Genomic DNA, 72089 nt, shown 5'->3' with positions numbered 1-72089 from the left:
TTCAGAAGTTTGGGAAGTTCTCATCAACCATTTGTTTGGATATACTCTCTATTCCCTTCTTTCTTTCTTATCCTTCTGGTATGCCCATTATTCTTATATTGCTCTTTCTGATGGAGTCAGAAAGTTCTTGTAGAGTTCTTTCATTTCTTCCAAGTCCCAAGCCTCTTTCTTCTTCCATCTGTGTAATTTCCAGGTTTCTATCTTCGATGTCACTGATTCTTTCCTCCATCTGGTCAACTCTACTACCTAAGTTGGCTCTTTCATTCTTAATTTCTTCTATTGAGTTCTTAATCCCCAGAAATTCTATTTGGTTCTTTTTTCAAATTTCAATCTCTTTGGTAAAATGTTCATGCTGTTCTTTTATTGTGTTTCTGAGTTCATTAAACTGCCTTTCTGTGTTTTCTTGCATCTCGTTTTTTCAGAACTGTAGTCTTGAATTCTCTGTCATTTAAGTCACATATTTCCGTATCTTTAACTTCATTTTCTGAAGACTTTTCACTTTCTTTCTGAGCTGTCTTGTTGCCTTGGTTATTCATGACAATTAATGATTTATTATTTCTCTTCCTAGACACCTACAGGAGTTGGTTCTGCAACAGGTTGATAGGAAGAAGTCTGTCTTTTGTTTTCCAGTACGTGTTTATAGAATGTTTTATTTTCTGTCTGACTACAGCCTTTTTTTCTCTCTTACACTGCAATGTTGTGTTTTCTCTGCACCATTCTAGCTTCTCACACAGTGGGGGGATTCCCTTGAAGGCGGGCTTCTCCTCTGTTAATAGTTCGCCTGGGTCATAGGGTGCCAAGTCCCTGTGGGGATGTGGAGAGCTTTTGAAGTTCCAAAGATCTTCCTGCACCAGATTCAGAGCCCGTGTGTTTCATCAGTTCTGTTTACTTCTGCAAGGATCCGCCCAGATAGGTGGGAACAGGGGTGGGGTGAGTTGTGAGCGGTGGCCCAGAGCAATGGCAGCGACCACCACCACAGCCAGTCCTGCTTCCACAGCTCCCTCCCCTTTGTCAGAACTGGTTGGGCTGTGAATCTATGTCTGTGGACCACATTTCTCAGAACTGCAAATATTCTCTTCTTTTGATCTGACATTGCTTCTCTTCAGCTTCTAGCACTGGGCAGGTGGGGGTGGGGCGAGCTCTGGGAGGGTAGGAAGGGGGTGGCTAGTTTCAATGCCTAAGGCTTCTGTTCTCTGCAGCAGTGAGGGCTTAAACTACGGTTTTCAGCCTTCTTCCCTCAGTCTTTGCTCTGAGTTCTCTGCCGTGAGTGTTGGGTTCAGCCTTGTTATATGCTGTCCCCCTCAGCCCTGTGGGCCATAAACAGAGCCCTAGCAGTCCGAGTTCTTCCCTGTCCCGCAGCTGCAGTAGTTCTGGGATGCAGGGAGCTCGAAGCACTGAGCTAGTCTGTGGCCTGGGTCCGTGGAGCTCTGTCTCTGTACTTTTCCCTTCCTTCCTCCCGTGCCTGTGCAATTTGCCCACCTTTAGGTGAATTCAGTAGTGAGACTCTTCGTCTTGTCTGTCTGCTGTGCAGGGAGTCTTTTGTGGAGTTATAGTTTTTCAATTTGTTTTAAATTCTAGGGGAGATTTCCAGAGTCTCACCTCCCGCCGCCATTTTTATGATGACTCTGGAGAGAGTTTCTTTAATAACAAACAAACAAACAAACAAATCTCCTCACCAATGTATTTTCTGAATCTTTTGAAATCGTATCATGGCAAGTCACCAAATATCTCTCCCTCTCAGTCTCAAAACTCCCCCAAACTCTTCCTCAAACACATCATATACTAGATATTGCTTGTCTTGTTAAACCTACCTGCATCTTATGGTCTTATCTATAAATAACTCTCTGTCCTTTCCATTATGAGTCACTAAATCAGGTTTCTTTATTCTGCCTCTCACATTACCCCAAATCTATATAGTAAAGTCTTACAAGTTAACCTGGCAAAGATAGAGCTCTTCTTAGAGTTTAAGGAAGGAGAAAGATAATGTGAACAATCACATATTAATATTATTTTTCTATTATATCACAATATTCCAAACTAAATAAGTCTTCCTATTCCTTTCTCAAATGACACCAAAGCACTGCTCTCCTTGGTGATTTTCGTTACACAATCTTTAAATTTTAAGTGACTCCTCAAGACTTCATGCAAGAATTTTGAGGCAATTTTGAAGAAAATGTTCCACTATGAGTTGTGCTGATGCTGTGATTTAAAACAAACAGACAAAAAACTAAATATTACAATGAAGGAGAGTATAAAAAATAATCAGCCAAGGAGAGAAATGTTTCCATCACTATGACCAGACCAGGGTAAGAAGATGCTCACTTATATTCAAATTATTGTATAAATTACTGAAATATTTACCATGCATCTAATATTTACAAAGATGATTTTTGAATTGGCAGTAAAGGAATACTCAGCAAAGGCTTTTAAAGGAAAGTGGACTTGGAAATGGTCTAGAAGGTCACAGAAGGCTACAAAAGTAATATCAGCATATACCCTGGAGGAGGTCATGTACATTAACACAGGGAATATACAGTTTGCTACAGGCTTGGGCACATGAGAGGGAGGACAGTGTCTGGCATACCTTTATTCATCAAGAAGCATTTCAAAGAATCAATGGGGATGGGGTAAAATACAGATGGTGGACTGCTAAATCAAGGCCATGAAGTTGAGCCTTCTAGAAAGGTTGACCATTTTTGGTAAGCTACAGTAGTAAATATTTATTTCTTTGAAGAAAATGTTTCCATTTTAGATGATATTAATATTTTCATAAATGAAAGAATTTGAAGGGTAATGTGAGTATAGTGAGGACATTAGGTCTTATTTGTGTATAGTTTTTATGATTACTGATGACTTCAGTAAAATATTAATCACATTTAAACAGATTTTACATGCAAAAGAGTAAGTTAGGAAAAATGCCTACTTGTCATTTCAATGCACTTAAAATGAATTAGTTAACACAATGTGAATAAATTAAGTATTGTTCTTAGTTAACATTGATTCAATATGGCTCTTTTCTTTGCTCACCTTAATGTTCCTTTCTCCTTTTTCATTCACAAGTCCTGAGCCTTTCCCTATGAAATATCTTTTGTAGAATTTGTATATTATGCGTGACTACAACATTCAGCATTTTCTTCCTTAAACACCTACCGTAGAAGTCAAGCAGAAACAATAAGTGGAATTCAGTGAAAAAGCCCAAAGGAACTCATTTCAATGAATTTAGAAGTAGATCTAATCCTCAGACACCAATGTGCATATAAGGGCTGCCAAAAGCAGTTAGGATGGAGCTGAGTCCATGTGAGCATGAGTGGCTGTGAACAGAAGAAATTTGGAAGGTAGGAAATAGACACAGTGCATTAGATCTCAGAATATATCCTTGTAAACATGCTTCCAGAGGGTGAGGGCCCTCGCCACTCCAAAATGAAATATTATAATTTTTATTTGCAAGGAAGTATCCAGAACTAGGGTGAGCGAGACTACTCCTTTCACCCACAAATACTTTATTTCTGGCTCTGTCCCAATGTTCTAGCTAATTACCTCCCTCCTTTTTTTTAAAAAAAAATTTTATTGGGGAATATTGGGAAACAGTGTGTTTTTTCCAGAACCCATCAGCTCCATGTCAAGTTGTTGTTTTCAATCTAGTTGTGGAGGGCTCAGCTCACTGGCCCATGTGGGAATCAAACCAGTGACCTGGGTGTTATGAGCACTGCACTCTAAACCACTGAGTCAACTAGCCACCCAAGAATATATTGATTACATGTGTATAGGTATCATCTGCCCCCAAATTTAAGTTTCTGGAGAAAAACTACATTCATTCTCTGTTGCCTGTGTTCCTTGATCAAATATTAAACATATATGTGGTGGGAAATCAAGAAAAATCTAATAGATGCACTTCAAAGTATTTATGTACTTTGTATTATACAATTAAGTTTGAGACAATTAAGTTCACGAACTCATCCGAGAAAAAGTGCTGCATACCTAATTGCTGAATATCACTACGGTCATCTTTGAAGTACTCCTCTTGGGAAGGTATGCATTGATGCCAGCGCCTAGTCCACTCTTCAAAACAATTTTAGAACTCATTTTCTGGAATGGCCATCAGAACTGTCATCATATTACCCTTGATATCCTGAATGTCATCAAAATGTCTTCCTTTCAATATTTTCTTTGTCTTTGGGTAAAGAAAGAAGTCATCAGGGTCCAGATCAGGTGAGTAGGGAGGGTGTTCCAAAACATTTATTTGTTTACTGGCTAAAACCCCCTCACAGACAGTGCTGTGTGAGCTGCTGCATTGTCATGATGCAAGAGCCATTAATTGCTGGCGAAAAGTTCAGGTCGTTTTCGTCTTTTTCATGCAGTCTTTTCAGCACTTCCAAATAGTAAACTTGGTTAACTGTTTGTCCAGTTGGTACAAATTCACAGTGAATAATTCCTCTGATATCAAAAAAGTTAGCAACATCATTTTGACTCTTGATTTGGACTGATGGAACTTTTTTGGTCGTGTAGTACTGGCTGACTTCCATTGTGCATTTTGATGCTTTGTTTCAGGGTCATATTGGTACACCCATGTTTCATCACCAGTGATAACATAGTCCAAAACATTGTCTTGCCTCTCCAAAAGGTCTTGGCAAACTTTGGCTCTCCTTTGCTTTATTCTTCGGTGAGCTCCTTTGGGACCATTACTGAAAACACTTTCTCATGCCAAGGTTTTCAGTTAAGATTTTCCTAATCATTTTTCTATCAATGTTTAGTTTGTTTGTTATGCTTCTCAGTCAGCTGACGATTTTGACACACAATTCAATGAATTTTTGCAATGTTTTTGTCAGTTCTGCTCATACTGGCCGCCCTTACCTCTCTTCATCAGTGACACATTCTTTCCCCTCAGAAAAAATTTTAATCCATTTATACACTGCCGTTTTCTTCATGGCATTATCCCCATAAACTTGGACTAACATGTCCGTGATTTCATTTCCACTCTTGCAAGGTTTAACAAGAAATTTAATGTTTGTTCATTGCTCTAATTCAAGCTCAGACATTCTTGTGATGGCACACAAAAACAGGTAACAACAATAATGAATGCCACGCAGCAAGACACTGCCACATGTCGACACAAACACAGCTGTGAGACACTGATATATCAAGGTTACGAAACCTTACCAATCTGTTTGTACAATGTTGCCAATGTAAGTGTATGGTGGCAAGTTTGCAAACTTAATTGTCATACCTTGTACATGCAATATAAATTAATAAAATGCATTTAATTAGTTTCTACATAAAGGCAAACCAGGTATCTTTTAATTGACACTTTTTGAGGTGCTATTTACCTTGGTACTGACAACTGTCAAGCATTGCTCAAAAGTATTTTTGTCTATTAAATTATCAAACACCACCTCACTCTACAAGATAATATACCACACTATCATAATTTTTGGCAATGAATGCTTATTAGAAGAAAGATCTTTCAAGTATCTGAACATTTAAAAATATTTTTTTAATTTTGCAAATATAGTTGATGTGCAATATTACATTAGTTTCAGGTGTACACATAGTGATTTACATACCTTATAAAGTGACCACCCCAATAATTCTAGTACCCATCTGACACCATACATAGTTATGATAATATTGTTGATTATATTCCCTATGCTGTTCTGTACATCCTTGTGACTGTTTTTATAACTGGCAGTTTGTACATCATAATCCCTTCCCCCTTTTTACCCATCCTCCAAGTCCCCTCCCATTTAGCAACAACCTATTTGTTTTTTATAATTATTAGATTGTTTCTGTTTTTTTATTTTGTTTTTTAGATTCTACATATAAGTGAAATCATATGGTATTTGTCTTTCTCTGTTCAAGTATCTGAATACGTTAATGTGCGTCTTTTCAATATCAGTTTCTACTGCAGACTCTGAGTTGGAGATTAGTGTTCAGGATGCTTAATAAGGCATGCTTTTGAGAGGAAAAAAACAACCTTCAAAGAAAGATGTAAAACAATTGGCAGAGGGAACAGTTGTGCTGCTATGGGGAAGCTGGAGAGTTCTGTTGCTGGTATGGTCCTTCAGAGGAGTCTTAGTTTGGGTACAAGGACTAAACTGGATACCCCAGTATGAATCCATCAGTTACTGGATGCAGGCTCTCTCCAAGACCATAAGTAAGGTGGTGGCTTTTTTTTTTTTTTTTTTTTTTTTTTTTTTAAGAGGCACCATTTTCAGAAACTAGGAAAACAAGTCCGTAATTCTTAAAGAGGAAACTGGGTGGCCCCTTACAACACCCATTACAGTTACCATTTTGTTTATTTTGTTCTTGTTATTTCTTGTTATCGATTTGTTTATGAAGATTTCATCTCTCTCTAGTTAGATTACTTTGTGGGTTCAAGCCATGTCTTATGTATCTATTTCCCTAAAACCCATGTCGACTGGCCAAGTAATTCTACAGGTAATCTACCAAAAGAAAACGGTTTATTCAGGAAAACAAAAAAAGAAACAGAATCACCAAGGAGTGCAAGCAGAGCTCACCACCCAGTCTCCTGTCTGGCTGCCCACGTGGAAAAAGGGCAGGAGCCCAACATGGCTGGCTCCTTTATTTGCATCCCTTCCCTGGAAGTTACCACAGAGTTCAACAGGAAATCAAGACTAGAGAGTTAACAAGGGACTCAGCTCCACCCATAGTCCTTCCAGCTCTATGGTTAAGCATCTTAAGATGCCAGATCACTTTTATCACCCAGTACAATGCCTTATTCATCATACGTATTTAATAACTGCAGCTGATAGTCATATATTAAAAGCAAGATTTAGCTAAGATTCTGGTATTCCTTCAAATCATTTTATTTGACTTTGAAATGAGTGCAGGTTTTTTAAATCAATTGCTAGACAAGAATTCATTTGGAGAAATGTTTGGGTCTGAATTAGACAGAAGGAAGAAGGATGGTGTAGGTGTGGAGACACTCAATAGGAAATGTTCAGCATGGATTTGACATTAGGCAATTACAGGACATGATGGCAGCTGTCAGTTTTCATAAGAACTTCAGGCACTGTTGTGTGACACTCACAGAAGAGTTGTTTTATGGGTGGCTCTTTCAGATTCAATGAGTTCCAAATCAAGTGCTTTCAGCAATGCTGAGAAAGGTTAAAGCTGCAAACCACCTAGCTTATTACATTAATTGAAAGTTCTCTCATTTATTTGGAGCCATAGTTTATTCACCCAGTATAATACGATGCCATGTGTAATTGCATTTTTTAGTGAATAGAACACCTGGTGAAGTTAGAAGAAGAAAAAAAAAAATCTGACCTTAATCCCTTGCAGGTGTTTAACTGCAAGGTAGTAAAGGAGATGGCATGGTGTGGCTTTGAAGTCACAAAGATCTGGATTAGACAGGGCATGCCTATCAGGGTTATGCATTAATTTTGATGCTGCTGCATTCCCACCTTTGCTACTTCAATCACGCTTCTTGATTTATCTGGCACCTGTTCTGGTTGGATTCATTTTGGCTTCCAGCTCTGGTGCCTGATCTGAACAATCAGCTGGGCCTCTCAGATGCTAGACTTTTGATCCATCTCAAAGTACTAGCTATTCTAATACAAACTCTTCTTTCCATATCAAAACCTAAAAGAATAATAACTATGAAATAGGACTGTAGAAGCTCTAAAGAGTTCAGCTGTCTTCACTTGTCTTTATGTGATAGATGACCATTAAACAATGTACCAGATGGCATAATGTGTACAGGTTTAGGTCAAACACCTCCCCACCTCCAAAAAACTCATAAATCCATTGTCATGTGGGAGACCCTGCTTGCTGCACCATGTATCGTGCAGGGCGGCCTGCGGGGTCTCTGGTCCCGCTCCCCACATAAGAACGCAGGACACAGTGAGGCCAAAAAGGAACACCCATGGAGCCATAGATGGGGGAGTCATACCACTATATTCTCGCCGGCGACATCCGCCTCTCTCAAGCCGCGCTTGCTAGCTCAGCCACCATCTTCTTGCTAGCCCCCATTTTCTGCTAGCGTAGCCACGACAGTTATATTAGTTGCCAATGGCTCACTGGTTACAGCTGACGGCCAACTAGCCACAGCTGATGGCCATCCAATCACAGTTGATGGCCATTTATTACCTGAGCCAGCATCTTTCTATGTGAGGCTGAGAGCCTGGAAACTGCTCTCTGGGGCTCTGTCCCCACACTCCACCCCTACAGGCTCTCACCTCACAATCTACGCGACAAGCATCTTGTGCGAGGGGCCCTGTGCGAGGAGCCTGGAGGTGAATGCAATATTCTGGACACAGCCATGCTCTCTGGGCACAGCCAGGGTTTCTCAGGGCACCACCAGTACTTGTGGGCACAGCCAGATTTCCTGGGCTTCTTAGGGTACCACCCGTCTCCCCGGGCACAGCTAGGGCCTCTCAGGGCACTGCCACTCTCTCTGGGCTTCTCAGGGTACCGTGCTGGAACAACAGCGACTCACAGTCAAGGTGCATACATATTCTCAATGGCGGCCGGTTATGACACAAAAGCAAACATCTGCCAGTTCCACTACATGGTGGTATGTTCCCAAGCACACAGTCAAGCGGTCCATTAAATTAGGGATAGAAGGCAATTCCCTATAGTCCATTGTCATTTTGCCAGGGCTGTCCTGGGGGTGAGGGACGACCTTGACCTCATCCTCATCTCCCAAAGAAGACTCATCAAGTGTTTCTTCCTGGGACTACAAGTCCTGCATCCGGGCTAACTCAGCAAGCACTTCCCAACCCACAGGGCCGCAACGACCTTTGCTTCCTCCGGCCTATGTTGGTTGGAGAACTGTCCACGTCTTCCCACCCCTCCACAGGGTTCCATCTCTCTGGCAGCCGCTCCTCCTGGTCTTCCTGAGACTGAGTGTGCATATGCACAAACTGCTCCACCGCCTTTTGGAGAGCTTTGGGTGGCACCGTACCCTGCTTATGAAACTAAGATTTTATACGCGTAAACTGCTCTAGTATATTCCGGAGAGTTTCGGCCGACACCATACCCTACTCGCTGCGCCATTTGTCATGTGGGAGACCCTGCTGGCTGTGCCATGTGTCGTGTGGGGTGACAGGCGGGGTCTCTGGTCCCACTCCCCACATAAGAACACAGGACACGGTGAGGCCAAAAAGGAACACATATGGAGCCATAGATGGGGGAGTCACACCACTATATTCTTGCTGGCGGCATCTGCCTCTCGCAATCTGCACTTGCTAGCTCAGCCACCATCTTCTTGCTAGCCCCCATTTTCTGCTAGTGTAGCCACGACAGTTATATTAGTGGCCAATGGCTCACTGGTTTCAGCTGACGGCCAACTAGCCACAGCTGATGGTCATCCAATCACAGTTGATGGCCATTTACTACCTGAGCCAGCACCTTTCTATGTGAGGCCGAGAGCCTGGAAACTGCTCTCCGGGGCTCTGTCCCCACACCATTCAATACGCATCTTGCATTACATGACACCAATCTTAAAGAGAGTCTTTGACTAGAAATTATTTGTTTAATTTTAAGACGGAAAGAAAAGATCTCAGGACAGTTTAATCAAGAGATAATATAAAATATACAGGGATGAAATTGTATATTCTGCCTCTGATGTTAAAGATGCAGCAAGGTACCAGAGAAAAGAAAAGAAAAGAAAAGAAAAAAAGAAAAGAAAAGAAAACATAACATTGAACCATGTCCTGACCTTGATTTGAGAATAAAGAACCTTCACATTTTCATAGTGAGACATTAAGCTAAGGATTGTGAGAGCAGGCAAAGAACTTCCATCAGTTTGTTAGCCAGAGTGGAGCTGTGTTTCAGATGTACATTTGCCATAAAAAACTTGAAAGGTAGTGGGTGAGATGGGTGCCTGAGTCCACTGGAGTCTGTTCTTTATTCAGAGGGGGGAGTTGTGGGTCATTTAAGGAGTTGGGACAGAAAACCCTTCTTGGCTCCTCCCACATTCACATTGGTTTTTAGAACATCACAAAATACTCCCTTCCACCAGCTGGGTAACTACAAGTGCTAAGGGAGAATTCTTATCTTCTTGATTTTGAGTAGATGTTGGCAACCCCTACTTAACAGCAAGTGAGAGGAACAGCCAATCCTCTTTTTTGCTTTCCTCTTGAGTTCTCCCCTTGGGCTTTCCAAAATGTCTCATCACCCTTCCTAACAATGGGGCATTAATCACTAACAGTAATAGTAATGTGTGAAACAGATCTTTCAGTTTCATTACCTTTTATTTTTTAAAAATAAGAATGGAATTTACATATGATAGAATATTCACATAGCTACACAAGTGTAGAAAAACAAGCAGGTGTTAATAAATTTCCAAGAAACATTAATCTGTTTCTGCAAATGCATCCTGCTGTTGATTTAAATGGAATGATTCTCTATAAATTTACCACTAAGTCACTCTCTGAGCTATCAAAATGTAATATATAACACTTTCAATGATCAAATTGAAAGTAAGTTTAGAAATCCAATTTGTTTTTTTCACCACTTAAGCTCTTTAACTTTTCATTCCAGCCCTCATTTTAATCAAGCTTCAAATTCGTTTATTTACCTTATAGGTATACTTTAAAAGTTGTCATGGAATGTTGTGCCTATCTGTGCCTATATTACTTTAGTAAAAAAGAATAAATGATAAAAATGATTTATAACTTTAAATTACTTGATGGCCACTTAAAATCATTTTAACTCTTTTATTTTAATGGACCGATAGCAAATTTGATTTTTCATAGTCATTATCATCAGCTGTGTTCTGCCACCTGAATACAATCCATTTAAATGTGTTATGTTCTTAAGCCCTTGGAGCCACATTTAGCACCCAGGTGGAAAGATGTAAGCAGAAATGCATAGGAGGAATCTGATTTTATTAGGAGGCACTTTCTGAGATAAGATTTAGACAACCAAGAAAAAACTGATCAGTGTTGTGAGAACTTAGAACCTGTTTCCAACTCGTTGTCCTACAATAGCCAGAGGGCACTCTCTCCCTTTCTTCTTTCATTCCTCTTACAGATATTCCCTTCCTTTAACACTGAGATTTTTTCTTTAACTTTGTTCTTGAGAACACATCTGTTCAGGGCACACTATTTAATAGTTTAGAGGATAGAAAACACACTTATCTTTTCCCTGTGTGGAGTTTACAATCCATACTTTAAACCTAAACTTTTATTTTATATTTAAGATTAAAGGATATTTTCAAATTTAAGGGGTAAGATTTACATTTAGGTCCTCAGAGGTAAAATAAAACTGAAAACAAATAAAGGCATAAAAGGCAGAGATGGATCCTGCAGCAGGTCAGGACAAGGTAAGTTCAGTATAATTTGGAGAGAGAGAGAGAGAGAGAGAGAGAGAGAGAGAGAGAGTTGGGGTCGGGGTGGGGTTTTTTGATGGAGGAGTTAGAATTTCAGCTGGAACATAAAGGGTAAGTAGACTTTAGATGTATTCCGGGAGAGCGGGGGAGAGAATGTAAAGGGGCAATAAATGATCTCCAGTTAGTAAGGTAACTAGATATAATGAAGTTTTAACTTATTTGTTCACTGAGTCATTCATTCAGTCACTCAAAATTTAGAGCCCTGGTAGCAGCCAGACATTGAGCTGGAGAGCAAAAATACATTAAACCTTGTCACTGGACTTGGAGATTTCACAGGCTATTGGGTAGATAAGTGTGGATAAAAACAATTGTCAATCAATGAAATACATTCTGTGATGCAATGCAAATAGAAGCAATGCAGCACTGGAAGGGGCCAGTGGAGAAAGTAAGGTGGGTGAAGAAGATTGGGTCAAATTCCACAGAAAAGGTGGCATTAGATACAGATCTCTAAACGTTGAGTGGGAATCTCTCAGGTGAAGAAAGAAAAGAGGGCATACCAGGAAACAGGAAGGCAACAAGTACAGATGTGTGGAGACCTGAAAGTTCCTGCTCAGGGAATGGTGAGTAGTTCTACATAGATAGAGTATAGGACGGGCGATAGAACAGAAGAACAAAAGGGACAGTGTGGGATGAGATTGTTAAAGGACTGTGTGCCATGATAAGTAACTTAGATTTTATTTTCTATCCACTGGAAACCACTGAAGGCATTAGAGCAGGGAAATTATGTCATCAGGCTTATGGTCAGAAAGATCTATACTTATTTTCTATCTTCTCTTGTATAGCTCTGTACTTTTCTATCTTATAAATTTCTTCCATCTTAAAAAAAATCAAAATAAACCTAAATAAACAGAACCCCACCTTCCCTTAACCTGAGTTAACTCTGTCTCTCTCCTTGCCTTCAGAGTCAGTCTCCACACACATAAATGTCATCTTCCTCATTTTCCAATCCTCAACCCAATGCAGTCCAACTCTTTAAGTCCATTTAGCCCTTAAAGTACTCAACCATCAATGATCTTCTGATTCCCAAATAGGCCCACCTTATGTGGTTCTGTTATGGATACCAGGACCGGAAAGAACCCAAGTGGCACTCAGAGAGTTAGGAAGGTCAGCTTTATTACACCGGTGGGCTCAATGGGATCCTTCTCAAAGACTGAGACCCTAGCAAGGTTTTGAGCAGGTTTTTATGGGTTGGGGACTTCCTTGAGTTGGGGAAGGGGTAGGTGTCATCTGGTGATTGGCTCAGGGTGTGGCTTGGAGGGGGTTATGGGGAAGTGGGCTGGGGCTTAGGCTGGGGACTTTTCTCTCCGCTCGGCCCACCATTTTAGGTCAGTTTTTCCATCAATTCCTCAGAGGCATTTTACTCTAGACCACTCCCTTCTTGAAACTTTTCTGACATCTAAAATATCTCACACTGCTGCTTCCCCTCAAGATTTCTCTAACCATTCTCCCAAGTCTGCTGTGCTGCTAGCCCTTTCTCTTTCCACCCAAATCTGAATGTTTCTCTTGGTCCTATTCTCTCTTCAACCTCCTCACACCTCTAGTCCTGTGGCTTTGCTTACTCATTATGGGCTGAATTGTGTTCCCCGCAAAAATTGATATGTTGAAGCTCCAACTCTCAATACTTCAGAATGTGATTGTGTTTAAAGATAAGATCTTTAAAGAGTTAATTAAATTAAAATGTGGTCATTATTGTGGGACCTAAACCAATGTGACTGGTGTTCTTATAAGAAGAGGAAATTTAGACACACACTCACACAGGGGGCAATGTGAACCATAAAAGATAAAAGAGCCATTTATAAGCCAGGGGGAGAGGCCTGGAACAGATCATTCTCTTATGGCTCTCAGAAGAAACCACCCTGCTGATACCTTGATCTTGGACTTCTACCTTCCAGAACTGTGATAAAATAAATTTCTGTTATTTAAGCCACCCAATCTGTGATATCTTACCACAGCCCCAGCAAGTTATTACACCCACCATACTTAGGCTAATGCCTGCAAAATCTATAGCTAACTCTTGTGCTACAGATGTACATCGTCAGCTGCCAGCCACACATCTCTACCTGCCTACAGACACACCCTTATTTTATTATATTTGCCCCAAAATGTGCTTCTCTTCAAGTTTTGCTTACATTGGTGAATGATACCATTATTTAACTAATTATCCCAGGTCAGAAACCTTAGAATCAATGCGGACATCTCCCTTTTTCTTTATTCATATTCTTCCAATTTACTTAGGCCCATCATTTCTTTCTCTTATCTATTCCCCAATTCTATTTTTTCCACCACCTATGTTCTAGGTCACATTCTCTGGATGGCTATTGCAATAGATTTCTAACTGGTCTCTCCATTGCCCTCTCAAGTTCAGTCAGTGTAATATCTACAAAGTGAAAATACAATTGTATTATTCTATAGCTTAGAAAATATCAGTGGTTCCCATTTACTTATAGGATAAAATCCAAATCTGTCTATATGGCATATCATGTCCTTCATGATCTGATTCTCCTTATGTTCAACTTCATCTTTTACCACTGTTCACCTTGTATTTACAATGTGTCATTTAGAACTGTTGGCAATTCACAGATGGCATCATAGAGATTTATGGACACAAAAAGAGATGAATTCAATGTAGGGATTGTACTGCTAAGGTCAAGTCAGGGGAAAGAAATGGTGGAGCAAGGATAGATGTCATAATCATCCTTGTGAAATGAGATGTATCCCTATAGACATTTTAGATATCCATACATTTGTTCTGCCAGGTCTTAGATTGGGACTTGTGTTTGTGCAAAGGTGAGTTATTTTGATTTCTAGTCAAAGAGAATCCTTCAGAAATAGGGTCTGTAGTCCAAAATTATCTGGTTTGAAGAATTCCAACATATCTGAAATTTTCTTTACTTTTGTTGTTGTTGTTGTTGTATTGACTTTTTTGAGAAGGCCTATGAGCTAAGATGAACGTGGTTCTGGGACAGTGGCAAGCTGTGATAACATTAATTCACACATTCTTGTAAAGACCACTGTAGGTTTAGGTAAAAAAAATAAATATATTTGGGCCTTTTATAGAGATTCTTATTTCCACAAAGGCATTGCAAATAATCTCTCCTGTTATCTTGGGTGAGAATTCAGTTCTTTCCCAATCTTGGTGAGCCTGATTGGTGTTGTGAATGTCCTCACCGCCCAATCTGATAAAAGAAGTATCTGTGTACCCAGAACCTACCACAAGATAAACATAGACAGAAATGCTTTTTCAACCACATGTCACTATTAAGGGCATCTCCTGGACCAATTGCTCCACTATGGTGGGATGATCATTGGGAATCAATTAACAAGTGACTGGTTTTATGTGAGTGGCAGACACTTCTAGAGGGCCAGACCCTGCTTCATGAAATTCTTTGAAAACACCAGAGTATGAATATTTATTTAAAAAAAACTGCAATCTCCATCCCTAATTTTGGGAGCCAGTCTCATGGCATGTGACCAAAAACATTCTAGGTAAGAACAAAATGTGGTTTACGTTGGCTGCTATTGTCTTTCCTAGATATGCCCATTTGGTAATACAGTCTTCTGTGAATTGCCTATCCTGGCCACAGTCTATATCTATTTTCTTCACCATCTGAACTACTTACTTTTGGAGATAAACTTCAAGTATTCATACCCTATTTCTATAGAATGCAAGTGATTTTTAAGTGTTGGTCCTAGGGTTGGGTCTCCCATTTCGTTCTGAGAAATTGTCCAACACAACTCTGAATGATCATCCTGAAACAGACACCAGAGCATGATTTAATTTAGTCTTAGCTAAGTAAGGAGTTTATAGATTAGCAACATGTGTTTCACCTTGGTACAATGGGTGCATACTATAGAAGTCCTGTGACTTCTTATTCTGAATTAACAAATGCCTACTGGAATGCCTGAAAAAAAAATCAAATTCACCCAAAAATAGACCCTATCTACAAGGACTTCCCAACTTTTACTTCATCTTATTATGTGGCTGGCTATGAGTAGGACTGCCGTATATGATACTTCCAGTTATGAACTGCGTGACTGCAGTAGATACCATTACTGCAGCAGATATCATTACTGCAGTGCATGGGCATGGTGCCCCTTGGAGTTGTATGCTAAGCAGCTTACAAAGACTACACACAAAGGCCTTATAAACTTTCTCTTTTGTCATCTGTGGGCTTCTGAATACCTTGCACCTTCATGAAAGTCATTAGCAGAAAATGGAAACCAAGGGATTTTCATGAAACTGGTTTTGATGCTCAAAGGGGGAAGAATTACATTATACCTGGTAGTCACTTTCCCTCTGTTCAGAAGGAGAAGCTCTTTGTTTATTATAAGGAGAAGAGAGACATGGTTTATACGGTGGCAGAAATGCCAAGTCTGTCTAAAGTGTTCTCGGAAAAAGCTGAAATTAGGGTTATGCCAAATTAGAAATGAGAATACAAAAGCAGGTAATAAGGTCAACCAAGTAGTGATTCAGGGAGCTCTGAGTGAGGATTGGTTCCAAGAGATTATAGCAAGAAGTGAGAGTTTAACTAAGAAGCAACAAAAGCTATTATCCTAGAAGGCTTAAATTCAAGAAGGAAATATTTGATAGAATTTCAGAAGAATGGAACTTCTGACCGGTCAAGAAGTCACTCAGGTAAATCATTTCTTTTCCTAGATATCTTTTTATTGTGCTATATTTCAAAAGCATTTTCAGGTATCTGACATTCCCCAGTGTTTTTGCCTTTTCTTACCCAGTTTGATTATGCTGCTTGATTCTCTATCCACATGACTGTCCACTCTGCTTTGTGTGTGATGACCTGATAAGAGGGCATCTGTTCATTCTTATCCCAAGGCATTTTCATTTTCATGACTTTATTTGCAAATGGAGCCATTGTTCACAGGGAACAGAGTGAATGGCAATCTTGAGTTGTTCAAAGGTCTCCGTAGCTCCTAATCCAATTCTAATGCTTGGCATTTGATGCAGTTTCCAGGGAGAGCTGTGACACAAGGGCATTAATCTACCTTATGACAGCATGGGGTTTTAATGTATTTTCTGTATCTGAAGAAAAAGCCTCCTATGGAGGTGGTGAAAGGAGTTATGGTGAAATCAATATCTTCATTTTGCTGTGGCACTGACAATTTGTAGCAATGATATGTGGGATCACTGCACAGGGAGAGCTTATTGGACAGAATCTAATGCACAGTACATATGCTTTTGGAAATCGATACAAAGCCTTGCTTCATGAATTAAAAAAACAACAACCAAGAAGGTGAGTGAGCTACATAGAGACATTATCTATCTAGAAATATGTAGATAAACTGTTAACACAAGGACATGATTTTGGAGTAACGAGGATTTCATTATAACTCTGTTTTGCAGAAGGCATGTGATCTTGGAAGATCAATTCCATACAGCATTGTTAGGAATCAGTGGGAAATATCCAGGCTATACATTAAGCTATCCAAACAAAAAATATGATGCTTGATAGTCTACTAAAGTTACAGACCAACTAAGAAAACCATACAGTAAAATGCCAAAAATAAGTCCACTCAGCCTTGTCAGGGAGATTGACAGAGCGAAGTGAGGACACCTTCAAAGGTATGATGGGATGGTGTCCCATCATACCTATGATGGGTCCCATCATCAAATAAGTTTGGAAGATGCTGCACCTTATTTTCCTTCTTGGAGATTTACAGCACACTTGAGAATATTTAAAGCCTTAGAAAATTTTGATGAGTCAGAATACTAACTAGACCAGGCTCTTTAATCCTTTCTCAACCACAAATATTAGATTTGATGCTAATACGAGTGCTACTTGAAAACGAAATTTAATAGCCAACTACTGACTTATTTTGGTTTCTTTTTTTCCTGAGTATTATTGTTCAGCTTCCCCTGATTTCTGTGATATCCCACTGTTATATGTGCACTGCTATAATTAGCAGTAACACTTAAATATATATCCCTGTATATTTCTCTCTGATGTCTTCCAAAGAAATAGATAAGGAAAATGGATGCATATTTTAAAGATGATTATTTATTGTTTTGGTATCTTCGTAGCTTCCACAAGGTTTAAATATATACAAGGAAAAGCTTCTTTATACATTTCATGGCTGTATAATCTTGTTATTCATAGAAATCATTTATCTTATTCTATATGCACATAGAAGTAAAATGAGAATAGTTAATTTTTCAATACTTTCTATAAATTTTATTTTTTCCTTCTTTTTTACTTTTTTCTGACATTCATTGTCAAGGAATAAGAAAGTCATTATATTTAGTAATTTTAAGGTTTTTTTTTTTTCCTGAGGCATAAACATTTTTTTACTATGTCTCTCAGATATGATGGCTATTTCTAAAGTAAGAAAAAGACAGAATACATACGAGATACAGATATTCAAAGAAATAGTCTGCTGGAAAATTCCCCAAACTTATATTCTATGGGAAATTAGTCTCAAAAGAGTCCCATCATCAAATAAGTTTGGAAGATGCTGCACCTTATTTTCCTTTTTGGAGATTTACAGCACACTTGAGAATATTTAAAGCCTTAGTAAATTTTGCAGAAAAGAAACTGGTTTATCAAGCCCCAGCATTTTTAAAACTTATTTGACAATGAAACACCTCTTTAAAAATTCATGAAATACCCATTAACATCCTGCTCGATTGTGGAAAAATTAGAGCCTTATATCCTTCCCAAATTATCCTTTACCCACAGGCAGAATATCCTGCACGTAGACTTTCGATCTTTATATGTGGACAATACTGAGTAATGCTCTTGGCCGACTGAGACAGACACAACAATGTAAATCCCTCTATTCCTTACCTGCCTTAATGACTTCATACCTTTTTATGACCTTCTTTACTATCTCATAAAATTGTTGTGAAAAATAATCAACTAAATGATCATTTGGTTTGTCAAATTAAGTGCTATATGAATGTTACAATAATAGCGACCATTAATTGAGCACCAATTTTATGTCAGGCAATGAAGCATTTAGACACTTTAATATAAGCTTTCTCTGTTCCACACAACAACTAGCAGAAGAGACATTGCATCCTCACATAAAATGTGAGGAAACTATCGTGGTCTTGCCTAAATTCACATCCTTCTACAGGATAAAGTCAGCATTGCACAACAATCTTCTTTTGTCTCCCAAGTCCCTACACTTTTCCCTACATGATACTGTCTTTCTAAATAGTGCGAATTCAGCCAGTCCCAGTAGATAATAAAATATGAAGTGATAAGAATAATGATGTCAATAGTGGTAATTAATAACAATCAGAAAAGTATTAAAACTATACATATTGTCATCGTGTAAAATTTATGGTGGTGCAATGTTTTAATATTATAAAGCCCACTCTATTTTCTCCCAACCCCACATCCAATTAATCACTAACTCTGGTTGATTCTTTCTTTAATATCTCTATAATCAATCTACTGCCACTAACAGTTCCTCAAGTCACCATCTTATCTGCTTTGGATTTTTACTACAATCAACACTTAAATGGTATCCTTACTTTCTTTCAATTCATTTTTTGCACTGCAACCGCAATGGTCTTTTTAAAACACAGATGTTGTTATTTGATTATTCGCTATTCAGTATAAAACCTCTATGACTTCCCACTGACAACAGGTTAAAGGCTGAACTTATAGATTTCTAGGATTCCTCATCTTTTGGCCCATTGCCTTCCTTTCTAGCTTCAAACTCCACGCTTTCTTACCTCATTTTAGGCCTTATCAATATCAAACTAACAATTTCATTGGTTCTAAAATGCACTTTTATTTTATTTCGTAACTTTATAACTCTGAAATGAAGATGTGTTTTACAATCAATGGTTTTAAAATAAAGGGCTACCTGACAATTGATAACTTCACACATTCAGTGAGGTGCTGTATTTCAGTTTTCCTATTGCCTCACACTTTCTTATCTGAAGGGCTATTCTCCTGGTTCTTCCTTCTGCCTGGAGGGCTCTTTGAACTTTTCTTCATTACCACTCCTAGTCTCAGCTGTTCTGTGGGAAGATTTTTATGATTCTCCAAGCTTGATTTAAGGATGCCCTTTTTGATGCCACTATATGACATTTATGAATGGTAGTTTGAAAGGATGTCCATAGTTCTTTTTTTAATTAATTAAATTTTTATTAGACATTGAACTAACCTGAAACCTTTAAATTGCAAGAGATGGAGATACAATAGATTTTCACTATTCATGATCATTACGTTCTATAAAGTTACGATGAACACTGTATTAGTGAATACCAAAGCACTGTTTCTGGGAAAATACAAGTTTTGGTTAATACATGCCTCTGATCACAATATTTTCATCAACCATTAATACATAACTTTATTATATGTATGCTTTTGTTTTATTTGATATATGTTGTTGATTAACATTGCACTCACAGCCAACAGCACTATATATAACTCATGCAGGGGTGAGGCTTATCTAATACATGGATTTTCTCTATAAGGCATATCACATCCTTTTTGTGCTTAGGGACCACTAGACAGCACTTCAGCACTGCATTTGGGGGCCATTTTAAAATAACCAATAAAAAGCACAAAAATATGAAAATGTGGCACTAGATAGACCAGGAGAAGGACACTTGTTTATCGTATGACAGCTAAAATACAGCAGAGCACTGCCTTGTTCAGCTTCAGTTGGGAATGTGTATACCCAGAGATTCAAATTTTTTGCCACTCTGAATAACTGTCAAAGTACTGTGATTATTGATTTTGGGGTTGTGAATAAATTTTAGCAAGTAGGCAAATTTGCAAATACAGAATCCATAAATGAGGATCAACGGTACCTTCCTTTGGCATTATAAGTACTTCAAGTATGCTCATTACCTAGGAAGATGGACACATGAGATTTAGACCAATTGCAGAAAATGAAGAATCTATAATATTTTGCATATCCAAGGTGTAGTACTTCAGTTTTTGACTCTACCTCACTATTATTTAGAAGAACAGAATGGAAGCTTTATAAAGGCAAGGATTTTTATGTTTTGTTCATGCTGTGTATCATTTGCAGCTGGAACGGTGTAACACATAGTAGATGCTCAACAAGTCATTGTTGAGTGAATTAAGGAATGAAAAATCACATTCCAACCAATACACATGGATTAAATTACAGTTGTATCATTGGGCTATGACAGTTACAATTCCACAAGTTTTGTTATTTGATGTATGTGAAGGGAAAAACAAAACACATCAATTTTCTAGCTCTTTGGAGAGGCCAAGGGCAAAGGAATCAAAATTCAATAATACAATTTTCTCAGCTGAACTAAGGGTAGAGTATAGGTGGTATGAGTCAACTCCCTAGGTGACTGGTACCTTTGAGCAGATAAGGAAAATTTCTTCTAGAGCCAACAGAGAAGAAAACATCAGTATCTGGATAAGATTTCAGATCTGCACTGGGAAAAAATGCTGACCTCACTTAGGATGTGGAAGAGTCCAGATCAAGACTGTTTAGGTATTAACTGACATCTTCTCCTGGTCTCTGCTCTCAGGCAATGAGTTGATTATGCTTTTTAAATACTTTATGAATTCCAACCAGATCTCTTCAGGGTCATTTTCAAGATTGGAGTGCACCAGCTTTAGCTTGTTCAAAGGTGATGACAAAGACAGGTTTCCTTTATCATTTCCAGAATCTGGTTTGTGGTGTGCAATTAATAGACACTGAGCATCCTATAAGAACCGTGGCTGGACAAAGCAGCAATACCACATCTTGATTTCCTTCAGGTGGCTTGGGATGTCAGTATTAAAGATGGTCACCACTCCAGTGAGAGTCTTTCATCAGTGCTGGCCAGCAAGACTCGCACTATGGATCGCCGACACAATCCCATGGCTTGAATTTTCACCCTGTGCCATTGTTGTTGTGATAACATGTGGGGTCTCAAACTCCAGGATCCTCACTCCTTGGGTTGGGTTGTATTCGGTGATGTCAGAAGAATCTGTCAGGAAGTTGGCCAAATGGTTTTTCTGCTATGGATTTCCCTACTGGCTCTGAGTTAACTCATCTCACCAGGGCCCCACAAAGAGGATCTTGGCCTTCAGCATTGCGGTCTGCCGCCAAAAGGCCCACCAGAGCCCACTCTAGCATAGTCCGAGACAGCGCTGTTGTCAGTATGGAGTGGAAGCCCTATTCATAGTTCTTTGATACTCCTTTCTTGTCTATATGAAGCCTAATTTCCTTCCCTTCTAGTGTGGGTTGTATTTAGTGACTTTCTAAAGAATAAAATGTGATAGAAGTAACTATACGTCATTTCCAAGATTAGGTCACAAAAAGACATTGTGTTTTCCTCCTGGATCTCTGTTGGATTGCTCTTTTTGGGGGAGGCTAGGTGCCATGTCCTTAGGAAACTCAAGTATCTCTATGGAGAGGTCCCATGACAAGGAACTGAGGCCTCCAGCCAAGAGCTGAGTGAGGGCACCATCTTGGAATCAGATTCTCAAACTCCAGTCAAGCTTTCACATAACTGCAGTCCTGGCCAACATCTTGCCTGCAATCTTATAAGAGACCCTGAGCCAGAACCACCTATCTAAACTGCTTCCAAATACTGACCCACAGACATTGGGAGAAGATAAATGTTTGTTGATTTTAGCCACTGTGTTCAGGGTGATTTGTAGCACAGCAATAGATAACTAATATAACACTGAATCAGAATTGTTTCTTTTCTTGACTCTATTTCCCTTTGGACTGAAGGCTACTGGAAAACAGGACTGGCACTCTGTTTATATTACCTCTCCAGTGGCTAACATAATACTTGTCATGCATTGTGGGCTCAAACATTTACGTGGAAGGAATGTTTACATGTACAAAATTTTTGTCTGGGCCAGTACTTCATTTTAGGCAACAAATCTTTCCCTTCTTCACCAGCAAGTATTTGCAAGACTTGGTATACATGACTGTTTATTTATGGTGCAAGAAAGAAAGTAGTTTTTATTGTTGTTGATGCTTACATTTTATTTTCCCATATAGTAGCCATAGTGCTCATTTAAAACTATTCTTCTGTCTGCTCAAAAACTCTCAGTGGTTTCCCATTGTACTTAAGATAAAATTCAACTCTCTTCTTATAGACTACAAAACTCTCCATGACCTAAACCCTGCTTACCTCTCTGACCTTACCATTCTCCAGAGACTCTGGTCTTCCTGTTCTTCAAAGACGCCAAGGTATTTTCTCTTCAAAGCCTTTATACTCACTCCTCCCCTTGCCTGAAGTTTTCCGCCTCTGTATTTTGCAAGGATAAATTTGTTTTATATAAATCAGATTTATAGGTTATGCCAATTCTTCAAAAAAATTACCCCATCTAAACTTGCCCTTCACCGCAACAGTAACTATTTGCCCCAATACCCTGATGTATTTTCTCCCTCTCTGCCAGCAATTATTCTATTTATATGTTCATTTGTTTTTTTGCTTTTCTTCCCTCTTCCTTAACCAGAAATGAGCCCAATGAGGGGGGAGACCTTGAGTCCCCCACTGTGTCTCCCAATGGCCAGCACAACTTCTTACACACAGTAAGTAATGAACAAATATCTGTTAGATGAACAGATAGAGGGAATGGTGGATGAATGAATGAAAGAGAAGTAGTGCATGGAAGAGACTGAGGGGTGCAAAGGATGTCCAGAATATGTCTCCTGCCAGTGTATCCCTTTCAACTTTATTTGAACCAGTACTAACAGAGAGGTCAGAATTAGAAAAGAAAATTTGTTTTTTAACAGATTTTGTGGGATTTGGCTCTAGTAAAGATGCTTCATGGCCTAGGTGAACAATTGTGATGAGAGACAGGGAGGGTCATTATCTCATTCACAGGGATCTCAGCATGACACTGCAACTTTAAAGAGGGGCATTTTGACAACTTCAGAGAGAGCTCCTTTGGAAAGAATTATCATCTTCCCAAGGATGGGCACTACTGACAGAGGCAACATTGAGTCTTCAGGCCCCTTCAAGGGAAGTGGAAATTGATGGGGGGAGAAACATCAGGAAAAGCTGGATAAAGCAGACACTTCATGATGAATCTGGTTGATAAACTACTTTGTGAACACATGTGGGTCAATCATTTGAGGATCCCTAGATGTATTGCCTAGGTATGTGGAGGGAAACTTCTCAGGGAAGGGGCTGGAGGTCTTGTTTTAGGGGAAAAAAAAGAACAGAAACACATGTTTTCAAGTTTTTCCATAGGCTGAAAATTTGAAAACTACTGTTCTAGAGTATTGAATTTGGAGTCAGAAGATCTGAATTTTAATTCTAGCTCTTTTACATTCTAGCTGTGACTTCAGGCAAGCTACACAGTCTTTCCAATTCCTATTTCTTTATCTGAAATACATGAATAATGTTATCTACTAAAGGGTATTATGAGGATCCAATGAGGTCAAATTTGAAAATATATATAAAAACATTTTTGTAAAATATAAAGTGCTATAAATGATAAATTCTTTATCATAATCACATTTGTAATAATCTGCCTCTCAATGCCTTTGACTCTTAAAATTTTCTCTCATTTGTATAACTAGGCTCCACAAGAGTCATATTTATTCTTCTAGATCCCACCCCCTGGGCCAGAGTTTGCTGGACTAGGAGTAGACATGTGACATAAGCGTACTCAGTTAGATGTTTCTTCTGGAGATTTTAGAATTGGGACTAAAAGACTCTAGTTTAGTCTGAGTTGATCTTTTGAATGACAAAGGCCTAAACCCATGAGCAAAGGGGTGCCATCATAAATCCACATCTTATTTCAAAGCAATGAAAGACATCAACAGACAGAAATGATGGAGCTTATTTTTAGAGAAAAGCTGCCTGGATTCAGGGTGGATTTTCAGTGCATGGATCCAGTCTCTGGAGATTGTGTCTTTTTTAAAAAAAAACAGATTTTATTTTTTAAAGATTTTCATTAAAATATAGCTAACATGTATTATTATATTAGTTTCAGGTTTACACCATAGTTATTCAACATTTATATACCTAAAGAAGTGATCACCATGATAAGTCCAGCAACCATCTGACACCATACCACATTATTACAGTCTTATTAACTATATTCCCTGTGCTGTACATTACACCTCCATGACTTGTTTATTTTATACCTGGAAACTGGAAACTTTTATTCCCCTTCACCTCCCCACCCATTTCAATTTTTCAATTATAGTTGACATTCAGTATAATTTTACATTAATTTCAGGTGTACAGTATAGTGATTAGACATTTATATAATTTAAGAAGTGACCCCATCCCACCCCCGACTAATCTAGTACCCACCTGGCACTATATATATTTATACCATATTATTAATTATATTCCCTATGCTTCACTCTACATTCCCATGACTATTTTATAACTACCAATTTGTACGTTTTTTTCACGTTTTTTTTAATTAGTTTCAAGTATACAAAAGAATGCAATAGACATTTCATCCCTCACAAAGTGATAACCCCCACCCCCAATCTATTGCCTTCTGACATTGTATATATCTATTACAATTCCATTGACTCTATTCCTTATGCTATAGTCCATATCCCGTGACAATATGTATTAAATTGTTGACATACAATATTATTCAACTTCAGCTTCAGATGTACAGTTCAGTGGTTAAGCATCTACACCATCCATGAAGTGGTCTCCCTAATAAGATCTGTTCCCATCTGACACCGTACAAAATCTTTACAACATTATTGATTATATTCTGCAAACTGTCTTTTATATCCCCGTGGCAATATTGTAGTTACCAATTTACGCTGTCTAATCCCTTCCCCTTCTTCTTCATCCCCGTCCACCTCCCTTCTAGCAACCATCAGTTTTTCCTCTATAACTCTGAGACTATTTCTGCTTACTTTGCTCATTTATTCAGATCTTTAGATTCCACACATAAGTGAGATCATATATATTTGTCTTTCTCCAAGTGACTTATTTCACTTAGCGTAATATTCTCTAGGTCCATCCATATCGTTGCAAATGATAAGATTTAATTCTTCTTTATAGCCAAGTAATATTCCATTGTATAAACGTACCACAGTTTCTTAATCCAGTCGTCTACCAATGAGCATCTCAGTTGTTTCCAAGTTTTGGCTATTGTAAATAGCACTGCAATAAATATAGGGGAGCATATATTTTTTCGAATTAGCATCTTGGATTTCTCTAGATAGATACCTAAGTGTGGAATTGCTGAGTCATAAGGCAATTTCCAGTTTTTTGAGATACCTCCATACTGATTTCCATTGTGGCTACACCAATCTGCAATCCCACCAAAAGTGCACCAGTGTTCCTTTTTCTCTACAACCTCGCCAGCACTTGTTGTTTGTTGATTTATTGATGATAGACATTCTGACCACAGTGAGGTAATAGCTCATTGTGGTTTTTATTTGCATTTCTCTTTTGATTAGTGAGCTTGAGCATTTTTTCATATGTCTGTTGGCCATCTGAATATCCTTCCTCTTTAGAGAAATGTCCCTTCATTTTCTCTGCCCATTTTTTAATTGGGTTGCTTGTTTTTTGGTTTTGAGCTGAATGAGTGTTTTATAATTTTTGGATATTAATCACTTATCAGATGTATCATTGACAATTATCTTCTCCCTTTCAGTAGGCTGCCTTTTTGTTTTATTGATGGTTTCCTTTGCGTGAAAAATCTTTTAAGCTTGATGTAATCCCATATGTTTATTTTTTCTTTTACTTCCATTGTTCGAGGGGATATATCAGTAAAAATATTACTCAGAGTAATATCTGCAAATTTACTCCCTATATTTTCTTCTAGGAGTTTATGGTTTCAGGTCTTATATTTAAGTCTTTAACCTATTTTGAATTTGTTCTTGTATATGGTGTAAAGAGGTGGTCCAGTTTCATGTTTTTGCATGTGTCAGTCACGTTTTCCCTGTACCATTTATTAAATAGACTGTCTTTACCCCAATGTAAATTCCTGCTTCTATAGTCATAGATTAAATGACCATATATGAATGGATTTATTTCTGGGCTCTCTATTCTGTTCCATTGATCTATGTTTCTGTTTTCATGCCATACTGTTTTGACTACTATAGCCTTGTAGTAAGATTTGATGTCAGATAGCATACCTCCCACTTTGTTCTTATTTACCAAGATTGTGTGGCTATTTGAGGTCTTTTATGGTTCCACATAAATTTTAGGATTATATATTCCATTTCTGAGAAAAATGTCATTGGTAGTTTGATAGGAATTGCGTTAAATCTATATATTGCCTTAGGTAGTATGGACATTTTAACTACATTGCTTTTTCCTATCCATGAACATGGTATGTGTTTCCATTTATGTGTATCTTCTTTGATTTCTCTCTTCAGTGTCTTATAATTTTCTGAGTACAAGTCTTTTACTTCTTTGTTAAATTTATTCCTGGGTACTTTATTGTTTTTGAAGCAATTGTAACTGGGATTGATTTCTGATTTCTCCATCTGATAGTTTATTATTGGTGTATACAAATGCAACTGATTTCTGAATATTAATTTTGTATCCTGCTACTTTACTAAATTCGTTTATCAGTTCTAATAGTTGATTGGTGGAGTCTTTGGGGTTCTCTCTATATAGTATCATGTCATCTGCATATAAAGACAATTTTACTTCCTCTTTTCCAATTTGGATTCCTTTTATTTCTTTTTCTTGTCTGATTGCTGTGGATAGAACTTCCAGCACAATGTTGAATAGAAGAGGAGAAAGTGGACAACCTTGCCTTGTTCTTGATCTTAAGGAGAAAGGTTTTAGCCTTTTCTCATTGAGTATTATGTTAGCTGTGGGTTTATCATATATGGCCTTTATTATGTTGAGATCTGATCCTTCTATTCCCATTTTGCTAAGAGTTTTCATCATAAATGGCTGCTGGATTTTGTCGAATGCTTTTTATGCATCTAATGATATGATCATATGATTTTTATTTTTCATTTTGTTAATGTGCATCACGTTAATTGATTTGTGGATATTGAACCAACCTTGCATATCAGGAATGAATCCCACTGTATCATAGTGTATGATGTTTTTAATGTGTTGCTGAATACAGTTTGGTAGTATTTTGTTGAGAATTTTTGTATCTATGCTTATTAGGGATATCGGCCTGTAGTTTTCTTTTTTTGTAATGTCTTTGTCTGGTTTTGGGATCAGAGTAATAGTGGCCTTATAAAATGTGCTTGCAAGCCTTCCCTCTTTCCGGATTTGTTTGGAATAGTTTGAGGAGAATATGTGTTAATTCTTTTTTGAATGTTTTATAAAATTTACCTGTGAAGCCTTCTGTTCCAGGACTTTTGCTTGTTGGGAGTTTGTCGATTACTGATTCAATTTTTTTTTAGTAGTAATCAGTCTGTTCAGACTTTCTGTTTCTTCTTGATTCAGTCTTGAAAGATTGTATGCTTCTAGAAATTTAACCAGTTCTTCCAGATTGTCTAATTTGTTGGCGTAGAGTTGCTCATAGTATTTTCTTAAAATTTTCTGTATTTCTGTGGTATCTGTTGTCATTTCTCCTCTTTCATTTCTGATTTGATTAATTTGGGTCCTCTCTCTCTTTTTCTTGGTGAGTTTGGCTAAGGGTTTGTCAATATTTTTTATGTTTTCAAAAATCCAGCTCTTGATTTCATTGATCTTTTATATTGTTTTTTTGGTCTCTATTTCATTTATTCTGCTCTGATTTTTATTATTTCCTTCCTTGTAGTCCCTTTTGGCTTGTTTTGTTCTTCTTTTTCCAGTTCCCTTAGATGTAAAGATAGCCTGTTGATTTGAGATTTTTCTTGTTTCTTGAGATAGGCCTGCATTGCTATGAATTTCCCTCTTAGGACTGCTTTCACTACATCCCATAGATTTTGGGTAGTTGTGTTTTCATTTTTGTTTGTCTCAAGGTATCTTTTGATCTCTTTCTTGATTTCATTATTGACCCATTTGCTATTTAGTAACATGTTATTCAGCCTCCATGTATTAGTATGTTTTCCAGATTTCTTCTTGTAATTGATTTATAATTTCATAGCATTGTGGTCAGACAAGATGCTTGATATGATTTCAATCTTCTTAAATTTATTGAGACTTGTTTTGTGGCCTCGCATATGGTCTATCTTGGAAAATGTTCCATGTGCACTTGAGAAGAATGTATATTCTGCTGATTTGGGGTGAAATGCTCTAAAAATGTCGGTTAAATCCAACTTGTATAAAGTGTCAATTAAGACCACTGTTTCTGTGTTGATTTTCTGTCTAGAGGATCTGTCCATTGGTGACAATAGGGTGTAGATATCCCCTACTACGATAGTGCTACTGTTGATCTCTGACTTTATGTCAGTCATAAACTTTTTTATATATTTAGGAGCTCCTATTTTTGGTACATAGATGTTTACTAGGGTTATATCTTCTTGTTGAATCAATCCCTTTATAATTATGCAGTGCCCTTCTTTGTCTTTTATTGTAATCTTCATTTTAAAGTCTATTTTGTTCAAAATAAGTATTGCTATGCCAACTTGTTTCTCATTTCCATTTGAGTGAAATAACTTATTCCATCCCTTTACTTTCACTCTGTGTGTATTTTTTTTATTTGAGATAAGTCTCTTGTAAACGATGTATGTATGGCTCCTGTTTTTTTATCCACTCAGCCATTCTATGTCTTTTGATTGGAGTGTTTAGCCCATTCACATTTAAAGTGATTATTGATAGGTACATATTTATTGCTGTTTTGTTATTCATATTTCTGGTCTTTCTTTGTTAATTTGTTTTTTTCCCTTTCTTCTGTTTAGAAAAGCCCTTTTAACATTTCCTGCAATGATGATTTGGTGGTAGTGAATTCCTTCAGCTTATTCTTTTCTGAGTAGCTCCTTATCTCTCCTTCAATTTTAAATGATAGCCTTGCTGGGTAGAGCAATCTAAGTTGTAGGCCTTTGTTTTTCATCACTTTGAATATTTTCCTGCCACTCCCTTCTGGCCTGCAGAATTTCTGTAGAAAAGTCTTGATATAGTCTTATAGGAGTTCCCTTGTATGTAACCCACTGTCTTTCTCTTGCTACTTTTAGGATTCTCAGTTTGTCTTTAACCTTTGACATTTTAAGTATAATGCGTCTTGGTGTGGGACTGTTTGCTTTCATGTTGTTTGGAACTCTCCTCACTTCCTGGGCTTGTATGTCGATTTTCTTCTTGAGGGTGGGGAAGTTTTCAGTCATTATTTCTTCAAATATGTTCTTGATCCCTTGTTCCTTCTCTTCTCCTTCTGGTGTTCCTATGATGTGAATGTTGTTGCACTTGATGTTTTCCCACAGGTCTCTTAAACTATTTTCATTGTTTTTTATTCTTTTTTCTTTTTGTTGTTCTGATTGGGTGATTTCTGCTATCTTGCCTTCTAAATCACTGATACAATCCTCTGCTTCACCTAATGTACTGGTGATTCCTTCGAGTGTGTCCTTCATTTCAGTTATTGTATTCTTTAGTTCTAACTGGTTGTTTTTTTTATGATTTCTCTATCCTTCTTTATGTCTTCACTAAGTTTCTTAAACATTCTTACCATCAGTGTTCTAAACTCTGTCTCTGGTAGGTTGGATGCCTCTGTTTCATTTAGTTCCATCTCTAGAGGTTTTTATAGATCTTTAATTTGGGACATGTTTCTTTGTTTCCTCATTCTGGCTGTCACTCTGTGATTGCTTCAATTCATTAAGGAGACCACCTATGTCTCTCTGTCGTTGCTGGGTGGTCTTATGCAGTATGTGTCCTTTATATTCGTATTGCACAGACTCCCTATTCTCCTGTCCTGTGTGTTCCAGAGGTGTTGCTGTTGTAGTTGATTTTTAATTGCTTTTGGCTTGTCTGAGGGTGGGATTGATCCTCAGTCTGATTAGCTGGGAGAATTAGCTCTGCTCACAGTATATGAGCTGCTGTGTGGAGGTTGACCCCCTCAGAGGAGGCTTCGCCCCTGCGGGCTCTTGTGCCTGTGGAAAATTTCCTTTGAGAGTGCTGCTTATAAGTTCAACCAGGTAGTACTCTGGTTTGGTCCATCATTGGCTTCTGGGTGTATTGGCTCTGGTGTCTCTTGGGCGGGGCTCCCACTCAGGGCTATTTCAACCCTGTCTGATACCAGACTGTGGCTACCTGGTAGGTGTCTCAAAACTGTATGCCATTGGCTACTGCCCATGCTGGATCTGGAGTCATGTGGGGGTGGCCTCTGTGAATTGAGGTTGGCTGTCACCAATATTTGTCCTGAGGCAGTTGAGCAAAGGCCCAGAGCCCCCTAGGCCTGTTGCCATCTTACAGTTGCCCATGAGACCCAACTATTGAAAGAGGCTCATTTGGAACATGTGTCTGGCTATTTGACCCAGTGTTGAGGGTGCCCTCGGTGATGCAGCACTAGTTGGGCAGGATGGAGGTTAAGTGAGTTACGAGACATGATCGGTGGTTTTTAAGACGTTAATGCAGATCCAGATCTTACACCAATATCTGGCCTTTGACCCCTTTTTACAGCAACCCAAGAGCACTACAGCCAGCCTCTACCTCAATTTCACTAATTCCCAAGAGCTGCTCCTGAGTGTCTGTGGTACAGGTTTGGGGTCACTGAACACCATGAAGATGAGCTCAGGGTTCTGCGGACTGTCTGCTATTGTAAAACACCTTTTCCACAGTTTGTGGGGGTGGGTTCAGTCACCCAGGCACCCAAAGTGCCCCTTTAATACAGCTATAGGGGGCGAGGTGATGTTACAGGTGGGTAAAGACTGGTCTGTGGTTTCTACAAATTCAGTATAGTCTCAGATCTTGGACCAATGCTAGGCCTTCATCCATTTTGCAAAAAAAAAAACAAAGCAGGGTAAACCAACAACACCAAAAAACAAATATATACCCACAAAATCTTGAAAAACAATGATCATACAGGAGAAACAAAAATATATAAAAGAGACAAAAACAGCAGAACAAGATGGAAAAACAGTAACCAAAGCAATAACAAGACAAACGAACTTGGGAAACAACAACAAAAAGAAAACAGATGAAAGAAAAAGAAGAAAAAGGAACAGAAAGGTGAAAGAGAAAGAAAAGGGGAAAAAAGGATAAAAATAAAAAAGGAAAATGGTAATAATAATAAAAAAGGGAGGGGGAAGTAAAAAGAGAAGCACTAAAAGAAAAAATCTCAAAACAACAACAAAAATGTAAATACATAAATGTCATGCAGGGTGTCATGTGGGACCTCAACTCCCGCTCCCCGCATGAGAATCCAGGATATGGTGAGAAACACCTATGGAGTCATAGATAGGGGAGTCATAACACTATATTCTCACTGGCGGCTGGGTTGGAGACACAGGAAACAGGAGCTACACTATCCACAACCTGCCGTTAATTTCTATCTGCTAACCAACCTTACTTGCTAGCTGCAATCCGCCGTACTAACTGCAATCTGCTCTTGCTAGCTCAGCCACCATTTTCTTGCTAGCCCCCATTTGCTGCTACCATAGCCATGGCAGTTATGTTAGTGGCCAGTGGCTCACTGGTTATAGTTGACGGCCAGCTAGCCACAGCTGATGGCCATCCAATCACAGTTGATGGCCATTTACTACCTGAGCCAGCACCTTTCCATGTGAGGGTGAGAGCCTGGAAACTGCACTCCTGGCTCTGTCCTCACAATAAAATAAAATAAAAAACAGAAAAAGAAAAGAAAGAAGAATAAAAGAAAGAAAAAAAAGACTCTCTGCCCACTTTAATCTGCAGGCCACTTACTCAGCAATAGAGTCTCTGGGCGACTGCACCAATTGTGCTGAGGGGACAGGCCCAGCACCTCATGTGCTGGCTTCTCTCTCAGCCTCACGGTGAGTTGCCCGCAATTGGCTGCTGTGGACTCTGGGAGCATGCTCACCACCAAAACTTCCCATATGTTGCTGTATGCTGTCCACTGCTGCAAAAACCCTCTATGGCCTGTGGAGGTGGGGGGCCAGGCACCAGGGGCCCAGGGTGCCCCGGCAATACGTCTCTAGGTGGGCGCGGCAGGCTCCCAGGGCACCACAGGGTGTGGTCATGAGCAGCCCATGCTCTTGCACTGGCAATGTTATGCAGGGACTCAGCTCCCGTTCCCCACACAAGAACACAGGATATGGGGAGGCTGAGAAGGAACACCAACGGAGCCATAGATAGGGGAGTCATACCACTATATTCTTGCTGGTGGCTGGTGAAGACACAGGAAGCAGGAGCCACAAAATGCATAATCTGCCATTCGCTTCTCTGCCAACCAATCAACCCCCTATCATAGCCACGGCAGTTATATTAGTGGCTAATGGCTAACTGGTTACAGCTGATGGCCAACTCGTCACAGCTGATGACCATCTACTACCTGAGTCAGCACCTTTCCACATGAGGCCGATAGCCTGGAAACTGCTCTCTGGGACTCTGTTCCCACAGGCAACCAGCCTACACAAATGTGCCATGAATGCCTTAGCCATATCAATCTCCCATGCAGCTCCCGGGCCAGCATTCTCAGGAAAACTCTCAGCTTCTGCTTGTCCTAATCAGCAGCCCACAGGTCACTCAGAGCAGCCCGACATCCAGGCACCACTCTGGCGAAGTTGCACATACAGTATATAGAGTGGGGACCCAAGGCAGCATGCACCTGTGTCTCAATTAGCAGCCTGTCCGAGCCAGAATGCCCTGACAGTCAGGCCTCTCCCTAGCAATGGATCACAAACCTTGTGCAGAGCAGGACCCAAGGCAGCATGAGTGTGCACACACCTGCGCTGATTCTACCAGACCAATGCAGTCCTGAACCTGACCTTCTATGGGAGGCCTTACCCTGAGAAAATGGTGCCCTCCTGTGCACCACTCATGTGTGAGCTCTACACAGGGGGAACAATGGTCTGAAAACCTCCAGCTGCATGCCACAGGCGCTCAGTTGTCTTTCCCCGCAGGCTCCTGGGACCCCAACCGCAGAGTCACTCCCTCCACCAGGGAGCTCACCAGAGTGATTCCATGAGCCAGCTCCACAGGAGGGCAACTGGGTCTCTAGTTGCCCTCTGCCCCACCGAGTTGAACAAAGAGAGTCCTCACTGATTTCTACTGCCAGCTATCATGGAACTCTCATTTCTGGCAAAGGGACTGTGGGGACAGAGCCAGAAGTGCAGTTTCCATGCTCTTGGCCTCACGTGAAAAGGTGCTGGCTCAGGTAGTAAATGGCCATCAACTGTGATTGGATGGCCATCAGCTGTGGCTAGTTGGCTGTCAGCTGTAACCAGTGAGCTATTGGCCACTAATATAACTGTCGTGGCTATGCTAGCAGAAAATGGGGGGCTAGCAAGAAGATGGTGGCTGAGCTAGCAAGAGCGGACTACAGCTAGCAAGTGGAGTTGATTGGTTAGCAGAAAAACGGAAGGCAGATTGCGGATAGTGTGGCTCCTGTTTCCTGTTTCTCCAACCCAGCCACCAGCGAGACTATAGTGGTATAACTCCCCTGTCTATGGCTCCGTGGGTGTTCCTTTTTGGCCTCACCATATCCTGCATTCTTATGTAGGGAGCAGGACCAGAGGCCCCACATGACACCCTGCATGACTGGGCTGGGGAGCCTGGAGTGAAGCTGGAGTGTCCCTCCCAACAGAGGAAGCCTCCACCACCAAGGTGCCCCTCAGGGGGTTCACCCTCTCTTTGTGGGCCTGGATTCAGCCTACCTTACGTCTTTGCCCCTCCTACGAGTCTCGATGTGGTTGCCTTTTCTTTAAACCCTTAGTTTAGAGGTTCTGTTCAGCTAGTGGTCAGATGAATTCCAAAGTTGAATGTTGTATAAATTATTTGTAGTTTTGGTGTGATCCTGGGATGTAGTTGGCACAGTGCCCATCTATTCCACCATCATTGTTCCTTGTGGGGACAGAGTCCCAGAGAGCAGTTTCCAGGCTCACAGCCTCACATGGAAAGGTGCTGACTCGGGTAGTAGATGGCCATCAGATGTGGCTAATTGACCATCAGCTGTAACCAGTTAGCCAATTAGCCACTGATATAACTGCCGTGGCTGTGTTGGTTGGTCAGTTGGTTGGTTGGCAGGCAGAGAAGTGGACAGCAGGTTGCAGGTCGTGTGGATCCACCCTCCAGTGAGACTATAGTGCCTCCAGTGAGACTATAGTGGTATGACTCCCCTATCTATGGCTCCGTGGGTGTTCCTTTTTGGCCTAGCCATATCCTGCATTCGTATGTGGGGAGCGGGAGCTGAGACCACACAGGCCGTCGTGAGCGATAAATGGTGCAGCGAGCAGGGTATGGTGCCAGCCGAAACTTACCGAAGGATGATGGAGCAGTTAGTGCGTGTGAAAGCTCAGCTTCGCGAGGCCTGTGAGGAGCGACACCGGGAACGGGAGGCGCAGTCTGCCTGGGAGACTCAAACCTCCAGATGGCACGCGGCCCTGTTGGCCAGAGCAAGTCATCTTCCTTTTGGTGGTCTGCTGTGGCTGTGGGCTCCTCGAGTTGTGGACATCTTACACGAAGGCCTCCGCCCACTCAGACTCCTAGCACAGCGAGCAGGATTCTGGCCAGGTAGGAATGGAGTCTGACTCTGGGCAGGAGGACTGGTGGCCCACATAGAGTGTATTGTGCCTGGTGGCCACTGTTCTCAGGAGTTGGACCCCCAAGGAGGGGTGGGAGGACATGGATGTCTCTCCAGCCAGCATGGAGAGGGCCCTGCAGGTTTTGGCTGAGCAGTTGCCAGAGGAGGCAAAGGCTACAGCCGGCCGTGTGGGCTGGATGTTTCTCACAGCCTTGAGTCTCAACACGGAAAAAGTGCTTAATGAAATAGCTCAGGTGCTGAACCAGGTGTCCTGGTTGGAGGCCCTGGAAGCTCGGTCTGCCTGTTAGAAGAGGGGTCCCACAGTGGAGACTCTGCATCAGAGGCGGAGGAAGCGAGTGGAGACAATGTAGCTCCCAATCCCCAAGCCCATCCAATCTTGAAACAAAGGGTAAAATGTGAGCAACCTTTGGGCCTCGGGGGTGTTGCTGCCGGCAACCCAGCTGTGACTGAATTCACAACCTATACCCCATTCACTCCCACTGAGTTGCAGGAGCTGGGGAGGCGGTACAGACAGAGCCCTGGAGAGCCAGCCTCGGCTTGGCTATTACGTTTATGGGATGAGGGAGCAGACAACATTCTCTGCTCCCCAGGCGAGATGGAAAAGCTAGCCTTCGTGACAGTGCATCCGTCCCTGCGACAACAGTTACAGACTGCCATAGGTTGGCCCAAGACCAGGGTAACTACACTCAAATGGAGTGGCTTACTGCTGCGGTACGCACAGTATGGGGACAGGCTGGCGAGCTGCCAGACACTGAGTAAATGGCAGTCATATATGGAACTTACTCAAATCATCCGTGAAATGGGTATGAGACATGCTATTTTCAACCCTAATATGTGGGGAGCAGGAGCAGAGACTCCGCAGGCCGCCTCATACGACAAATGGCGCAGCGAGCAGGGTCCCCCGCATGACACTCCTCCTCCAAGATCTCTGTGTCTTAATTATAAGTTCTTTGTTTTAATTATAAGTGTCCCTTTCTTAAGTTAAAGTTGGCTCCTGTTCTTTTACAAAGAAAGAATCTTAATACATATAGTATATATGTATATAGTATGTAGGTATAATATGTATATATAATATATCTATATTATACATATATCTATATTATATATACATATTAAACCTACATACTATATATATATTATATACATATTATATCTATATTCTAGTAGGTTGATACAAAAGTAATTGCAGTTTAAATGGTTACAAATAATTGCAAAAACCACAGTTACTGTTGCACCAACCTATATACACAGATGGCTAGCTCTATTACCAAAATGATAGTCTGGCAAAAGAAAAACACTGCATTGCAACCTTGAACACATGGAGCTCATATTATAAGCATGTGGTGTATCTGCTTTCTAGTTTGTTACAATTACATCTGTATGGTGATTTAAAGTTTGCCAAAAGGAGCATTATATGAAGTAAGTTGATAACTATAATAATACCAATAATAGTAATGACAGTACTTAATAAAAATCAGAAAGATTTTTGAATCTCTATGCATGGCAGGTGTAAAATGTTCAGCAGTTGATTATAATATTGGCCATCATATTGGCCATAATATTGGCCATCACTTGCTTGGCTTTTAGTCATATGACATAGACAGTACTTTCATATGGTAATATCAGGAGCCATGGCTCCTCTCTCTGCTCTCCTCTTACCTTTCTTATTTAAATAAATTCAATCTGTTTGGAAACACTTTTCTTTTCAGAAGCTTGCAGTGTCCATAGTACTAATCAGACAAAATAAATCGTCCAGTCAAAGATAATAATAATGTTTACTCCCATTATTTTGTCCATTCATCATCTGGGATGTTTACAATTGTCCATACTGATCTTTGGCTTCTATAAAAACTTTAAGCAGGTTGTTGCTTTAATATATCAAAAAGCCATATGTTAATAAATTTTTAGGAACATGTTACCAATGCTATATAATGTCCATCTTGCTCCACATAATCTTACTGCACAGTTAATGCCCATACAACTGAAACTTGCTTCCTTGGCATGCCAATTGTTTTAGTAATAATAATTGAAAACTAGTAATGTTTTGTAAAACAAAATATGAAACTCTAGATATGGACACCTTTGCTGGCTTGGAATCTGACAATGGGAAAGAATACGGGGAATCAACACTGTGCTGAAGGGCCTGAGGCCTAGGGTGACATAGCATGTGTATAAAATTGAACTTTATGATTTGTAGGGTAAGCGTAAATGCATGTATGCACATATGTGTTTATGAATAGGGATTAACCTCTTATAAAGGACCTACAAAGTGTTTAATTCATTTGTTCCCAAATTATTTTATAATGATACAGTTACCTTCAAAAACCTATTTTTATGAAGACCTTTGGTCACAAATGTTTGCACATCTGAATAGGCTGAGCCTGAATTAAGAAAGCAAGTATATATACAACCTCAATATTTTGTAGGGAGACACGTATGCATTAATTTAAAGAAGTATGAATTACATAATTTTATATAATAAATTATGGCATTTTATTAAATTAGCATTCTTTTCAAGTTTGTTTCATGAATTATAAATTTAACTGTTAATAAACCACATTCATTGAAAGTAAAACTTTCAAAAATATTTTCTGTCTGAAATACTAGTTTTACAGAAATGGTTATATGCATTTTTTAAATGATACTCTTGGTTATATGGCACAAAGGCAAGTAGTTGAGTTCAGCTCCCCACCTCCTCCCCCCAGAAAAGTAAATGACAGAAAATATATATTCTGATGTTTCCCATACCACTCTGAGTCTATTTGCATCATTTTACATAACATGTTTTGTCAGTTTTTGTGTTATTTTCTTCCTAATGGACTACTGACTTCATGATCTTAGAAATGGGCCTTATTCTTTTACTCACTAATGCATTGCACAATGCTTTGCATGTAATATCTGCAACAATAATCATTTGTTGAATGAATGAGTAAATTAATGAACAAATGAATGAATGAATCCGCGTGTTTAGCTTTCACTGACAATTTTCATGGATTTTCTCAATGGGGTAAAGAATTATTATTATACACTACAAGGCACAGAGGGTTAAGCTTCTGCTAGTTAATAAAGCCAGATAATGATTTTCAACATGGCCTCTTTAAAATTTCCCCTTAAGCCATTGGTTCCTATCAATTCATGTTTATTGGTCTAGAAAATAGATTAGTCAAAGCTGGTCCCGTGAAGAATGCTCAAGAAACTTAACTAGAAACCAGGAAGAAAGGGGAATTTTGAAAGTTGCAGCAAGATCCATAGTCATTCTGTGTTCTCAGAATTTCCACTCCAAAGACCCTTTACAGCTTTCTCAAGTTGAGTTTTCAGGCTAGGTATTTAGTTGGACAACAACATTGCAAAAGATCATTCTTTAGTGAGTCCTATGTTGTTTCTTTGTTCTTTAAGAGGTTTGGGGCACATATGGAAAGTACAAAGTTCGTTTTCAGTAGTTATTTTTTTTAAGAATGGGCTCATTTTCATCCTGAGAACACCTACATTTATTAATGTCTTTAAGGGCAACCATTAGTGATTTTTTACAATGACTTTGCACAGCTCTTTTTCCAAGTTTTTTTTTTTTTTTTTCTTTCTGGTGCTCTAAGTATCTGGAATTAGAAAAGATTGGCTCAATGTGGAGAAACCACAAATTTACAGCATTTGTTTAATTCCCATGCACCTGTATCTATACCCAGTTGTGTCTACACAATTATGACTTCCCATCAGGTTTGTTGACTTTGTGTTACCATCAACACAAGCAGAGACCAGTTGGAGCCATTGACTGATTTCAGGGGTGGTCCTGTCTTCATGCTGAATTTTATTCACTGCAGTCTCTCTTTCAACTAGCAGCATCCATTTGCTCATAGACCTAATTCCATTCCAAATGATTTCATCGCTGTCAATCTCTGTTCCCTAAACTAAGAGTTAGAAGATTCCAGAGCTTTACCCTGAAACTCCAGGTTTTTATTTGGCATTTGGAAAAAGTGACCTGTATGCTCAGGGTCAGGTTTGACTTTCCAGATCACTTTATATGTTCACAAAACAGCTCCTGAGTTTCAGCTTGAGTCTCTCTACAAGAAGATCCAAGTTTCTTTATTGTAAGTTCCTTGGGGATTTTGCCTTTGTATCTCTTTGCAAGCACTTAGTGTTAGCAGTGAATGAAATACCAGATTGCAATCCTTTCTGACCTTCTAAGGCAGCTAATGAGATCAGAGGTGCTCTCTGTTTCTATCCACCCTTCTAACATATCACATGAGATAAGATATCAGGTTTTCCCACCAAGCAAACCAAGAGGAAGCAAAAAGAAACACAGAAGGATAAGAAGACAGCTTGGGATGGGATAACTTCTGCCTTGTAGCCTACCTGTTAAACCAGAGCCACAATCCAATCCAAGTCATGAACAAGAGCAGGAAGAAAATAAATTTACTCCAAATTAGCTCACTCAACAGGCCAGTAGCAAGCTAATTCTTAAGCATTTAATTCAGTCAATTGGCACTCAAACAAGGAGAGGCAGAAACACAGGGTGTAGTCTTTATAAGGTTGTTAATGTGACCCAAACTCATAAGAGTAAATTAAAATTTTCAGTCTTCTCCCAATTCTTCAGTATTGTATAGATACACGTTTTCAAATGGAAGTTTGGTGTCCTACTCTGTGAGCTAGTCTCAGGTTCACCACCACTTACTCATTTACTTAAACTTTCTTGCCTCAGTTTCCTTATCTGTAAATGGGGATAGTAGTAGCAATATGTATAAGGATTAAGGATAATAATTCATTTAATGCCCTTATTAAGTGCTCAGTTGATATTAACTGTCATTATAATTATCTGTACATATTCACATTTGAGACCCTGAAAGACAGAAACTTTAAAAAATTTTACATCATTCTTTGCAGAGCCTGGTTTTCAATCAGAGATAGACATTTTGTCCATGTGTATCACATAGTAATAATTTTTCATGGGTTAATTTAAATCAGCATCTAACTATAAGACATTTATTTTCTCTATTACATTAAAATTAGATGTTTGTTATAATTTTACATTTCTTTCTCCCTTTCTTTTATATAATTGATGCTGGTATTTTACTGTTAGTAAGGAAAAAATGTTGATCCTCACATTTCTGCACTTTAGTAATTCCTCTGAGAGCTGTAGTCCTGATTTCCCTTCTGCAAAGTGCCATCTGTGCGCAGGGGATATTTTATCGGTTCCTTCTGGGATTCACTGTGACTCATTATTGCAATTGGGATGGCCTTCTCTCTCTCTCTCTCTCTCTCTCTCTCTCTCTCTCTCTCTCTCTCTCTCTCTCTCTCTCTCTCTCTCTCTCTCCTAATAAGGAACAGAACCAACATGACCAGGATCACTTTGAACACTGGCATTTTTTTCTGAATACATCTCTAATTAGATTTGTATTTTTATGCTGTGGGTGGAAATGCCAGATAAGAAGAAACAGATGAAGATAGATGAAAGTATTCAAGGAATGAGGAGGTCACTTATTTGGATTTCCTTAGGTGGGACATTTGTTGCAGAAATGACAACCAGCTCTTAAAAAAAAAACAATTGGAGTTCAATACCATTAACAATAGATAAAGAAAGAAGGCAAGTAGCACTGTGGCATCAATCTCACCTCACAAATAATGGCACCAGTGACATTTGACCATGTGACAGATGAGTGAGTGGAGAGCTCTGGGACTGTGATAGTGACAGTTTTCTTTTTCTACCCTTGTAAATTATTCAGCATTGGCACAGCACTGGGAAAATACAAACCTGAGAAAGTGTAAGAGAGAAAAGGAATTCTATTGCAAATGAGAATGGCTGCTGACAAGTCTATTAAAAAATGACAACCCAACATTCAAGCTGTGTCTGCTTCCTTCCAAATGTCCTTCAAATGTTCAATTCACTAACCTCTTGAAGGTGGCAGAGAAGAGAGGAGAGCCCCTGTTAAAAGCATCCCATATTGGTCTCTCTTTCTGAGTGTGTCTGTGTTATTATGAAAGATCAAATTTTATGTCTCCTAAGATCACGTGGGTTATTAAAACCCAATATCCTAGCCACACATTTCCATCCTAGTAATTACATTCTACTGACTGCAATGCTCCCTGTTATTTTTGGTTAGATGTGACTGTCTTCCACCCCTTTCCCTCCACTGTGTTAAAGCTGCAACCCCATGAGAGGCTGTGTTTCTAAATGTGACTATAAAGTTTCACAGAGAAGTCGTAAAGCTGACAGGGCAAGAAAGAAAAATAAAAAACATTAACAAACCACAAAACAAAATAAAAAAAAACAAAAAGCATGGCACACTTTAAAAAAATTGAAACATATTATTGTTTTTCAATTAGCTCAATTATTTTTCTTCTCTCTGCTTGAGAGGGATGCAGGGTAGTTTACCTACCTAAATAAGCCCAGCAGAAAAGGGGGCCCAGTGAAATATCTTGAAATGAGGCTGTGAACAGGAATTGTAACACAGAACCAGACCAGTTGCTCTGCCCCAACCTTCATTACTACCAACATCTGCTGTGCAGCTGTCCAGCAAGGGGGGCTAAAAGCTACAATTCCATTCCTATTGGAGGCTATTCCCTTCTGGTATATCTTAACAGAGAAAAATCACTGGTAACATCTTGATTTTATGTGACATTTTCAAAATATTTTACATTAATGTATGAAGTTTCCCTCGGTAAAGTATTATAAGTGAGCCCTTTGTCTCCATTTTCTGGAAGGGTAAAATTATAGAACAGTAGGCTCAGTGAGGAATAAATCTATTACAGTGTCATGTATGGCCCCCAGATGTTCTTTCCTCTGCCCCCTCCTCCCCACCGCTCTAACATTTCTTGTCCACAGTTTTCTCTCTACAACAATGGTGCGATATTCAAAGTGTCCTTTATCAGTGTCCTTCATCAGCCCTTTCCTGTCAGGAAATAACACTAGACAGTAGTAGGAACATCACAGAAGTTTGCATGGTTTCATTTATGCAGTCATGGTGATTAAACGGTGGCCTTTCCACCTTTCCTGAGTGGTCCACATCTTACTTTAGGTTACTGTGGGTCTCTCGAGTCTCACTAGAGCAGAACATCACTAAGCTGGTACAGCATGAGTCTGAAATGTCAATCTCCTGAGGTTTCAATCTTTTTAATTTCATTGTGCACTACCTACCTCCCACTCTTTCCCCGCCCACCCCCACACACTCACACTGTACAACTGTTAAACAGACTAAACAACTTCTAGTTATACTTAAGTAAAAGCTTTATTATTATTATTTCTTTAATGCTGTAACAGATTAGGCAGGCAAATGTAAAATCTCTTTTCTGATAAGCTAGGCCTACCCAAAAGCGAGCTACTGAAACAAATGATCCAGAAATAGAGATAGTGCAACCTAGGATCTCCATCTACATGTCTGTGACTACAATTTGAGTCATTTAAATGAGGCATTTGCTGTAGGTTTATACAGGAAAATATTTCTGCCCCAGGTTATCGCCAGTAAAGCTGATCCTATGATTTCTGTCTTCTTACTGTGGATTTCTTTTAGGTTCCTATATGATTCTCATTTGCCAAACTCACTCCTTAGTGAGCTTGGAAGACAAATTATGGTGATAGGAGAATTGTATCTGTTTTTTGTAGCATGCCAGGTAAGACTTAGGAACATCAGTAGCTGATGTTCCTCTAGTTATTGCTTACTGGAAATTAAAAGCTTTGCTCACTAAGTGTTTATGCCTTGGTTGAAAATAAAATGATCACAATGGTAACAAATAGTTCATTGCATTTTTCTGAAATTTTTAAGACATAGCTGTTATCATAGGTAGGATTTAAATTGGGTGAATTTTCATAAGAGGGCTGGTGTTTACTTTTTAGTGAGTAAAGATAAGAACATAAAAGGAAGATTGCTCAGTGGAAAAAGCCATTATGCTATTTCCTAGTCGCAATGTGGCCTTCATACCAGTCTTCACTACCTGGGTAGGACTGAAAAGGCACTGGCTGCTTCAGCATTTTACAGGAAGAGGCAGACACAGCTCTGCCTTATTTCCTTATTCAACAGGAAGTATCTTTTACAATTCCTCTCTTGGTAAAGACGAAGAAAGTTTCATACTATCTTCTTCTTTTGCAGCCCACGATTTCTCAGATCACAGGAGTTTTGGGTAAAATTAGAGCCACTTTAACAGTAATAAATACCTGCTATTAAGGGACCTTGAATCTCCAATTTTCCCCAAATGATTCCTAGGTGTTCTCTGCAAATAGGTTTCATCAAGTACCTTCCGGAGTGCCTCACTGAATAGAATATATTCTTAGCAGTTCCTCCATATTTTACTAGACATTCAGACTGTTGCTGATCACTTCAACTATTCAACAAATACTTTGCAAATACTTATTCTGTGTAAAAAACAGGTAAACTTGGAAAATCTGTCAGTGACTATGAAACAAGCTTAATCTGGGTGATTTGTTACACTTTGGAAACTCACCAACTTACTTTGGAGGTGTCGACTATTTAAGAAAATATGAGATTCTCTTTTAATTTACTGGCACACAAGTACTAAAGTATGGTGATAGAGGGTAGGTATGTACATAAATAGAAATAATTAGTCTACAATGACAAGTTGCCAATCCTATACTACCAAACTATTGTAGGTGAGATGATGCATTAGTTTCACTGAGGCCAAAATAATGGCAAGCATTTTTCCAATCAAAAGTGAGAAAAAGAAAGCATTTTAGAGAATATTAATTGTATAATTTCTTTATAAAGAAAAAAAAGGAAAGGTATGAGCTTCTCATTTGAACATTACATAATGACTCTGGCATTTATCTTTTTAATTAGTAAACTGTATTTGAGTTTTCATCACCTAGAAGGGCTGAACCAATCAAATTGAAAAAAAAAGAAGTCTCCAACTCTGCAACCATGGTTGACTCTTTCCCCAGTTGAATAACAAACCCTTCAAGTGACTGTCAGTCCTGGTGCTGCTGAGAGTGCTCACCTTTATTTTTCCTCCCAGAACTACATTAATCAGAAGGAAGTTGTTGGGGAGAATGACACAGGTGACTTACTACCAAAAGTATTCCTCAGACTAACTTCAGAAAGTACTTTTCCCTAAATTATAAATGAAAAAAAAAAGTTTGTATAGGCATACAAATCCAAAATGCACTTCATTTTTCATTTTAGATTATATCTATGTGGGGGGGAAATAGTTCTTCAAGGTGATTCATGGCAATAATACTTCAAGAGAAATACAGACTAGAAGCCTCATTGAAACTTCAGAAACTAGCTGCAGGAACAACTCAGTATCTAATCTGCTTGAGCGAGTTAGAGTTTTCTACTAGCTTTATATTTCTATGAGGTTAGATAATTAGGATATTGTTCTTGGGCTGAATGGGTGGCATCTCTCATCAGAGATTGTGTCTGAGAGATAACTATCAAGATGGCAGTAAAAATTGTGGCTCCTTTGTGTTGTGTAAGACAGGGGCTCTTTTAATGCAAATGAGAAAATAATATGTTTAGGATGTAGTGGGGGGATGAGAAAGATATTGAGAAAGAGATAAAGAGAAATCCTGTGAAAATTGTATTGTCAGTCATTTTGTCATTTTTTTTTTAAAGATATATTTTCTGAATGACTTTACAGCACAATATAATACCCTAATGTAACCCAAAGTTACTCATTTTTAATTTAGCTTAAAGATACACCTTGGATGGTATAGAACACCCAAGATTAACAGAATATCTGCATTTATACTCAGGTCTTTGTGCTGTGTAGAATTTTGGTCTTAACTAAGTCCTCTGTCTACCAGAACTTTGAGAGAGTAATGGACTCAGCATTTCTCAGAGGTGGTTTACAGCCTGAGAAGAGGGTGGGTAGTTGAAGGCTAGATGCTATTCCAAGTTATCTGAGATGCCAAAAAGTGAGGAGCACTGCAGTCTGTTAACAGGAAAAGGTCTTAGCTGTTGCGAGTTCCAGGACAGATAGTTGCCTCCAGTACCAGCAGGGCAAAGTCTAGGAATTATTGTCAGATCTAGTGACAACTGTCTCAAGAACAATATTCAGAGGCCACACCGGAAGCTTCTACTTACTAAAGCTTATATAGTGTCTGCCTGGAAGTAGGTCTCTGCACTTCTCTGACCCCCCAGTAGGTTACCCTTGACCTCCTGGTACAGATATTTGCTTCTAACCCTACTCTCGTTGAGAAGAAAGAGTGATCAGTTTCATAACAGAAAAATTTCATAGACTTAGACCCAGACTTATGCGTCTGTGTTCCACCAATTACAAAGATCCAGACATCTAATTCCCAGTTGGAACTATAAGGTTAAGAAAAACTGATTCAGAGGTGACGTCATAAGAATGGCGGCAGCAGGGCACACTTTGTGAGTTCTCCTCCGAATCTTAACACAAACGGGACATCTATAACCCATCAAAGGACTGCTCATCACGCAAAACAGCTAAGAGACTTGTGCAAGGATTACTTGAAGGTGGGCAAATTGGGCGAGCAGGGGAAGAGGGAAGGGAGCAGAGTGGAGACGCGGCCCGCATCTGCGACTGTGGAAATGTGGTAGGCATCCGCAGCTGCAGAGACGCAAGGGATCCCAGGATGGAACAGAGAACACAAAAACCAGGAGGAGGGCTCTTTCCCTGCATCCCACAGCTGATCTCTCCCACCGAGGGGGCAGCATATCCAGCATTTGAGGCAATAACCTCAGTGAGACCTCCAGTTGGGCCCTAGGCCAGACAAAGGACACAAACTCCATCCATGGGCCCCTAACCCTGCTCTTCCAATCCTACTCCTGCCCTTCCAGAGACTTAAACTGGCCCCTGAACTGAGGAGTATTGTCAGATTACAGAGGAGCCTTAGTGCTCAGGCTCTGGGAACACCCACATGCAGCTCTGACCCAGGGAAGAGGCTGGGAAGAGTGTGATTTTTGCTGGTCTAGGAAAGAAGAGACTCCTCCACCCCCAGCCACCATCTTTTCTGGCCTGCGGGAAGAGTGTGACACAGGTGGGCTGGGAGAGAGAAGACCCCTCCATCCCCAGCCCCCACCCTTTCTGGCCTGCCTAGGGAAGGGCAATTACAACTGCAGAGGCACTCCCAGGGATCAGCAGTAAGTGACAGATGCAGCTCTGGGCTTTCAGCAGCTCAGAAATCTCCCGCCCACCACACACACACACACACACACACACACACACACACACACACACACAGAATCGGAAGAAGTACCCTAAAACTCAGGAGAACTGGACACAGGGCTGGTGGTGCTACTCTCAGTGTGCATATGTGCAGGCAAGAGCAGAAACTGCACTAACTTTGTAGAAACCACCATCCAGACCCCTCAGCCCCACGCATCTAAATCTGCAGTTCCAATTGTCACTCTGGGCACCAGGTGACGGGCTCTGCCTGCACAATACACAGAGGACTCTTTGGTACAGCAGAGGACAACCTGGAGATTACTAGGTGGGCTTAAGCCAAGACTGGTGCTGCGTTTTGTTTTGTTTTGTTTTGTTTTGCCTTTATATCTTTGATATCTTTCCTGTGTTGAGTGGGGGTGGTCGCTTGTTTTTACATGTGAAGGTATTTGATTTTTTCTTTGTTGTTGTTGTTGTTGTTGTTGTTGTTGTTGTGCTTGGTGATTTGCTTTGTTCTGAAATTGCACTACCAGGGCCCAGCTTAAGAGGCACAAGATTCAACACACCCAAAGGCCAACTCCAGACCACACCAGAGTACTACCGGGTTTCACCTACAAGTTACACACCCAGAAGGAATTCTCTACAGGCACAAGAGCCCATAGAGGACAAACCACATTTAAGTTGTCAATCCTCATGCAGCAGAACACCCTGTGGTGGGCAGAGCCAAGTCTCACAGCTAGTCAACCTAGGAGTTAAGCCCACCTACTCTCAAGCGAAAAGCAATTAAAGATCTTCTTTAACAGGACAATAGACACAACACAAGAGTCAACTTTGGAGCACACGCAGAGGAGAAGAACAAAGTAGTGCAAGTCAAATATAAAGGAAACATACTACATAAGATAATCTAGCAAGAACTAAGAACTCTAGGGGATCTACCTAATACATCGAAGCAAACACAGAGAGTCAGCCAGAATGGGGAAACAAAGAAACATGTCCCAAATAAAAGAACAGAAGAAACCTCCAGAAATGGAACCAAATGAAACACAGGTAACCAACCTATCAGAGACAGAGTTCAGAACACTGATGATAAGAATGTTTAAGGAGCTTAGAGACGACATAAAGAAGGATGTAGAAATCATAATGAACAACCAGTTAGAACTAAAGAACACAATTACTGAAATAAAGAACGCACTTGAAGGAATTAACAGCAGGTTAGATGAAGCAGAGGATTGAATCAGCGACGTAGAAGACAAGTTAGCAGAGATCACCCAAACAGAACAACAGAAAGAAAAAGAATAAAAAACAGTGAAGATGGTTTAAGAGACCTCTGAGATAACATCAAGCACAACAACATGTGCATCATAGGAATACCAGAAGGTGAAGAGAGGAAGCAAGGGATTGAGAACATATTTGAAGTAATAATGTCCGAAAACTTCCCACCTGATGAAGGAAATCAACATACAAGCCCAGGAAGTACAGAGTCCCAACGAAGATAAACCCAAACAGGCCCACACCAAGACACATTATAGTTCAAATGGCAAAGGTTAAAGACAAAGAGAGAATCCTAAAAGCAGCAAGAGAAAGACAGAAGGTTACATACAAGGGAACTCCCATAAGACTATCAGATGACTTTTCTACAGAAACATTGAAGGCAAGGAGGGAGTGGCAGGAGATACTCAAAGTGATGGAAAACAGGCCTACAACCTAGATTGCTTTATCCAGCAAGGCTATCATTTAAAGTTGATGGAGAGATAAAGAGCTTCCCAGAAAAGAATAAGCTAAAGGAATTTATTACCACCATGCCAACATTGCAAGAAATACTAAAAGGACTTCTGTAAATAGAAGAAAGATGAAAACAATCTAACTACAAACTTAAAAATGGCAATAACTAAGTACCTATCAATAATCACTTTAAATGTAAATAGATTAAATGCTCCAATCAAGAGACATAGGGTGGCTGACTGGATAAGAAAGCAAGACCCTTGTATATGCTGTATACAAGAGACTCACCTCAGAACAAAAGACACAAACAGGCTGAAAGTGAAGGGTTGGAGTAAGATATTTCATGCAAATGGAAATGAGAAAAAAGCTGGAGTTGCAATACTTATATCTGACAAAATAGACTTTAAAATGAAGAACATATTAAAAGACAAAAATGGGCACTATATAATAATAAAAGGATTGATCCAACAAGTGGACATAACCCTAGTAAACATCTATGCACCCAACATAGGAGTACCTAAATACACAAAACAGATATTGACTGACATAAAGATAGAGATCAACAGTAACACTACCATAGTAGGGGACTTCAACACAATTCTGACAACAAGGGACAGGTCTTCCAGGCAGAAAATCAATATGGAAACAACGGTCTTAAATGACACATTGGACTATTTGGATTTAATCAATATTTTCAGATCATTTCACCTCAAAGCTACAGAATACACGTTCTTCTCAAGCACACATGGAACATTTTCCAAGATAGACCATATCTTAGGCCATAAAGCAAGTCTTGATAAATTTAAGAAAATTGAAATCACACCAATTGCCTTCTCTGACCACATTTCTGTGAAATTCAAAATGAACTACAGGAAAAAAACTGGAAGACACACCATTTCATGGAGGCTGAATAACATGTTACTAAATAATGAATGGGTCAACCAGGAGATCAAGGAAGAAATCAAAAGATATCTTGAGACAAACAAAAATGAAAACATGATGACCCAAAATCTATGGTATGCCGCGAAAGCAGTCCTCCGAGGGAAACTCATAGCATTGCAGGCCTACCTAAAGAAACAAGAAACATCATTAATCAACAGTTTATCTTCACACTTAAGGGATCTGGAAAAAGAACAGCAAAATAAACCCAAAGGGAGTACAAGGAAGGAGATAATAAAGATCAGAGTGGAAATAAATGAAATAGAAACCAGAAAAACAATACAAAAGATCAATGAATTCAAGAGTTGGTTCTTAGAGAAGATAAACAAAATTGACAAACCTTTAGCCAGACTCATTAAAAAAAAGAGAGAGAGAGGACCCAAATTAATAAAATCAGAAATGAAAGAGGAGAAGTGACAACAGACACCACAGAAATACAAAAATAAATAAATAAATAAATAAGAAATTACTATGAGCAACTATATGCCAACAAATTTGACAATCTGGAAGAAATGGACAATTTTCTAGAGGCGTACAACCTTCCAAGTCTAACTCAACAAGAAACAGAAAACCTGAATAGACTGAGTACCACCAGGGAAATTGAATCAATAATCAACAATCTCCCAATAAACAAAAGCCCTGGACCAGATGGCTTTACAGGTGAATTTTAAAAAACGTTCAAAAAAGAATTACCACCTATTCTCCTCAAGCTCTTCCAAAAAATCCAGAAGGAGGGAAGTCTTCCAAACACTTTTTACAAAGCCACTATCACCCTGATCTCAAAATCAGACAGACACCACAAAAAAAGAAAACTACAGGCAGTTATCGCTCATGAATATACATGTAAAAATCCTCATAAAAATACTAGCGAACAGAGTTCAACAATACATTAAAAAGATGATACACCATGATCAAGAAGGATTCATCCCTGGAATGCAAGGGTGGTTCAACATCCACAAATCAATTAATGTGTTACACCACATTAACAAAATGAAAAATAAAAATCACATGATCATATCAATAGATACAGAAAAATCATTTAATAAAATTCAGCAGCCATTTATGATAAAATCCCTTAAGAAAGTGGAAATAGAGGGATCCTATCTCAACATAACAAAGGCCATATATGATAAACTCACAGCTAACATCATACTCCATGGGGGAAAGCAAAAAGCATTCCCCATCAGGAACAAGACAAGGTTGCTCACTTTCTCCACTTCTATTCAACATAGTGCTGGAAGTTCTAGCCACAGCAATCAGACAAGAAAGAGAAATAAAAGGCATGCAAATTGGTAAGGAGGAAGTAATATCGTCATTATATACAGATGACATGATACTATATAAAAAGAACCCTAAAGACTCCACCAAGAAACTATTAGAGCTGATAGATGAATTTAGTAAAGTAGCAGGATACAAAATTAATATTCAGAAATCAGTTGCATTTGTATATACCAATAATAAAACATCAGAAGGAGAAACTAAAAAAACAATCCCATTTACAATTGCTCCAAAGATAATAAAATATCTGGAAATAAATTTAACCAAAGAAGTAAAAGATCTGCACTCAGAAAATTATAAGACACTGAAGAAAGAAATGAAAGAAGATACAAATAGATGGAAACACATACCATGTTCATGGATAGGAAGAATTAATATAGTTAAAATGTCCATACTGCCTAAGGCAATATACATATTCAACGCAATTCCTATCAAAATACCAATGACATTTTTCACAGAAATAGAACATATAATCCTAAAATTTATGAGACCATGAAAGACCCCAGATAGCGTCAGCAATCTTGAGAAATAAGAACTAAGTGGGAGGTATAACAATAGCTGATATCAAATTACAATATACAAGGCTACAGTAATGAAAACAGCATGGTACTGGCATAAAACAGACACATAGATCAATGGAACAGAATAGAGAGTCCAGAAATAAATCCATGCCTATATGGCCATTTAATCTACAACAATGTAAGCAAGAATGTACAGTGGGGTAAAGACAATCTATTCAACAAATGGTGCTGGGAAACCTGGACAGACACATGCAAAAAAATGATGCTGGAACACCTCCTTACACCATATACAAAAACAAATTCAAAATGGCTTAAAGACTTAAATGTAAGATCTGAAACCATAAAACTCCTAGAAGAAAATATAGGAAGAAACTTCACAGACATTACCAGGAGTAAGATTTTTACTGATATATCCCCTTGCACGAGGGAAGTAAGAGAAAAACTAAACATGTGGGATTACATCAAACTAAAAAGTTTTTTCACAACAAAGGAAACCATGAATAAAACAAAAAGGGATCCTACTGAATGGAAAACATATATGCCAATGATATATCTGATAAGGGGTTAATATCACAAATTTATAAAAGACTCACTCAACTCAACTCCAAAAAAACAAACAACCCAATTAAAAAATGGGCAGAAGACATGAAGAGACATTTTTCTAAAAAGGACATACAGATGGCAAAGAGACATATGAAGAAATGCTCGACCTCACTAACCATCAGAGAAATGCAAATTAAAACCACAATGAGAAACCACCTCCCCCAGTCAAAATGGCTATCATCAATAAATCAACAAACAACAAGTGCTGGAGCGGATGTGGAGAAAAGGGAACCCTTGTGCACTGTTGGTGGGGTTGCAGATTGGTGCAGCCACTATGGAAAACAGCATGAAAGTATCTCAAAAATTTGAAAATGGAACTACCTTATGATTCAGCAATTCCACTCCTAGGTATCTATCCGGAGAAATCCAAAACTCTAATTCAAAAATCTTTATGCACTCCTATGTTTATTGCAGCACTATACACAATAGCCAAGACACGGAAGCAACCGAAATGCCCATCGGTAGATGACTGGATTAAGAAACTGTGGTACATGTATACAATGGAGTATTACGCAGCCATAAAGAAGAAAGAAATCTTACCATTTGCAACAACATGGATGGACCTAGAGAACATTATGTTAAGTGAAATAAGTCAGACAGAGAAAGACAAATACCATATGATCTCACTATGTGGAATCTAAAGCAAAGAATAAGTGAATGAACTAATCAGAAACAGTTTTGGAGACATAGAGGAAAAACAGAGTTGCTAGATGTGTGGGGGGGTGGGGATAAGGGGAAGGTGAGGGGATTAGAAAGCAGTCAGTAACCACAAGATGGCCACAAGGTTTTGAAAATTAATTTGGGGAATGTAATCAATAATGTTGTAAAGATTTTATAGGGTATTCGATGGACACTTGTCCCATTTGGGAGACCACCTCAGGGATGATGTAGATGCCTGATCACTGCGCTGTACACCTGAAGCTGAACAATAATGAATGCCAACTATAATTTTATATATATGTGTGTGTATATATATATATATATATATATATATATATATATATATATATATGTATATACTTACAAGAAATGGAGTACAGAATTAGGAATAGAGACAGTGGAAATGTAATGGCTCTGTGCAATGTCAGAAGGACAGTGGATGGGGGGAAGGGGGTTCACACAGTGTGAGGGATATAAATGGTAAACATCTAAGTATTACTTTGTCTTGTGTACCTGAAACTAATACAAAAAAAAAAATCTAAAAAAAAAAAGAAAGAAAAACTGATTCAGAGGTATGTAAGAAACATTTTTTGAATATATTTTTTATTCCAGATATGCATTAAATCAGCCTATAAAATGCAGGTGTCAGCTAATCATTTGAGCCCTTCCAGTGTGTCCAAAAATGATCTCAACCTGGGAGTTCAAAAAGTCTAACTTCACTCTTTGATTTTTAGCCCCTCGAGGGCCAATGCAATGCTCTAGGTACATGTAAGCTGAGTCTTAGTCTCAACCTCATTGACACTCCAGTTCAGTAAGTTGAATCTCTGTTTGAGCTTGCCTCAGTAAACTGCCTCAGGTCTTCCTAGGAATGAGGCCTTCTGTCCTCAAATTACATCTTCTCTTCTGTTCCTAAGTTTGTGTTTCTAAAAGTTTATTATGAATTTTGAGATATTTAACTATTCCTAGTTTCTCTTTTTGTGGGTTTTGCCCAATTACACAAATACCCCATATATATTTTTTTGCTTTTGGAAATAAAATGAACACAGAAAGCCCATTTTGGCGTGCATCTAATCAAAGATCTTGAAGTTGACACGTGTGGTATTTTTGGTTTTTTGTTTCTGGTTTTAGTTTTTTGACCCCCAGGAAACATTTTCTTTTCTTTTTACTGAATATGGCACCCTAATTTGCCTCTGGGAGACCATCTCAGTCCAGTTGTTCATTCCTTGTGGCTTTGGGTGATATTGAGACCACATCAGCCACCACCCTGGACATGTGACCCAGTAGAGTGAAATATCCAATTTCAGGTCTGGGAATGTGACCCAATTTAGGCCAATAAGAGTCAGAACTTTCATTCAAACTATTGTTGAAGGTGGGTAAGGGGGAACTTTTTTTCACTGAACTTAGCACTGGGAGGATGTGAGGTAGGAGCTCTCGGCAGAGATCACACTTCAGGTGGTTTGGGGAGCTTGTCTGAGAGTGGAGCAAACACAAGGAATGTGGCACAAGGATATACAGATTCTGAGGCTTGTCTGAGTTCCCATGTCTCAAGCCTGACTGACCTATACTACCCCTGTTCTTTTCAGCTTACTAACCACTTTTGTCCTTGTGGGGACAGAGTCCCAGAGAGTAGTTTCCCATGCCTAGAGAGTCAGTTTCTCTTGGCCTAGCATGGGAGTGGGTGGTGCTGGCTAGGGTGGTGGTTGGCCATTGGCAGTAGCCAGTTGGCCAATTGGCTGCTGATGTAACTACCGGGACTGCGTTGGTTGGTTGGCTGGTTGGCAGCAGAAGATCAGACGGCGGATTGTGTGGACCCTACTATGTTTGTCTTCCCTGGCCACCAGTGAGAATATAGTGGTATGACACCCCTATCTATGGCTCCTTTGGTGTTCATTTTGACCTCACCATGCGTTCTTATATGGGGAGTGGGAGTTGAGACCCTGCGTGACACGCTGCATGACACATGGTGCAGCTGGCAGGGTTTGGTGTCAGCTGAAACTCTCCGTAAGGTAATGGAGCAGTTTACACATATGAAAGCTCAGTTTCAGAAGGCCCGTGAGGAGCTGCACTGCTCCTCATGAGCATGGCGAGCATGGGAGCTGCACTGGGAACGGGCGATGCAATCTGCCTTGTAGACTCGAGCCTCCAGATGGTACACCACCCTCTTGGCCATAGAAGGCGTCACCTTCCTTTTGGTAATCAGCTGCTGCTGTAGGTTCTGAAGGTTGCGACATCTTGCACTGAGGCCTCCACCCAATTGGATGCTTGGCATGGTGATCAGGATTCTGACCAGGTAGAAATGGCATCTGACTCTGGGCAGGAGGACATGTGGCCCCCACACAGTGTGTGGTACCCGATAGCCACTGTTTTCAGAAGTTGGACCCCCGAGGAGAGGTAGGAGGACATGGATGGCTCTCTCACCAGTGTGGAGAGGGCCCTGCAGGTTCTAGCTGAGCAGTTACCGGAGGAGGCAAAGGGTATAGCCGGCCATGTAGGATGGATGTTCCTCACCACTTGTGCCATAACATGGAGGACACGCTTAATGAAATAGCTCAGGTGCAGGACCAGCAGCCCCAGAAGAAGGCACTGGAAGCTTGGTGAGAGGCGCTGGAAGCTTGGTGAGAGGCGCTGGAAGCTTGGGAACGTCAGTTGGAGGACGTTCTCTCTGCAGTGCATAATAACTCAGAGGAAGAGCATGCTGGAATAGCCCAGGTGCAGGACCATGTGTCCCGGTGGGAGGCGTTGGAAGCTCAGGTCCGCCTGTTAGAGGAGGAGCCCCACAGTGGAGACTCTGAGGCAGAGGCAGACAACGTGAGTAGACAATGTAGCTCCCAACCCCCAAGCCTGGCCCATCTTGAAGCAAAAGGTAAAGCATGAGCAACTTTGGGCCCCGGCGGCATTGCTGCCCGTAACCCAGCTGTGACTGAGTTCACAACCTATACCCCTTACACTGCCACTGAGAGCAGTAACTGGGAGGCGGTGCCAACAGCGCCCTGGAAAGCCAATCTCAGCTTGGCTACTACATTTATGGGATGAAGGGGCAGACAGCATTCTCTGTTCCCCAGGTGAAATGGAAAAGCTATCCTCCATGACGGTGCATCTGTCCCTGCGACAAAGTTTACAGAATTGCCATAGGTTAACCATAGCAGGGCAACCACACTCTAATGGAGTGGCTTACTGCTGCAGTAGCACAGTATTGGGAGAAGCTGGCGAGCTGCCAGACATTGTGAGTAAATGGCAGTCGTATACTGAACTTACTCAACCATCCGTGAAATGGGTATGAGACATGCTATATTCAACCCTAATATGTGGGGGCCGGATGACGAGCGTTTTACAGCCAGCATGAGAAATCTGGTTTTGGATACTGCCCCTGCAAGTGCTTTTGGATCCTTGGTTGCCATTCTTATGCCCTATGTGGGGCAGCAGATCCATGAAGTTACAATTGCCATGGCCACTCGAGGGGATGTTGAAAGCTGGCAGCAAAGGAAGTTAAAACAGGTGGTCCGAGAAGTTAAGGCCTGGAAGCCCAAGCCAAGAGTAAGAGGCGAGGTTGTGGGCCTCAGAGAGTAACATACATGCAGATGTGGCGTGATATCGTGGCAGCAGGGGTTGATTGAGAAAAAATATACCATACTTCGTGTATCTCGCCTGGCCGCCAGCGAGTATATAGTGATATGACTCCCCTATCTATGGCTCCATTGGTGTTCCTTTCTGGCCTCACCATATCCTGCATTCTTATGTGGGGAGTGGGAACTGAGACCCTGTGTGACACCCTGCATGACAATCCTCATCAATTTGAATTCAGTTTTCAGACACCTAAAGATTATTGCCTATTTCAGGTATACTTTCCTCAGGACTAATGATATAGTTAGAGTCTTTTCTTACAGTTGTTATCTTGTGCTTGGACTTACTATTCAGTCACATCCAGCAGACAGTCTACTAAAGTAAAACTAAGCAAAGAATCTTTTTTCTTTGGTACTGAGAAACCAGAGCCTTTCTTTATCCTACTTTTACTTCCCTTAATTGGTAGGTCTGGAATAACAGACAGGGAATGGGAAAAAATATAAGACAAAACCCTACTTTCTCCATTAGACCATAAACGCCCATTCAGGAAAAGTGCTCTCTATATCTAGTTTACTGTTGCATCCCTAGAAACTAGGTCTAGTACTTACCACAGGGCAGGTATTCATTAAATGTCTGACTGAACAAGTAGAAAATGCATAAAATAGAGCTGCTTATAAACATATATTGCTCCACTTTATTATTATGTTTTTCTCTGTCATCTTGTAGAAAGAGATTACTACCATTAGAGTTGCCCCAGGACATATGTGGCATTTGCTCATCAGGGACACTCACAACCACAAACAATTTCAGAGCATTTGTGATATGCTCATCAGGGACACTCACAACCATTTGTGAGCATTTGTGATATGCTCATCAGGGACACTCACAACCACAAACAAGTTCAGAGGATCCCAGATTGCAAGAAACCAACAAAGTCAAGAATCCACAGAAATGAACTTTCTAAGCTACTCCTTCTTACAGGATCCTGGGGTGCTCTTACCATGTCACACACTGATATAATAGACAAATCTCAAAGGCATGGCCTGAACCTAAATTATGTTTAACTCTCTGTTGTCTGTCTGTCAAAGGAATGTGGGGTATAAAGGATTCTTTCTTTCGGGAACTTGTAACACTCTCAACTATAGTGCCAGTTCCAAGTTTAGCTAGCTGCAGGCCATGGGGGAATAACATAAAGGAGAAAAAAAATGAGGACAGCTTATATTTTGTGGAGCAAAGAAGCTCAAGGCTCATACAAGAGGGATTACTGTGCAGGCACAAGAAGTGTGAGATGAAGTGCAGAAAGACTGTAGCTGCAACTCGGCCTCCAGCTAGAGCTGTGGCTGGCTCCACAGTGATCAAACTTTCACAGCAGATCATCCATTAACTTTGTCAAACCAATCATGATGCTCCCTGGGTTATCCACACTGATAGTAGGGCAGAACTAATTAGACAAACACAATCTCCAAGCATCCCAAAAAACTACAGACTCTGAAGGGTCTATTAGTTCCTTCTTACCCCAGCAACTCTCTTCAGTCAGGATGGTTATATGTATGCAAAGAACAGAAATCAACACATGTGCAGCTGAGGGATATGCCAGCACTGGGACTAGATCCAGAACTGCTGGAGCTAGATCCAGGTGTTCAACAGGAAGCTTTTCTTGCTTGGAGGTCAAATGGAATAAAAAACCAGCTTGAGTTGTTCAGTAAGATGTGCTGGGTCTCTTTGTGATTAGAGGTCAAATAAAGTGAAAGCAAAGTCTTCCCCTTCTATTCTCTCTCCTCCTCCTATGTCCTAGGAATGAGGGAATAAGAGTCTAATTAAGAAAAACTTCACATTATTAGTAACAACCTAAACAGTGATATCTTTCCAAATCATGAAGAAATCCTAGGGAATCTTCAAAATATGTATCTTTTCCAGGATTCAAGTAGTTCCTAGTGCTGAAAAAGTGCAATAACCCAACAGCCCTGTTCTGTCTAACTTATAGAAACTGTCCTTGAAAAGGAAAGCTATTGTGATCACAGAAATTTTGCTGAGAACTTGCTGTGCAGATACATTGATGAAAAAAGGGGTCTGCTCAGGACTTCTGGTCAAGAAGGCAGAGTACATAAATTCTATGCCCACTTCCTCCCATGACTACATCAATACTAAAACTAAGTTATAGAACAACCATCATTGAGAACCACCTGAAGTCTAGCTGAACAGAATTCCTATAACTAAGGATATAAAAAAGAAGCCATGTCAAGACTGGTAGTAAGAGGGGTGGAGATGCTGAATGGGCAGGTTCCACACCCATGTTGTGGTGATTTAGAATTGGGAGGGACATCTTGGCCACAGAGGTCCCCTCTGAGGAGGAAGGGGGCCCCACACTAGGTTCCCCAGACCAAGATGCAAGTGCTAGGAAGAGGAGTTCCCCTAACACCTGGTTGTGCAAACCAATAGAAATTACATCTGAGAAGGACAGGGGGCTGCTGGAAAATGAGGTGAACCTCTTAAGGGGAGTGTGCACAGACCCACTAGTGCACAAACTCACTTACTCTGAGTTCCAGTGCAGGGGTAACAGCTCCAAAAGTGTAAAGGGCATATGGAGAGGGACTACATTGACTTACGTCAGGGTGAAGGCTGGAAAGGCAGGAGTCAAAGTATCTCTCCCTGGGGATGGAAGCACTGTCAGGCACCAGTGTTTCTTTGTTGAACCTTCCTCCCATTCAGCGCACAGACACATGGGCACCAAATCTGAGCTCTCTGTTAACCTCCCTAACACTGTTTGCCGTACCTTGTTGATTCCCAGAATCCTGTCCCACCCAACTCACCCATCTGGCCAGAGACTCTTCCAGCATCTCCTCCATACAAGCAGCTTGTGCTGAGACGTTCCCAAAATTTTTCAAAGATCCACAAACACTAAAGAAGTATCAGCCAACCTCCAAGTGCCTTGTAGATCTTGCTAAGCATTCCTAAGCCCAGCACAAACAGCAACAAGTCTCAACTTGCATTATAACTTCCATGTGATGGCCCCAAACCTGGCATGAGCAGCAGTCAGGCTAGGCCTGAAATGTAGCTTCAACTAAGAGGAAATGACCTTCAACTATAAGGTCACATATTGTACACAGGTGACGATGACTAACCTCAGCTCACATCATAATGCTCACCGAAAGGGCCCAAACCCAACACAAATGACAGCCAGCCTCAGTTCACAGGGTACCCTCTCCCAAATGCCTGTAAGCCCAGCACCGTGGCAACCACCCAGAGATCACTTTGTAGTTCCTACCATGTGACCCCAAGCTGGGCACAAGTGGCAACTGACGTTGGCCTGCACTGGCAACTCTCCCAAGAGACTCCAGAATTAACACACCCAGTGGCCAGCTTAGGATAATAATAGATCACCACCTAAACAGCTTTATAAACAACACACCCAAAAGGCAGACTTGATAGTTACAGAGCCTCTCTAAAGCCACTCCTGCTCCTATGGTTACTCCTGCACAACAGTTTATCCACTGTAGTTACAGCTAGTCAGTCTGAGAGGCAACCTCATCCACAGATGTCCCCAAAGCAATCAAAGCCCAGCTACAACAGATGGACACACAAGACCCACACAAAGTCACCACAAGAATACACGTCTCAGAATACTTGTCTCACCAGGGAGACTGACATGTGATGACCCCAAGCCTGGCATGAGCAGCAGTCAGGCTAGGCCTGAAATGTAGCTTCAACTAAGCGGCAACAAGCCTGGCACAGGTGACGATGACTGACCTCAGCTCACATCATAATGCTCACTGAAAGGGCCCAAGCCCAACACAAATGACAGCCAGCCTCAGTTCACAGGGTACCCTCTCCCACATGCCTGTAAGCCCACAGAACATATTGTACATAAGGTCACTTTGTCAAGACCAGGACATGTAGCAAATTTATCTAATATATAGAAACAAACACAGGGAATCTGGAAAAATGAAGAGACAAAGAAACAGGTCTCAAATGAAGAAGAAGACAAAATACCATAAAAAGAATTAAACAAAATGAAGACAAGCAGTATAATAGACACAGAGTTTAAAATGGTGGTAATAAGGATGAACAATGAACTTCGGGGAATAATAGATGAACTCAGTGAGAACTTTAACAACAAGACAGAAAACATTAAGAAGAAGATAGAAAACACACACACAAAATCAGTCAGAAATGAAGAAAACAATAACTGAATTGTGAAAAATATACTAGAAGGTATCAACAACGGATTATAAGAAACAGATGACTGAATGAATGATCTAGAAGACAAAGTAGCAGAAAACACCCAAATGGAACAGCAAAAGGATTTTTAAAAATGAAGATAGTTTAGGGGACCTCTGAGACACATCAAGCATCCCAACATCTTCATCATAGAGGTACCAGAAGAAGAGAGATCAAGGGATTGAAAACCTATTTGAAGAAGTAATGATTGAAAACTTCCCTAACCTGGTGAAGTAAATAGACATACAAGTCCAGGAAGCACAGAGAGTCCAAAACAAGATAAACCCAAAGAAGCCCACACCAAGACACATCATACTTAAAATGCAAAGGTTAAATACAAAGAGAGAATCTTAAAAGCAGCAAGAGAGAAGCAGTTATTTATGTACAAGTGAGCTCTCATAAGATTGTCAGCTGATTTCTCAACAACAAAAAAATTGCAGTCCAGAAGGGTATGGCACTAAATATAGAGAGTAATGAAATGCAAAAACATACAAACAAGATTACTCTACCCAACAAGGCTATCATTTAGAGTTGAAGAAAAACTAAAAGAGTTTCCCAGACAAGAAAAGCTAAAGGAGTTCATCACCACTAAACCAGTATTACAAAATATGTTACAAGGATGTTTTTAAGGAGAAAAGAAAAGATCAAAAATCTGAATAAAAAAATATAGGAAAGAAAAGTATTCTCACTGACAAAGGAAATGACTTAGTAAAAGCAATGGATCAATCAACTATAAAGCTAACAAGGTGAAAAACCAAAAGTATGTGTATTTGCAACAATAAATTAGACACACACAAAGGAAGTAAAAAATAATGACAAAAAAACATAAAAGTAGAAGGCATCAGTAAAAATTGTAGTGATTTTAGAATACGTTCTAACTTAAGTGACCATCAACTTAAAATAGAGTGCTATAAACAGAGCTTGGTATATATGAAGCATATGGCAACCATAAGCCAAAAATCAAAAAGAAATAAAGAGAATAAAATCCAAACACAATGCTATAGAAGGTCATTAACATACAAGAGAAGAGAGCAAGAGAGTAATAGAACAACAGAGAAATACAAAAAAAAAAAAAATCAGAAAACAATTAAAAATGGCAATAACTACATACCTATCAATTATTACTTTAAATGTAAATGGACTAAATGCTCCAAGCAAAACTCACAGGGTGGCTAAATGCATAGAAAAAAGTCATGTACATGTGCTGCCTACAAGAGACCCTCTTCAGATGGAAAAACATACACAGACTAAAAACAGGTAGAAAAAGATATTTTGTGCAAATGGAAAACAAACAAACAAAAAGGTTGTCTTGGTAATACATATATGAGACAAAATAGACTTAAAAAAAAAGTCTGTAGCAAAAGACAAAGAAAGGCATTTTATAATGATAAAGGGATCGATCCAATAAGAGGATTTAACCCTTGCAAATATCTACATACCCAATGTAGGAGCACCTAAATATATAAACCAAATACTGATGGACAGAAAGGGAAAGATTGACAGGAATACAGTAATAGTAGGAGACTTTAACACCCCATTAACATCATTGGTTAGAGATTTTTCCAGAAAGAAAATCAATAGGGAAACAGTGGCCATAAATGATAAATTAGACCAGGTGGACTTAATTGATATTTTTAGGACATTTACCCAAAGCAGAAAAAGACACATTATTTTCAAACGCATGTGGAACACTTTCCTGGATAGAAACATGTTAGACCATAAACATTTGTTCAATCATAACAGGCATATTCTCCAATCATAATGGGAAGAAACTAGATATCAGTGACAAGAAAGACAATAAAAACACACAACATGTGGTGGCTAAATAAGCTGCTCCTGAAAAATGAATGGATTAACAGTGAGATCATGGAAGAAATCAAAGATACCTTGAGATAAATTATAATGAAAACACAATGACCAAAAATCTATGCTGCCAAAGCAGTTATAAGAGGGAAATTTGTAGCACTACAATCCTGACTCCAGAAACAAGAACAACCTCTGATAAATAATCTAAACTTATACTTAAGAAACTAGAAAAATAAGTAAGGCAAAGACCAAAGTGAATAAAAGGAAGGAAATAATAAAGGTCAGAGTGGAATTAAGCAAAATAGAATCCGAAAAATCACAGAAAATATCAGGGAAACTAAGCTCTGGTTCTTTGAAAAGATAAACACAATTGATAAACCTTTCACCAGACTCATCAAGAAAAAAGAGAGAGGGCCCAAATAAATTAGATCAGACACAAAAGAAGTGACAACCAACACCACAGACATACAAAGAATCATAACAAAATACTATGAACAACTACATGCCAATAAATTAGATAACCTAGAAGAAATCGATAAATTCCTAGAAACATCCATTCTTCCAAAACTGAACAGAAAAGAACAGAAAATCTGAACAGATTGAAAAATAATAACTAAATTAAATAAGTAATAAAAAAAAAGTTCACAACAAAAAATGTCCTGGACCAGAAGGCTTTACAGGTAAATTTTACCAAACATTCAAAGATAAATTAATGCCTGTCTTTATCAAACAATTCCAAAAATTGAAGAGGAAGAAATGCCCTCAAATTCATTTTATGAGGTCAGCATCACCCTGATAAGAGAACCAAACAAAGACACTACAAAAAAAGAAAAGTATAGGTTAATATCCCTGATGAACATAAATGCAAAAATTCTCAACAAAATATTAGCGAACCAAAGTCAGCAATACAATAAAAAGATTATAAAGCTTGATTAAGTCAGATTTATCCCCAGGATACAAGGTTATTTCAATAATTGCATATCAATTAATGTGATACCCACATAAACAAAACAAAGGATAACAATCATATGACCATATCAATAGATGTAGGAAAAACATTTTACAAAAATCCAACATCTATTTATGGTGATAACTCTCAGCAAATGATGAGAGAAGGAACATACCTTAAAATAATAAAGGCCTTGTATGATGATGATCCCACAGCTATCATTATATGCAATGGTGAAAACCTAAAAGCTTTTCTTTAATATCAGGAATGAGACAAGGATGTCCATTTTCACCACTTTTATTCAACATAGTATTGGAAGTCCTAGCCACAGCAATCAGACAAGAAAAAGAAATAAAAAGATTACAGCACAGAAATTGCAGCATAACGAGTGCTTTTTGAAATTTCCCTTGCAAGATATAACAAATTGAACAACTGTAATTCAAAAAAGGATTCCTTGTGCAGCACACAGGAACAGTTAAGAGACCCGCAAATCGAATCACCTGAAAGTGGGTGAATTGGGTGAGCAGGGGAGGTGGGAAGGGTAAAGTGCAGAGATATGGGCCTTGGGCCACGGGCCACAGATCTAAGCTTGCTGCAGTTTGGAGCAGTTGTAAGAGAGGGAAGAATCCAGGTTATGAGTGCACACCCTAGCCCTACAGCCCTGCCTGAGGAATCAGCATGTAACACCACTGAACCCAGCACTTGGGGGAGAAACCTCAGAGCAAAGACTGAATATAGAATGCTGAGAACAGTAGTTTAAGCCTTCACTGCCAGGCAGAAAACAGACACAGAGCCTGATTGCCTCCCCAAACCCCAGAGCTTGATTGATGCCCTCACTCTCAGCGTAAGAAGCGGGCTCGAGAAGAAATGGTAACAGTGTCAAATTAAAGAACAGAATATTTACAACCCTGAGAATTGCAGCTCGCAGCCACAGACTCACAGAGCAACTAATCCCGGTGAAACGGAAGGAACCATAGGGGCAAGACAACTGTGGACTGCTATTTGCCATAACTCAGAGACACCTCTCACATCCCATGCTTCCCCAACTTTCTGGGAAGATCCCTGAAGGGTCAACCAGAGGGCTGAGACAAAAAGGCTCTGCATTGGACTGCAGTGGGAGCATTGGGACTTCAGAAGCTCAGATCTCTACTACCTCCCAAATCTCCCCATCGAGGTGGTTCCCTGAGACCCGGGCAACCTGCTCACGGAGGAGAAGCCTACCCCCATCGCAAGAGAAGCCAGAAGAGTGCAAGAGAAAATACAATGTTACAGCATGAGCGAGAATAAAAGCCTGCAACAGGAGAGAAAATAAAATATTTCACCAACACCTACTGAAAAGCAAAAGAAAGTCATCTTCATATCAACCTGCTACAGAACCCACTCCTGTAGATGCCCAGGAAGACAAATAATAATTCATTAATTGCCATGAATAACCAAGATAACAAGGCAGCTCAGAAAGAAAATGAAAACTCTCTAGAAAATGGACTTAAAGGCATGGAAATTTGTGACTTAAATGGCAGAGAATTCAAGATTGCAGTTGTGAAAAAAACTCAATGAGATGCAAGAAAACATAGACTGACAGTTCAATGAACTAAAAAACACAATCTAAGAACAAAATGAACATAATACCAAACAGATTGAAATTTAAAAAAAGAAAAGAAAAAAGAACCAAATAGAAATGAAGAATGAAATAGCCAGCTTAGGTAATAGAGCTGACCAGATGGAGGAAAGAATTAGTGACATTGAAAACAGAAATCTGGAAATGACATTGATGGAAGAAGAGAGAGATTTGAGAGATAAAAGAAATAAAAGAGCTCTACAAGAACTTTCTGACTCCATCAGAAAGAGCAACATAAGAATAATGGGTGTACCAGAAGAAGAAGAAAGAAAGAAGGATACAGAGAGTATACTCAAACAAATAGTTGACAAAAACTTACCAAACTTGTGGAAAGAACTGGATCCTAGAATCCAAGAAGCAAGTAGAACACCTAATTACCTCAATCCCAACAGGCCTTTTCCAAGGCACATTGTATTGAAGCTTTCAAAAATTAATGACAAAATAATAATAACAATAATAATAATTCTCAAGGCAGCCAGGGAAAACAAGATGGAAACCTACAAAGGAAAGCCCATTAGATTATGATCAGATTTTTTAGCAGAAATGCTACAAGCCAGGAGGGATTGGAATCAAATATGCAAACTATTAAAAGAGAGAAATTATGAGCCAAGAATATTATATCCAGAAAAGATATCCTTTAGATATGAAGGAGGAATGAGGACTTTTCCAGACATACAGAAGCTGAGGAAATGTTTTAACACATGAAATGCATTACAAGAAATACTGAAGAAGTCTATTCAACCTGAAACAAAAAAATCAAAAGAATAAAAAACCATGAGTAGTATTATGAACACACAGACAGAAGCAGGAAATGGCAACCCCCACAAAAAATAGGGCACTATACACTTAAGCATAACATATAGGATAAAGAAGAAAAAACATTTAAAAAAAAGAAAAAGACAACTTGCTACTGCTATTCAGAAATCAACTCACAGCATAAGTAGGAATAAATTGTAACAACAACAAAATAAAAGGGGAGAGAGTAAAGATCTGAACCTACAAAGGGGAATGGAGATAAGAAGCATGCTCAAGAAAAAGGACTACTACAAACATGAAACTTTCCTTTACAAAAACTTAATGGTAAACACTCAAAACAAATTTAGAACTGAATAATATAACATAGAAAAAAAAAGAAACAGAGAGAAAAATCATAGAATACCACTGCACTGAAATAACAGACAACAAAAAAAGGCAAAGAAACAATGAAGCCACCAAGTGAACAGAAACAAAAGATAGAAAGACAGGAAATCATCATTTATCAATAATCACCCTAAATGTAAATGGACTGAATTCACCAATAAAAAGGCCAAAGTAGCAGATTGCATCAAAAAACAAAACCCAACCATATGCTGCCTCCAAGAGATGAAACTCAGCTACAAGGACAAATATAGACTCAAAGTGAAAGGGTGGAAATTGACACTCCAAACAAATTGAATTCAGAGAAAAACAAGTGTAGCCATACTTGTATCAGATGAAACAGACATAAGGATAAGAAAAGGTAATAGGAGATAAAGATGGACATTTCATAATGATAAAGGGGACTATACAGCAAGAAGACAAAACAGTCATCAATATTTCTGCCCCAGTCAGGGTGCACTGAAATATACAAAGCAACTACTAACAGAACTAAAGGAGAAATTGACCAGAACACAATTACAGTAGGGGACCTAAATACATCATTAACAGCTATGGATAGACCATCCAAACAGAAAACAAATAAGGAAATATCAGGTCTAAAAAAACACATTAGACCAAATGGACATAATTGATATTTATAGAACACTTTATCCTAGAACATCAGACTATAGATTATTTTCTAGTGTACATGGAACATTCTCAAGGATAGACCATATATTGAGACATAAAACTAGCCTCAGCAAATTTAAGAAGATTTAAATCCAAATTTAAGAAGATTGAATACCAAGCATATTCTCTGATCATAAGGCTTTGAAATTGGATATCAATTGCAAAAAGAAAACAGGAAAAACCACAAATACGTGGAGATGAAACAACATGCTTTTAAAGAATGACTGGGTCAAAGAAAAATAAGATGAGAGATCAAAAGATATATGGAAATAAATAAGAATGAAAATACATTCTACCAAAATTATTGGGATGCATCAAAAGCAGTAATAACAGGGAAATTTACACCATTACAGGCCTATGTCAAGAAAGAAGAAAAATCCCAGAAAAACAACCTCACATTAAACCTTAAAGAACTAGAAAAGGAAGAACAAATGAAACGCAAAGTCAGCAGAAGGAAGGAAATAACAAAAGTCAGAACAGAACTAAATGAAATACAAACTAAAAAGACAACAGAAAAGATTAATGCAACAAAGAGCTGGTTCTTTGAAAAGATTAATAAAATTGACAAACACTTGTCTAGACTCAAATAAACAAATCAGAAATGAAAGAGGAGAAGTTACTACGGATGACACAGAAATATGAAGGATCAGTGACGTCATCAAAATGGTGGCGTGAGGTGAGCCTCTGTAAAGCTCCCCTGGAATTTACAACTAATCCAACAACAATAACTCCACAAAGGACTCCCTTCAAGTAGACAGTCAAGATGAAGAGGCCCACTACTGAATTTACTGAAAGGAGGGAGAATCGTGCCAGTGGGGGAGGAGGGAAGGGAAAAGTGCTGAGACGAAGCCCCGCGGGCAGGCGCAGGACGCAGACCAAGCTCAGTGCTCCGAGCTCCCTGCATCCGGGAACTACCACAGCTGTGGGAGAGGGAAGAACTCGGACTGCTAGGGCTCCACTTAAGGCCCACAGGGCTTAGGGGGCAGCATATAACACAGCTGAACCCAGCGCTCACAGCAGACACCTCAGAGCAAAGACTGAGGGAAGAATGCTGAAAACAGTGGTTTAAGCCATCACTACTGAGCAGACAATAGAAGCCTTAGGCCCTGAGACTAGCCGCCTCCTCCCACCCCTCCCAGAGCTAGCCCCGCCCCCACCTGGTCGGTGCTAGAAGCGAAACAGTAGCAGTGTCAGATCAAAAGAACAGAATATTTGCTGTTCTGAGAACTGCGGACCATAGACACAGATTCGCAGCCCAACTAGCTCCAGCAGAGGGGAGGGAGCTGTGGAAGCAGGACCAGCTGTGGTGGTGGTCACCGACATTGCTCTGGGCCACCTCTCACAACTCACCCTGTCCCTGGCTTCATCTATCTGGGCGGATCCCTGCAGGAGTAAACAGAACTGCTGAAACATACGGGCTCTGAATCTGGTGCAGGAAGAGCTTTGGAAATTCAAAAGCTCTCCGCATACCCACACGGACACTGCACCCTGTGACCCAAGCGAACTATTAACAGAGGAGAAACCCATCTCCCAGGGAATCCCGCCATTGTGTGAAAAGCTGGAATAGTGCAGAGAAAACATAGCAGCACCGTGAGAGAGAAATAAAAGGCTGCAGTCGGAGAGAAAATAAAACATTCTACCAACAATGACTAGAAAACAAAAGAAAGACTTCTTCCTATCAACCTGTTGCAGAGGCCACTCCTGCAGATGTCTAGGAAGAGCAATAGTAAAACAGTAATTGTCATGAATAACAAAGGCAACAAGACAGCTCAGAAAGAAAGTGAAAAGTCTCCAGAAAAGGAACTTAAAGATATGGAAATATGTGACTTAAACGACAGAGAATTCAAGATTGCAGTTCTGAAAAAACTCAACGAGATGCAAGAAAACACAGAAAGGCAGTTTAATGAACTCAGAAACGCAATCAAAGAACAACGTGAGCATTTTACGAAAGAGATTGAAATTTTAAAAAAGAACCAAATAGAATTTCTGGAGATTAAGAACTCAATAGAAGAAATTAAGAATGAAATAACCAGCTTAGGTAGTAGAGTTGACCAGATGGAGGAAAGAATCAGTGACATCGAAGACAGAAACCTGGAAATTACACAGATGGAAGAAGAAAGAGACTTGAGACTTAAAAGAAATGAAAGAACTCTACAAGAACTTTCTGACTCCATCTGAAAGAGCAATATAAGAATAATGGGCATACCAGAAGGAGAAGAAAGAGAGAAGGGAACAGAGAATATATTCAAACAAATTGTTGATGAGAACTTCCCAAACTTGTGGACAGAACTGGATCCTCGAATCCAAGAAGCAAATAGAACACCTAATTACCTCAATCCCAACAGGCCTTCTCCAAGGCACATTGTATTGAAGCTGTCTAAAATCAATGACAAAGAAAGAATCCTCAAGGCAGCCGGGAAAAAGAAGATGGTAACCTACAAAGGAAAGCCCACTAGATTATCATCAGATTTTTCAGCAGAAACTCTACAAGCCAGGAGGGACTGGAACCAAATATTCAAACTATTGAAAGAGATAAATTATGAGCCAAGAATAATGTATCCAGCAAAGATATCCTTTAGATATGAAGGAGAAATAAGACTTTTCCAGACATACAGAAGCTGAGGGAGTTTTCTAATACATGACCTGCACTACAAGAAATACTAAAGAAGGCTATTCAACCACCATCAACAGGGACAATTTGTGGCAACCAAAACATACAAAGGGGGAGAGTAAAGGTCTGAACCGGAATATGGGAATGGAGAAAGTAAGTGTGCTAAAGAAAATGGAATACTCTAACTATCAAACTTTCTTTTACTTAAACTTAAGGGTAACCACTCAAGAAAAATCCAGAACTGAAATACGTACTGTAATAAAAGAAGAAACAGAGGGAAACATCATAGAATACCACCACACAGAAATAATAGACAACAACAAAAAGGCAAAGAAACAATGGAGACACAGCCATACCAGAAAACTAAAGATAGAATGACAGGAAATCCTCACATACCAATAATCACCTTAAATGTAAATGGACTGAACTCACCAATAAAAAGGCACAGAGTAGCAGATTGGATAAAAAAAACTAAACCCAACCATATGCTGTCCCCAAGAGACACATCTCAGCTACAAGGAAAAGCATAGACTCAAAGTGAAAGGGTGGAAATTGACACTCCAAGCAAATGGTACCCAGAGAAAATCAGGTGTAGCCATAATGATATCAGATGAAACAGACTTCAGGGTGAAAAAGAGAACAAGAGACAAAGATGGACATTTCATAATGGTAAAGGGGACTATACAACAAGAAGACATAACAGTCATCAATATTTATGTCCCTAATCAGGGAGCACCGAAATATACCAAGCAACTACTAACAGAAAATAAAGGGAGAAATTGACCAAAACACAATTATACTAGGGGACCTAAATACATCACTGACAGCTATGGATAGATCATCCAAACAGAAAAAAAATAAAGAAATAGCAGCCCTAAATGATACATTAGATGAAATGGACATAATTGACGTATATAGAGCACTTCATCCTAAAACATCAGCCTATACATTCTTTGCTAGTGTACATGGAACATTCTCAAGGATAGACCATATATTGGGACATAAACTAACCTCAGCAAATTTAAGAAGATTGAAATCATACCAAGCATATTCTCTGATCACAAGGCTTTGAAATTGGATATCAACTGCAAAAAGAAAGCAGGAAAAAACACAAATACATGGAGATTAAACAACATACTTTTAAAGAATGACTGGGTCAAAGAAGAAATTAGAGGAGAGATTAAAAGATACATAGAAACAAATGACAATGAAAATACATCCTACCAAAATTTTTGGGATGCAGCGAAGCAGTTTTAAGAGGGAAATTTATATCATTACAGGCCTTTCTGAAGAAACAAGAAAAATCCCAAATAAATAACCTCATGTTACACCTTAGAGAACTAGAAAAAGAAGAACAAATGAAACCCAAGGTCAGCAGAAGAAAGGAAATAATAAAAATCAAAGAAGAACTAAATGAAATAGAGAAGAAAAAGACAATAGAAAAAATTAATGTGACAAAGAGCGGGTTCTTTGAAAAGATTAACAAAATTGACAAACCCTTTTCTAGACTCACTAAGATAAAAAGAGAGAAGACACTAATTAACAAAATCAGAAATGGAAAAGGGGAAGTTATCACGGACACCACAGAAATACAAAGGATCATCCAAGAATACTATGAAGGACTATATGCCACCAAATTCAATAACCTAGAAGAAATGGACAAGTTCTTAGAAACATATAGCCTTCCAAGGCTAAACCATGAAGAACTGGAAAATCTAAACAGACTGATCACCAGTAATGAAATTGAATCTGTCATCCAAAACCTTCCCAAAAGCAAAAGTCCGGGACCAGATGGCTTCACTAGTGAATTCTACCAAACCTTCAAAGAGGATCTAATACCAATCCTGCTCAAACTCTTCCAAAAAATTGAAGAAGAGACAGTACTCCCTAACTCATTTTATGAGGCCAACATTACCCTGATACCAAAACCTGGTAAGGACAACACAAAAAAAGAAAACTACAGACCAATATCTCTGATGAATACAGATGCAAAAATCCGAAACAAAATTCTAGCAAATCGAATACAACAATGCATTAAAAAGATTATTCATCACAATCAAGTGGGTTTCATCCCCGGGGCCCAAGGATGGTTCAACATCCATAAATCCATCAATGTGATACATCACATAAATAAAAAAAAGGACAAAAATCATATGATTATATCAATTGATGCAGAAAAAGCATTTGACAAGATACAACATCCATTTATGATTAAAACACTTAATAAAATAGGTATAGAAGGAAAATACCTTAACATAATAAAGTCCATATATGACAAGCCCTCAGCTAATCTCATAATTAATGGTGAAAAACTGAAGCCCTTTGCTCTACGTTCAGGAACATGACAGGGCTCTTCCTTATCACCACTGCTTTTCAACATAGTACTGAAAGTCCTAGCCAGAGCAATCAGGTAAGAGAAAGAAAGAAAAGGCATGTGAATTGTAAATGAACAAGTTAAATTGTCACTTTTTGCAGATGACATGATGCTTTATATAGAAAACCCTAAAGACTCCACCAAGAAGCTATTAGAAACAATAAGTGAATAAAATAAAGTTGTTTGGTACAAAATCAACATACAAAAATCCTCTATATTCCTATATACTAACAATGAAAACTCAGAAAAAGATATAAAAAAAAAATTCCTTTTGCAATTGTAGTAAAAAGAATAAAATACCTGGGGATAAACCTAACCAAGGATGTGAAGGACATATACACTGAAAACTATAAGACATTTTTAAAAGAAATTGAAGAAGACATAAAGAAATGGAAAGACATTCCCGGCTCATGGATTGGAAGAATCAACATAGTTAAAATGGCCATATTACCCAAAGCAATATACAGATTTAATGCAATCCCCATCAAAATCCCAATGGCATTATTTAAAGAAGTGGAACAAAAAATCATCAAATTTGTATGGAACCACAAAAGACCACGAATAGCCAAAGCAATTTTAAGAAAAAAGAACAATACTGGAGGTATCACATTCCCTGACTTTAGCTTGTACTACAGGGCTACAATAATCAAAACAGCGTGGTATTGGCAGAAAAACAGACATATAGACCAATGGAATAGAATTGAGAACCCAGAAATAAAACCACATAAATATGGACAAATAATTTTTGACAAAGAAGCTAAAAACATACAATGGAGGAAAGACAGCCTCTTCAATATATGGTGCTGGGAGAATTGGATAGCCACGTGCAAAAGAATGAAACTGGACTGCTATCTGTCACCATGTACCAAAATTAATTCAAAATGGATCAAAGACTTAAGCTTAAGACCTGACACAATAAACTGCATAGAAGAAAACATAGGTACTAAACTTATGGACCTTGGGTTCAAAGAGCGTTTTATGAATTTGACTCCAAAGGCAATGGAAGTAAAAGCTGAAATAAACGAATGGGACTATATGAAACTTAAAAGCTTCTACACAGCAAAGGAAACCATCGACAAAATAAAGAGGCAACCAACTGAATGGGAGAAGATTTTTGCAAACAGTGCCTGCGATAAGGGGCTAATATCCAAAATATAAAAGGAACTCGTGAAACTCAACAACAAAAAAAGAAACAACCCAATTGAAAAATGGGCAGAGGACCTGAAGAGACATTTCTCCAAAGAGGACATACAAATGGCAAAGAGACATATGAAAAAATGCTCAACATCACTAATCATCAGAGAAATGCAAATAAAAACCACAATGAGATATCATCTCACCCCAGTCAGATGGCTACCATCAACAAGACAAATAGTAACAAGTGTTGGAGAGGCTGTGGAGAAAAAGGTACCCTCATACACTGTTGGTCGGAATGCAGACTGGTGAAGCCGTTATGGAAGGCAGTGTGGAGGTTTCTCAAAAAATTACGAATAGAATTACCATATGACCCAGCAATCCCTCTCCTG

General features: G+C 39.4%; 1 pseudogene; it reads right to left on the bottom strand.

Moving 5' to 3' along the window:
- Positions 1-20808: 20808 nt before the first annotated feature.
- On the bottom strand, positions 20809-53889 carry LOC117033710 (intraflagellar transport protein 22 homolog; annotated as a pseudogene).
- Between the last annotated feature and the right edge of the window lie 18200 nt (positions 53890-72089).

Source organism: Rhinolophus ferrumequinum, chromosome 14 (genome assembly GCF_004115265.2).
Source record: "Rhinolophus ferrumequinum isolate MPI-CBG mRhiFer1 chromosome 14, mRhiFer1_v1.p, whole genome shotgun sequence".
NCBI lineage: Eukaryota > Metazoa > Chordata > Mammalia > Chiroptera > Rhinolophidae > Rhinolophus > Rhinolophus ferrumequinum.
Note: the sequence above shows the minus strand (reverse complement) of the source record. Positions and strands in the feature narration are given on the sequence as shown.